General features: G+C 32.7%; 4 protein-coding genes and 1 non-coding gene across 20 annotated transcripts; 1 reads left to right on the forward strand and 4 right to left on the reverse strand.

Moving 5' to 3' along the window:
• Nucleotides 1-28,184: 28,184 nt before the first annotated feature.
• Nucleotides 28,185-30,457, reverse strand: LOC107900946 (replication stress response regulator SDE2). The gene is made up of 3 exons (XM_016826747.2): nt 29,802-30,457; nt 29,169-29,715; nt 28,185-28,592 (listed from the first exon to the last, which is right to left on the reverse strand). The coding sequence occupies exons 1-3, from the start codon at nt 30,455-30,457 to the stop codon at nt 28,446-28,448; spliced, it is 1,350 nt and encodes a 449-aa protein (XP_016682236.2). The 3' UTR covers nt 28,185-28,445.
• A 937-nt stretch (nt 30,458-31,394) lies between these two features.
• LOC107900947 (beclin-1-like protein) lies at nt 31,395-35,251 on the forward strand. 3 transcript variants are annotated; one of them, XM_041098247.1, is made up of 10 exons: nt 31,395-31,636; nt 31,934-32,274; nt 32,368-32,538; nt 33,046-33,170; nt 33,395-33,443; nt 33,667-33,825; nt 33,910-33,995; nt 34,239-34,310; nt 34,471-34,647; nt 34,781-35,251. In XM_041098247.1, exons 1-10 carry the CDS (start codon nt 31,486-31,488, stop codon nt 35,028-35,030), a joined length of 1,581 nt encoding a protein of 526 aa, XP_040954181.1. In that variant the 5' UTR covers nt 31,395-31,485; the 3' UTR covers nt 35,031-35,251. The 3 variants fall into 3 exon arrangements, with proteins under 3 accessions (XP_040954181.1, XP_016682237.2, XP_040954182.1); XM_016826748.2 differs by having other exon boundaries at nt 34,498-34,647; XM_041098248.1 differs by having other exon boundaries at nt 34,571-34,647; nt 34,781-34,840.
• A 981-nt stretch (nt 35,252-36,232) lies between these two features.
• Nucleotides 36,233-39,679, reverse strand: LOC107900944 (uncharacterized). 8 transcript variants are annotated; one of them, XM_041098254.1, is made up of 9 exons: nt 39,515-39,679; nt 38,811-39,382; nt 38,537-38,668; nt 38,345-38,450; nt 38,076-38,258; nt 37,628-37,787; nt 37,089-37,414; nt 36,876-36,965; nt 36,233-36,494 (listed from the first exon to the last, which is right to left on the reverse strand). In XM_041098254.1, the coding sequence occupies exons 2-9, from the start codon at nt 38,823-38,825 to the stop codon at nt 36,433-36,435; spliced, it is 1,074 nt and encodes a 357-aa protein (XP_040954188.1). In that variant the 5' UTR covers nt 38,826-39,382; nt 39,515-39,679; the 3' UTR covers nt 36,233-36,432. The 8 variants fall into 8 exon arrangements, with proteins under 8 accessions (XP_040954188.1, XP_040954186.1, XP_040954185.1 ...); XM_041098252.1 differs by having other exon boundaries at nt 36,233-36,497; XM_041098251.1 differs by having other exon boundaries at nt 36,233-36,497; nt 39,478-39,659.
• A 2,791-nt stretch (nt 39,680-42,470) lies between these two features.
• Nucleotides 42,471-45,656, reverse strand: LOC107900945 (uncharacterized). 7 transcript variants are annotated; one of them, XM_041098260.1, is made up of 4 exons: nt 45,269-45,656; nt 43,823-43,872; nt 43,532-43,570; nt 42,471-42,730 (listed from the first exon to the last, which is right to left on the reverse strand). In XM_041098260.1, exons 1-3 carry the CDS (start codon nt 45,575-45,577, stop codon nt 43,564-43,566), a joined length of 366 nt encoding a protein of 121 aa, XP_040954194.1. In that variant the 5' UTR covers nt 45,578-45,656; the 3' UTR covers nt 42,471-42,730; nt 43,532-43,563. The 7 variants fall into 7 exon arrangements, with proteins under 7 accessions (XP_040954194.1, XP_040954195.1, XP_040954190.1 ...); XM_041098261.1 differs by lacking the exon at nt 43,823-43,872; XM_041098256.1 differs by lacking the exon at nt 43,532-43,570.
• Nucleotides 45,657-70,070: 24,414 nt separating this feature from the next.
• Nucleotides 70,071-70,177, reverse strand: LOC121220624 (small nucleolar RNA R71). Its single transcript, XR_005917844.1, has one exon. It is a non-coding gene; the product is annotated as a small nucleolar RNA R71 (small nucleolar RNA).
• Nucleotides 70,178-72,089: the final 1,912 nt, after the last annotated feature.

A 72,089-nucleotide genomic window follows, 5' to 3' on the forward strand; every position in this document is an offset into this window, starting at 1 on the left:
TGCCAACGTGAAATTTTATCAGGTCCCAAAACTCATATTTGAAAGAGGCCTTAGGGTCAAACCCACATTCATAGACAAACGATCGTCTAAAAAGTGTGTGAAATTTTTTTTTGCTTCTATTGACACAAATTTCCATGTACTATGTTCGATGGACTCATTCAAAGTATTAAGAGGTTCCATTGAGTTCAGCTTTCTCAAATGCATAATAAAAAGTTAGGGATACTAATGTAGACCAATGAGGGTGTGATAGAAACTTTACAGTGCAATAAGCTAGTACGAAACACTCGGATTGGTTGTAGACAATGTTGCTAAACTTGAAGAATACCATGCTTTTGTCCCAACTACATCGGAGCAGAAATCTACAGCAAAAAGTTAGAGCAAGAATAAAAATCATAAAAGAGGGTTCAAACCCTAGAATGAGCTTGAAAGATGCTTGTGAGAGTTCTTGGAGAGAAGAGAGTTGCGAGATGAATATGGTATGTGGCTAGGGCACTAAGCTGGAGGATTTAGGGCTTTTAAGGCATGATGGGGTTTAAAAACCTTTAAAAACACGCGGGTCACGAAAATAGGATTTCAATTTTACTGACTTAAACAACTTAATCCAATTTATCTCTCGATCTCACTGGTCAATACGAGACTAATGAATGTGTACGCAACAAGATTACCTTTCGGTCTCACTTACTTAGATATTCCCTTAGCGGTGTCACTTCCTAAATTTTTAGGTCTATTCGATGTAGTTCAATTTATTATCATTTAGCCCTTTGTCCAAAGATCAACTTACCCACTTCTCCATCAACCAACCCCCTTTTTGGTTTAGCTACTCATACTGAAAACAAAGAGAAAGAACATGAAAATGAAAAATAAAGAAGCCATTAAAGTAAAACTTAAGAAAGAAAATATAAAAGTTTGGATTTCAATCAAAGAAAACTTAAAGAACATGAAATTAAAAGAATACAAGAAATAAATGTAAAGAAATAAACATAAAAGGAACTAACTTTAACAGATTTAAAGTAGAAGAAACTTAATTACATTTAACTAAAGCTAAAAATGTCTTGCAACTAAGGTACAGGGACTAAAAGTGTAAATAAACCTAATCTGTGGTGATAACTAACTTAATTAACACTAAGAACATCAAGAATAAGAAGTAAGTGTAGAACAATAAACTCTAAAACTAAGAAATCAGAAGAGAAAATGAAAACCCTAGAAAAAGTGCAGAAAAACTAAGAGAAAATGTAACAGTGTGTTCTTTAGTGATGTCGGAAATAGTGGTTTCGGGACCACAAATTCGACGAGTGAGTCTGTAAATATTATTAATTAATATTTACAAGTAAAATATAGTATTATATTGAATTTTATATGATAATTTTGGCTTATTGAATGAATAGTCAAGTACAAGTGGGTTGTCCCTAAAATTAAGTGGTATTGGAAAATAAGGTATTGGGACCTCATTTTTATAAATTAAGCCTGTAAATATTTAATAAAAATATTTACAGAGTGATTGTTTAAGTGTATTGGAGTTTGGTCCAAAAATTTTGGTGATTTGATAGTTAATTAAGGAAAAAAAGACTAAATTGTAAAAGTTGTAAAAGTCAACAACTATAGATTCTTATTAGTTAAATGGATTAAAAATTTAAAGTGCACGGGTTTAAATGGAAATTTAACCTTAATTAAATAAAGTGGATGGTTAATGGCTAATGTTATGTATTTTATATGTTAAAAATATGTTTAATTATTAATAATAAAAAGTTAAATAATAAATAAAAGAAAGGAATCATCATCTTCATGGAGCTATCACTGAAATGAACACCCAAAACTCCATTTTTAAAGCTTCTTAAGTTCGTCCATATGAGATTCTTTGCATGTAAGTCATTTTGTTATTTGTTTTTTTGTTAAATTTAAGTTTTTGAAATTGTTGCAATTAGGTCCAACTAACCTGTAGCTCTGGTTTAAAAAATGTCATACATTTTAATAGTTTCCATTGCTTTTATTTGAATTTTTTGGATGTTAATGATAGGTTTATCAGTTTGGTTGTTAAACATGATTGTTTTGTAAAGTAATTTTTAATAATTTTAATGTTTAAGGACTAAATTGTTAAAATAGTAAAAATTTTATGAAATTCTTGCAAAAATGTGTTAAGAATGGACTGTATAGGGACTATGAAAAATTATTCTAGCATGTTTTGGGATTAAATATGTTCAAATTTGAAAGTTTCAAATATAGGGGCTAAATTGAATAAAAGGTGAATGTTTAGGGTAAAAGTATAAAATATTTATTAAAGTTCAAATATGTGATTTTAAGTGTTTAAAGTATTTGAATTGATTAATTGAATGAAATTATTATATTTAGATCAAGAAACGAATCAAACAGACAATAATCGTGAAAAAAGGAAAGTTGGTGAAGTAAGTATCAGTGTCGCGTTCATAGCCTTTTTTTATTAGGTAAGTTCGTAACTTGGTTAAATTAATTAGTTGATGTTTTAGTAATTTAATATCTATTTATGTATGTGCAGATCGAGTTCATTGGCTTGAAAAACGGTTAAGACCATAGTTGAAAGATACTATGGCAACATGAAAAAAATAAATAAGACCATAGTTGAAAGACACTATGGCATTATGTCGAAAATAAATAGGACCGTGGCTGAAAGACGCTATGACATTCTTGAACAATTGTTTATCAAGCAATATGTATCGATTGATAAATGTGTTATATGATATGAACATAAGATAGATGATTGAATTGAAATTGTTAATTATGAACATGATATGATATGATATGTTTTAAGTTGTTATATATTTAAATGTTGTTAACAATTTTTTAATCTACTATTTACCATACTCCGTAAAAAAGAACGTAATAGATTTTAATTAGCATAACATTAAAAACTTATTAGATAAATAAAAAATTGACCAATTACTAACACTTTAATTTTATTTTTATTGCATATTTATCACCCTTTTCAATAAAAGTGTTTTTTAAATAGATTCCTACAAACAAAATTTCAATTGTATTTTAAAGAAAAATAGCTTTTAAAATTTGTTTTTAAAACGAAATAGTTATTTAAAAATGTATTTTTAAAATGATATATTAAATTAAATAAAATATGTAATACTAAAAACATATTTAATGCTATTTTTAAAAAGATTTAATATTTTTTGAAGGATGATATAATAATGTTTTCTTAAAAAAAATTTAAAAAAAAATTAGCATGTTTTAAAGTTAAAACACTTCAAGTTATTGTACAGAAATTATTTGAAATTATAAAATTAAAATTTTAAACTCTAATTAAAAAAAAGGCTGAATTACTTAAGTCTCAAATGATCCATAACATTTATGTTAATTCAAGAATAATAAATTAAGATAATTATTAGAAAATTTTAATTTTAATTACTTTTTCATATGTTATCCTTACGTATGATTTATATGGTTTAACTATAGTATATTTTATATATTAAATTCAAGTATTTATTTAACATTTAAACTAATAATATCATTTTTTAATTTCAATATTTTTATTTCAGAAATATTATCTTTACATTTGTTTCTTACATTATTTAATATATTTTAATTAATAAATATTCTGTATAATTTTCAATTTTATTCAAAATTAATTGATAATGTTGATTTGAACCAGTTGCAAACTTGCATGAAGTAGAGTATGAGCATAAGTGATAGTGCAAGTAGACACTTCTACTAAAACTACGACAATTGTAATTAAACAAGGGGAAACAAAAATTGTTTACGTAATTCAGTTTTCTTACGTCTCCGAAGCTAAGCTCAATAAGATGAATTCACTATCTTTGAACTTAATACAACTAGTGATTCTAGTTCTAACACACTCCAGCGAAGAATCCTCACTTTTGTATTTCAAAGATTAGACCTCTCACTACTAAATTATCTCCTTAAGAACTTAGCTTGTAAACCAACTATAAAAGGTTTTACTTTCACAAATAACATGCCTTAATGAACTGGTAAGTGCTCTCAATACTCTTTACATAAACCTATGCAAGTCTCGTTTCGAACTTGCTAATATATTAAAAGATCAATCACAATCCCTTCTAAAAATGAGCTAAAATAGCTAAATAGAATATAATGGTAATGACCAAAGTAAGATGGACTGTTAGAAGACAAGTCTTCAAGTTGTGTCTCGATTCAACATCATTGATCTAAGGGATTCGGTACAATCGATTTGATTTGATACGATTATTAGGATATGTTTCTTCAAGTGAATTAATCTTTATTGATAGGTTTGAATAATTCCATGATATTAGCACAACCCAAAGATTTGTTTCAATAAATTCTCAATCATCCAAATATGACAAGTTGTTATCTATCGCAGTGGTGATGGAAGTGGGCACATTGCAACAACTTCAAATATTTCAACATATAATATTATTAATGCAATATGTTAAATTTAAATAGTGATATCTTAATATTCAAAAATTTGATTTAAAATTTAAAGTCCAATAATATTATTGAATTTGAATACGTATTATTAATTGGTAGGGGTGTAAATGAACAAAACGCTCGATGAGCCGTTCGTATAACATTTGTTTATGTTCATTTATTAAGCTAAATAAACGAGTATCAACAAAATTTTTATGTTTGTTTAATAAACGGAAGAACACAAACAAAGGTGTATTCGGTTCGTTTATGTTCACGAACAAGCTCGTTTATTGGCTCGCTTGTAAGCTCGTTTATGACTCGTTTATTTATTAATAATATTTTCTTATAAAAATATTAAAATAATATCTCCCTCTATTTTTATATTTGAATTTCAACCCATTAATCTAGGATATATATATATTATATTTGCAATCACTATTGATAATTTGACAAAACAAGTTATGGGCAGTGTGCTCTAAATGCTTTACTCGATTGAAACAAACAATAATATAAAACTTAAAAGTAATGAAAGAAAAAATAAAAATATAATTTAAAAAAGCCTTAGATGTCATACACTTTCTTTCTTTATGACTAAAAATTGAAATTAAAGTACTCTTTCTTTTTCCCATGTTTTTTGGTACGGTGTATTTTGATTTTTTTTTTAATTTCGTGTGAATCTCTTTCCTTTTTACTTTACTTTTTCTCTTGGCCAAAAACAAGAATGTGAGAAGTCAAGACCAATTCAACTTGGATTCAGCTTAATCTCATCTTCAAATCAAAAATTTGTTGCATCTCTTGATAGATTTCATCTTTCAACTTCATCAATCATCACAAATACTAGATTTTTATTTCTCAATGGTATGCAAAAGAGTTTTCTTTTCCTTTGTTTGTTTCATGTATTAGCAATATGCATATTCTCGTAAGATCCGACTCTTTCTAACTGTCTCTCCAAAAATAATGTTCGGAGAGGCCGCAAAGAGTTTAGGGAAGACATTTTCAGATCTTTATTTGTGTTATACCATTCTCTTTTATCTGTTTAATCAATTTATTTGAATAAAAATTAATGTTGAGACCTTTCAAGTTGGAATTATAATTTCGTAACTATTATTTGCTATTATTATCTCCAAATTTAGCTTTATGAGATATTGCTTTAAACTTGATGCACATTGTTGTTTTTCATACTTCGATGATTTTTTAAAGATATTTTATATTATTAATGGTAAAAGAAAATTAATTGAAATGGTGATCTATTACTTATTTAGCCTATGTGTATTATTGTTTTTATAAAGCTTGTTTATTAGATTTGGTGTTATCCATTAATTATGATTTAAGTTTAAATTTTTAGGTATGTCTTATAACTCGGAACAATGTCATTATTCCTATTCATGTACTGATTCTTCATCATCGATGGTTGTCATTGAAGGAAATGAAATTTCCAATGCTCGAGATACTACTCATGAAAGAACAACCCCTGAGGAGACTGAGTGTTTGGATGATATTAAAGTTGTCACTTATACGAGGAGAAATAGAAAGAAGACATGAATTGTTTGGCAAGAACTAACTGTAGTTAAGCTTGCTGATGGGACCGAAAAAGTGCAGTGTAATCAATGTAAGATTGAACTTGCCAAGAACAAGGATGGTACAACTACACAATATAAAAGACATTTAGATGGTTGTGTGAAACGTCATGTATCTTTAAAGGGACAAGCAATCTTTTCTACCACCGCAAGCACCTAGATCTGACAGTGCGAGTGGTATCCAGACTTAGAAATATAACCAAGCAAAGATCAAGGAAGTTGTTTCTCACATGCTAGTGGTTAATGAGTTGTCTTTTGCATTTACTGAGTATGAGTTATTCACTTTGTTGATGAAAACAGCAATTCCTCACTATGTAAGAATTTCTTGTGCTATAGTCAAAGCTGATTGTTGGACAAATTATGAGGTTGAGAAGAAGAGGTTAAATGAGTTGTTGAAGACAGTGGATAGGATTAGCATTACAACTGAAATGAGGAAATTGGGTCAAAAGATTTAATACATGGTCTTGACAGCTCATTTTGTGGACTCAGATTAAAATTTGCAAAAAAGAGTTTTGAACATTGTTGATGTGCCTCCTCTGCATAGTGGAGTTTTTGTATATGATACATTGTAGAAGTGCTTACAAGACTAGGGTATTAAAGGAAAAGTGTGCTTAATTTCTGTGGACAATGCTTCTTACAATGATGCAGCTGTAAGGATGTTGAAAGATAGCCTTTCATTTCATGAAAAGCATCCTTTGAATAGGAAATTGTTTCATGCCCGTTGTTGAGCAAACATCTTGAATCTATTGGTGCATGATGGTCATTTCGAAATTGGAGATATAATTTGTACAAGCCCAATTTTAGCCCGGGCCCAAAAATCCAAAACAACTAAACCCACATAAAACTAACCTACCAGCCCAACAAATACAAGCCCAATTACCCAAACCCTAACAGCCCAAAGCATCAAATCAGAAAAAAGAACAAGTCAAACCCTAGTGCTACAGCACCGCACCTAGGCTATTCAGACCCTTCTGCCACCACCATCGGCATGTCCCATCGCCACCTGCTTCGCCTGACACCGCCACTTTCCCACTTGCCGCATCAGTTACCTGCAAACAAAGCAAGCACAAGAGAAGCAATACAGATAGCAGAGAAACATGAAAAAACAATAGAAAAAAATATTGTATCTATTCGGCTATAAAAGCCACAAACATCAATGTATTCTGGGGGGGTTTCTTTTTGAAAAAAAAAAAAGAAAAAAGGTTCAAAAAGAAAAACTAAAACTCAAAAAAAAAACAAAAGGTGTTTTCTTTTTTATATTTATATTTATTTTTTACATTTATTTTTATTTCGAAATACTAAATAAAATAAAAAAAGAAAGATTTTTTACCTTCATCGGTGGTGTCGGAGTGCTCAGGGAAGCCAAGGGAGTGCGCCGGAAGAAAAAAGAATTTTTTATATTTTCTGGCCACCGCGGACGGCGGCGCCGTCGCCGGTGACCGGCGGCTTGCGCGGTGGCCGATGGCCAAATTTTGGGCCAGTGCCCGGAGAAGGAGAGGGGGGGTTGAGAGCATTTTCAAAATTTTTTTTAAAGGAAAGGGGGAAAGTGATTTTTTTTAAAAAAATTTTAGCTTTTATAGAAGTTCAAAACGACGCCGTTTTGAGCCCCAAGCCCAGGCGCCAAAACGACGCCGTTTCATGCTCAACCTGCGCATACAACCCGACCCGATCGGAAGGTCCGCGTGTTTTCAGTGGAGGGGATATTTGCGCAATTGGTCCCTCCGTTTTTGTGTCGCTCTCAATACAGTTCTTTTATATATTTTCAATTTTGGCTACCGAAGTTTTCTTCTGTTTTGATTTGGTTCCCAGACCATGCACATGCGCCTCACTGGAACGACGCCGTTTGGTCAACGTGGGAATATTTCCCTTTTGGTCCTCCTCCTTTTGCGCGTGTCTAGATTTAATCCCTTTCGTTTTTTTATTTCGAATCCGCCCGATATTTTCGTTTTTATTTCAATTTGGTCTGTGTTTTTTAGCAATTTTATTATTTAGTTAATTATTTTAATGTTATTATTATATTATACTATTAATCTTGTATTATTATTATTATTATTTATTCCTTTATACCTTCTAAATTTTAAATTTGTTATATATATACATACGTGCGTTTTTTTAATATATATATACACGTATACATTTTTATGTATTGTCTATATATACATATATACTTGTACATTCTTTATATTTTATAACTTATATGCATATCTATATATCTATGTACATCTTCTATTTTCATATATATATATACATACTTTTGTATACCTTCTATAATTTTTATATACATGCATGTACATATATATATTAATTTACATACATATATTTTTCATATTTCCATAATTTTATGTATATACACACATATATATCTTTTATATTTTTATAGTTTTATACATTTTCTTTGTTTATTTGTTTATTTACATTTTCATTATTTATTTTGAAGAATGTTTTGATTTTATTTGCTTATATGCGTTGTTATTTTGTATGTCATTGATTTGTCCTTTTTATCTAATTTATTTTCATTGCTATTACTCGTATTATTTATGTTACATCATCGTATTCATTTTTTTTGTTCGCATATTGACACCGTGTTTTATTTCTACTATTTCGTGTTAGATTAATTTTATTTGATGCATAAATTATGATTTTTTGAATAAGAAAAATCTCGTGTTTAGATTCGAGAAGGTCGTACCCTAACTTACTGGGTTTCGACTTTCACAATAAATCTAAATACACGAATCTTTTCAAACTCAAATTTTAAACGATCTCTGAAATTAAGAAGAGATCGTGTCCTAACTTACTGGGCATGATCCCTTTTTTTCCTCAAATTTTTAAACGATCTCGGGAATTAAGAAAAGATCATGTCCTAACTCACTGGGCATGATCCCTTTTTTTTTTAAAATCTGAGATAGCCAAATATTTTCTTAAATAAGTAAATTTTTCGGCATGTATACTCGTATCGGGAATTCGATACGTTGTGTCCTAACGTATTGGATATGACATGTCGTTTTCTCAATATGAGGATTTTTCTAAAAAATAATAAAGGTAATATTTCGCGTTTGGAAATTCGAGAAAACATGCCCTAATGTGTTGGGTTTCGATCTCTCATTTAGTCAAATAGCCTGATATCCTTTTAAAATTTCAAAGTATGGGTTTTGGAACCATAAGGTGATCTTGGTTTTGAGGTTTTTAAGTATTGTATCCTAACGTGCTGGATGTGATATTTTTCAGAACAAGATAATCCTAAATTCCAGCCCATGTTATTCGAGTTTTTTAGGATCGTATTTTTAAATCTCTTCAAAGTTTTCAATTTTCAACACTGAGACATTAAGTAATCAATTAGGTACCAATTTTGGGCGTATCGAGGGTGCTAATCCTTCCTCGTGCGTAACCGACTCCCAAACCTGTTTTTCTGAATTTCGTGGACCAAAATCGTTGTTTTAATAAAATCAAATCATTTATTAAAAACAACCACTTTTCAAGGTGACCCGATCACACCTTATCAAAAAAGATTGGTGGCGACTCCCGTTTTCGTTTTCAAAATCCAAGTCGACCCCGTTTTATCAAAAAAATGGTGTCAACATAATTGATAATGTAAGGGAAAGTGTGAAGTACATCACAACATCCACTGTGCATTTGACTATGTTCAATGATATTATTAAACAACTTCAGTTGCCAAATAAGAGGTTGATTTTAGATTGTTGTACACAGTGGAATGCAACATATGCTATGGTGTCATGTGTATTGGAGTTTAAGGACGTATTTCTACGGTATGCTTAACGAGATGCAAGTTATAAGTATTTGCCAAGTGATGAAGATTGGGTGAGGGTTGAGGAAGTTTATTCTTTCTTAGCAGTTTTTAATGAAGTTACCAACATTATCTCAAGTAAATAATTTAAATATATCTAGTTTTATTTCTTCATTTCTTAATTTTTATTTATATTATTTAATTTAATACATGGTATTTCCTTTATAAATATTAGGTTCCGAATATCCAACTTCAAATTTGTTTCTTCTTGAACTTTGGAGTATCAAAGAGTTATTGATGGAGAAATCTTTGAGTGAGGAACTTTGGATGAGAAAAATGGCCAATAAAATGCAAATAAAATTTGATAAATATTGGGGTGAATGCAATTTGCTGATTTCTATTGCTACTATACTAGATCCTATGAATAATATGAAATTGATTGACTTCAGTTTTCGTGTTGTTTATTCTGAAGAGGAAACTCCTAGACAAATTCACATTATGCATGATAGCCTATATGAGCTTTATAAGGAATATGTAGATGAATATGCAGCAACTAATGTTGATACATCAATGGAAAATGATCTGCAAGAAAGTGGTGCCAGCAATGCTTCTACCACTAGTAGAATAGGCAAGGGAAAAGTTATGACTAAGAGGTCCAAGTTTGAGAGATATATTAGGAGTGTTGACACAGTTGACAATGTTAAGTCTGAACTAGATATATACTTGGAAGAAGGAGTGTTCATTTATAAAGAAAACTGTGATGATTTTGATGCCTTAGAGTGGTGGAAGGTTAATAACATCAAGTTTTGAATTTTATCAAAAATGACTTGTGAAATCTTGTCTATTCCTATTACCATGGTGGCTTCAAAATCTGCTTTAGTGCTAGCGGTAGAGTGATTGATGCATACTATTCATTTTTAGGAACTGATACGATGCAAATGTTACTTTGTGGTTTTGATTGGTATCAAAACTTTTATGGGTTGAAAAAAAAAAGCCAAAGTGAGTAATTTTCAAGTATTTATTCTATTTATTTAGTATTTGAAATATTATTTAATTTGGTCATCTAATTTTAATTTTTTATGTAGATCAAAGTAAAAATAAAAGAGATTTTTCTTACTTTAACATTAGAATTTTGAAGAATTTCAAAGGTACTTAATTTTTGGGGTGTGTGCATTTTGGGGTGGTGTTTATGATAAGTCAGTAAACATTTTAACTTGGTTGGTGTTTGTCCAATAGCTTTGTATGAATCTATTTTTAACTTTTCTGATATGATTATCTTTGTAAGACAATTTTACATTTTAATTAGTTTACCTTCTATAACCTTATTTTTTTAATAAATAATAATAATAATGGATCAAACAAAAGGTTTTTATGTTGTTGCCTTATTGAATTTGATGGGTGAAACTCATGAATTTTTTGATTTGGTGTTTTTAGGATGTGGTATCATTGGATTCATTGCAAAGGAATGTGATATTTATGTTGTCAACTTTTCTAGTTAGTGTTTACTGCAACATTTTTTGTGTTATCTTTTTGAATTGCTTCTCTTGTAATATGTTTTGTTTTGAATCGATCAAACTACTTGTTTGCAACTTAGTTTTTTATGATATTACAAATGCCTCCTTCAACTTTAAAACTCAACAATTCTCTTGTTGAAATATAAGTTTTATTTAGTTGGTTTTGTTTTATTTAATTTTATTGTTTGTTTGTTTAGTTAACATTCACAAACATAAACGAACATGTTCGTGAACATATAAAAGAACATTTCAGGAACATGTATGCGAACGTTAAACAAACATGTTTGTGAACGCTAAACGAATCGAGCCCGAACACACCAAATAATAAACGAATCGAGTTCGAACATGATATTAAAAATTTAAACGAACACTAACCGAACATTAACAACTTCAAAAGTAAACAAACGAACATGAACATAACATTGTTCGTTTGAGCTTGATTCATTTACACTCCTATTAAGTGAATTTCAATTTTTAAATAAAACAAGTAAAGGAACTAAATTATAAAATTAAAAGTAGAAAGATAATTTTCCAAAAGGTTAAAGAGAGTGGAAGCAAAATTAAACCCAAAAAAAAAATCATATTTAATCCTAATATGATATTTAAATAATAAGAAGTAAGAAGCAGCATTTAAATACTTGAAATTTATTCCGTACCTTCATTAATTAAACGACTAATAAGCTAATAAATAAACGTGGAATGAGAGAGAATAAAATATGACAAATAAAACACGGTATTTTGCTATGAACTTTTATGGATGAAGTGCAATAATGGGCACTAACCAAGTGGGGCGGCACTAGATGGAGTTAAAATTTTGTGTTTTTGGTAGAGATTTTGATAAATTTATATGAGTTTAATTAATTTTGGGCATTTGCCAAAGGAAGATTGGTTAGTGAACTTAAAGTGGGTAATCTCATGCCCATTTGTGATTAATAGTGCTATCTTAATCCTAATTGGATAAGAATTTGTATAGACAGGAACTGGCCAAAATTGAATTGTCTTTTATTAATTATCCTATCTCTCTCCCCAAAAGCTATAGCCTCTCAACTGTAAATAGTGGGGAGTGGCATTGCATGATCTTGATCGGGACCAAACACGTTGAATTTTGTAGAAAAAAAGGTACGTTTTTACTAGTGTTGGATATTGCATGGGTTTTTAAATTTCCAGTTATTTTTTATGATTTTACTGGGTGCTGCATTCATCATAAATTATGTTTTACGGTAATGCCATTTCCCGTTTTCTAACCCTGGATGAGAAAATTTGTCAAATATAATGGAAACCATCCTCCGCTTAAGAGGCTTTCGGTGAATATCATATTTGACAGTAATGACATTTCCCATTTTTTAACCCCGAATGAGAAAGATTTGTCAAATAGAACGGAAACCACCCAAGTCTGGCTCTTTGATACCTCCGTTTGGGAGGCTTTCGGTGAATATCCATCAACCGAATGTACAAATGTCTAATCATAAGATTACGGTGATTAATTTTATTAAGACAATATGATGTCACACGGTTTCTTAATAATCACATCAAAACTCATTTAAATATAGGATAATGCATCTTTTAATTGCATGAAAAAAAACATGTATTGAGAGAAGCGTTCTATTAAGACCTTAACTATCTAAAATATTGAATTTAAATTTTCTATTCAAACAATTCTTTGGATCGCTTGTTGGAACATCATTCCTTGTTCGAATATTTTGTTGGACAAACTGTTGGGACAACAATTTAAACATCTATTTAGGACAACATACGTGCAATTAAAACTTGACGTTTTGACTTTGTTCCCCATGGTATGTTTCTCAGTAAGTAAATGATCCTTGTGTTCTTAATCTTTTTTTTAGGTTGTTGATCCATTTTTGGAGAGGTGGAGGAGGAAGGATCAACAATCCTCATCTCATGCCTTATCCTTTGACTTATCTTACTTGAAGGATAAGCTTATTTGAATTCTCTTGGATATGAAGAAATTTGTGGGATAATTTTTGAAGATAATTCAAGAGATAAATTTAATTTTTAACTTAAAGTTTTAAGCTTATCAGAAAACTGTTAAAGAACTTTTGTATCAACTTATAAATAAACTGCATTGTCGCACATACTGGTGTGCTTGTGGGAGTGCTTTTGACTAGTTATTTGTTTATCTTTACTTTGTGTTTTTGCACTCTTGTGTTAGGTATTTTATTGGAGATTAAACCGTATTGTAAGTGAAATTGTTTGGGGTGAGTGATTGCAATAATTAGGTTCATTGTTAGGTTGCAATTACCATTATTATAAAGAGTAAATTGAGTTTTAGTTAATAGATGATCTGGATGATTGTTGAATAAAATCATTTACTAAACAAGACTTTACAGAATAATATTTGTGAAATAAAAAATATCATGTATTGATTTCTCTCATTACCTTACTTTCTTTTTATAAATAGTTCGTTAAAATAACTTGTTTCAACATCAGTTGGGATATGTTTTGGGACAAGAAGCAAACCAAATTGTAATTTTCCACATTCCTAACATAACCATAAAAAGGTATAAATAAATGATGTTGGCCCCCCGTAGTCAAATGATAGTAGAATTGAAGTTATTTTACCTGTCTAACCTAAAAAATTTAATATTTATAAAAATGACCCTAGTTCAAAAATATTCACTAAAATAACCTGAAATGAACAGTAAGTTTGGGTTTTGGGAACCCAATGGCTGGCACACCTTGTGTTTTGGCCCCATCAGTACCTAATGATTGTATTAAGCTTTAAAAATAATGAATTTTTTGAGTTTGGGACATGAATGGTCGGCACTAGGGTATTTTTTTAAATCATATCATACTGGTATACAAAAATATCAGTATCTGAAAAAAATTTGGGTGTTGGCCAGTAGATGGCCGGCACCAAGTACATTTTTCGTGTCCTAAGGCAATTTTTTATTTTATTTTGGGGCACTGATGGCCAGCACCAGTCATTTTTAAAAAAAATTTTGGTGCTGGCCAGTAGATGGCGAGCATCAAGTATATTATTAGGGTCTCAAGACACTTTTTTTTTACTTTGGAACACTGATGGCTGAGACCACCTTTTTCAAGTCCCCAATTTTTTTTTGGGTTTTGGAACACCGATGGCCGGCACCAACTTTATCAGATTAAAATAATAATAATTATTTATTTTTGAACACTGATGGCCAGCAACAAGTATTAAAAAAATTAGTTTTCTTAATTTTGGGAATCAAATGGCCGGAACCCCCTCCACTCTATATATAAGGGGGTTTTGGTTATGATAGTGTAAATGGATGAGAAATTTTTTTTTGAGAGAGCCATCAAAATGAGAGTGTTTTGTAGTGTATCATCAAATGAGTTTTTTGTAGTGAATTGCATATGGGAGTTTTTTGTAGTGTACAACCGAATTTCAGAGTTGAATTATATACTGTCATGTCAACCGTAAAGGTTATGCCATTAAGGGTAAGATGACTTTTTGCACCAAAGATGGCTAACCAAGATGTCCAATGCAGATGGACATTATCTATGGTGCAAGAGCATTTATTTCACAACTTATAAGTGGGGTATTGATGCAACGTAGACCTGATTCAAGCAGAAAAAGACTAATTGTGAGGAAACTACTATTCAAAATAATTGTATTATTTCTTTAGAATGTTTGTATTTTTTATATCTGTAAATTTAATGTAGTCGTTTAGGGTTTAAGGTTTCATTATTATATTTTCATGTATTAATTTCTTAGAATGTTTGTATTTTTTTATATCTGTAAATTTAATTTAATCCGTATTATATGTAGTTTGAATTGAAAATTTTCGTGTATTAATTTTACTCATCGGTTTGTAGTTTGTTGAGTGTTTAAATTTAATTTAGCCTGTATTATATATAGTTTGACTTTAAAATTTTCGTGCATTAATTTTACCCATCTGTTTTTAGTTTCTTGGGTGTTTAAATTTAATTTAGCCCGTATTATATGTAGTTTGAATTTAAAATTTTCGTGTATTAATTTTATCCATCTGTTTGTAGTTTGTTGGGTGTTTAAATTTAATTTAGTCCGTGTTATTTGTTGTTTGAATTTTATATTTTTGTGTATTAATATTCTAGAATGTTTGTATTTTATTATATCTGTAAATTTAATTTGTTGTGTACTATTACTTATTCGAATTATATATATTTTATTAAATATTTCGAATTCATTTATTCAAACAAATAATTATTTTAGAAAAATTAAATTTATATTAAAAATAGAATAATTACAAAATAAAGTAAATATTTACAGATAAAAATCAAAATTGTCGTGATCTTAGCGACGTCCCCGATGATAGCGTGTAACGGTCCGGCTGCCTCCGCCAGCGATGTCGTGCACCTTGCTGAGGCATTTGATAGTTGTTCGGTCCGGCCTCCGGTGTCCCGTCCGGTGTACTTAGAAAAGTAGTATAATATTATACACCATAATTGAGAGTTAAAGGGTATTGCGTGACCGGAGGTGCCGATGGAAAAATATGCTCAGTAGTAGGTGTACGTGCTTCTGGATCGAGCTCCGGGTGGTATGAGGATGATTTGGACCGTGTCGAATGTTGAGGCTCGAAGTCGTCGCCAAAAATATCCTTGAAAGATGGAGGAAATTAGGGCTTGGGCTCAGGCTCGAGCTCCGAGTGGTATGATGACGAGTCGAATACTTCATATTGGGGCTCGGATCAGGGCTCAAGGCAGAATCAGTTTCGGTGTTCCCGAATGGCAGAACTCGATTATGGCGCAATCGTACGTTCGTCTGTTGCCATCAGGAAGATTCTGGTTGCACATCTTTCGGGATCAACATATAACAACCTTGGAATATAAAAGGCTTCCCGTGTACCATATACCATTCTGCGTACTCGTGCGTAGGAGAGAGCCCTCCCTCTAAGACATACAAGGAAGGGCGCCTCAAATGTCGATTATTCTATAGAAAGATATACGGTTCATATTTTTCAGCCCAATTTATTGCATCCCAACCCGAACCCTTTTTGTCCATTCCGTAGACTTATTTGATGTCGACAAGAGGGTTTAGGATAGGTTGTGCGCAACTAAACTACCTCAATACCCGACCTCCATCGTGCCACTCCACCATATGAAAATAAATCAATGAAACATTTGACAAAAACAACTATTGCTACTCAGTAACCCATGATGGTATGAGCGCTGTGATCCCTTCCTCGACATATGGCATCCATAGAAACTGCATAATATAGACAACAAGTTATTAGTTAATTTTTTTTTTGCAATTATTGTATTTAAAAATAAAGATTCAGAAGCGTATTTTATGGCATCCCTAGAATGACTCTTGATCATCATACGGTACACGGGTACGGTGAACGATCACCCGATTCCCAGTAGAGTTGCCCATCTAAAAGAGAGAATAAATTATCAGATTATTTTTTCCATGCAAAAATGAGTATACTATACTATAAAATTAAAAAACATATGGCAAAATTGAACTATCTATTTACCTGTTCACGAGTGGCCACACATACAGTTGTTGGCTCATTAATGCCAGAAATGGCATTTAGTATAACGCCCAAGACTATAGTAGAAGGCAGCAATCACCCATTATTTTCGTAGACAACTTTGTTGCTCGACAAAGCTCACAATATAAGCATGCTAATACTGCAAAGCCCCAACCAAATCTTCCGACAAGCTCGAAATCCTCTAATAAAAGGAGATACATGATGTGGAATTTATTTTGATTGACGTCCGACAACAATATCCCACCTATAAGTTGCAGAATGAACGATCTTGCAGCGTAGATAAAGTCCATCTGCGTTAGACTGCTTGGTAGATGCTGGAAGTTTTCTCTTAACCAGGTAAATTTAATACTAGTTAATGTCCTTCCTCATCGTTGGGGGGCACTCTTCCAAGAAACCGCCCACAAGTGCCCCACGGATCGAGCACTTTCTAAGCCCGGTCACTGCTTCGCCGTTTATAGGCAACCCTAGTTAGACTGCTACGTCTTGCAGTGTAATAATTACCTCCCCACATGGGAGGTGGAACATATGTGTCTCTAGGCGCCATCTTTCAACTAAGGCCGATATTAAATCAGCCCGTAGCTCAGATATTTGAATGTACGCAGCTACCCCAAAACCTACGATGTTCAAATATGGCAAAACTCTTCGATCGGAAAAATAATAGGGATCATGCAACCGGGGTCTCACAATTCGGTACTGATCCTGAGTTTATAGTAAATATAGAATGTTATATTTCTCGTTTAAAAAAGAATTTATCATATTATTTCAAATTAAATGGGACATTATTCTTCTCGTTTACCTTATTCACATTTTTAGCAATGTGGTTGTTGTCATTTAAAAGAATATTAGGATTAGGATCCATCGAGTGATCGGTGGTGGTCGGCGGTGAACGACAGTGGTCGGAGATGTTTGGAGGTGATCGACGGTTGTCGGTCGATAAAAAAAGGCGGCGGTAAATGGTCGGTAGTTAACGGCGACAGTCGACGGTGAGCGGGAATTATCGGTGGTGATGATCGGGTTTTAGGTTGAAGTACCCCATTTATAGTGGGGGACCATAGTGGCTGAACAGGGGTAAAATTGGAAAAAGAAAAAGAAAAAATTGTTTGAGGCATTGACCCATTGGGTCACTTCGCAGCAGGCCTAGCCTGCTAGTGTCGGCCAATGAAAGGCCGAATGGGCTTGGTGCCGACCAATTCCTGGCCAGTATTAACTAGCCCTGATGCTAACGCAGGCCTGACACAGGCCCTGGCCCATCCTTTTAATTTTTTTTCATTTCATTTCCATTTCCATTTCATTTCATTTCATTTACATTTACATTTACATTTACATTTACATTTAAATTTCATTTCATTTAAATTTTATTTTTTCCATTTAAATTTAATTTTTTCTCATTTCAATTTTTTTCATATTAATAACAAGTAGTCTCATTTAAATTATTTTTTCATTTCAGTTTTTGTTTTCATTTCAATTTATAATTTATTTTCATTTAAACTATCATTTCATTTCATAATCATTACAAATTCATTTCATTTCATTAATTTTTTTCCATTTAAATTTATTTTTTTTCTAGTATTCAATTTTTTTTCATATTAATCACAAGTAGTTTCATTTCAATTTTTTTTTCAATTTATCATTCCATTTCAAAATTTAAAATTTCATTTAAATTCAAAAATTTTCTCATTTCATTTTTTTTTGTTTTTTTTAAGCTTGACCTATTGGGTCACATCGTAGCAGGCCTAGTGCCTACCAAGTCATCTACTGGTGCCGGCCACTGGAAGCCCTTTTGTCAAGTCTGCTGCAAGCCTAACACAGGCCTTTACTGTCATGTCTTGTCAAATTTTTCTTTTTTCATTTCAATTTCAATTTTCAATTTTCATTTCTAAATTCATTTCATTTTCATTTCTCATTTCATTTCACATTGCATTTCATCTAAATTTGTTTTTTTTTCATTTAAATTTATTTCATTTTCCATTTTAATTGACGTTTTTTTCATATTAATTTTTGTCTTATTGTAATTTATTTCATTTCAATTTATACTTTATTTTCATTTCATATTCATTTAATATTTTAGTTTCATGTCAAATTCATTTCATATTTTATTTTCATTTCATATTCATTTCACTTTATTCACTTATTAATTAAAAACTTAATTTTAATTTATATATCTTATCTTTTTCTCATGTCAAGCCTTGGTAAGCAGGCTTGAACTTGGTGCTGGCCAATATAAGGCCATCTCTGACAGGCCTTGGTGCCGGCCATTCAAAGACCTTTTTGGTAGGCCTGTCACCTCAAATCAATCTCTTTTTTCCTTCTTTAATTTCTATTAAATTTAAATTTCATTTCATTCTAATTTAAATTTCATTTCAGCTTGATTTCAATCAAAAAGTTCAATTTCTCATTTAGATTATACTCATATATCTTTTTTAAATATAATTCCAATTATTTTCATTTCATTCCCTATTTTAATTTCATTTTCATTTCACCTTTTACTTTATTTGATATTCAGTTGCATTAATATATTTAATGTGTTTTAAATTAAATATGCATGTATATTGTATTATAATTTAATGTGTTTTAAATTAGGAATAAGAAAAAAATATTTATTAATTATTATATTTAACCAATTGTATAATTTGAATAAAGTATATCATTTGTATATGTTTTTTCATATTTTTACAATGTTTTTAGAAGAACATGCGTTCAATAATATATCATTTGTCATCTTCGAGTCTGGAATTACGAGACGATTGACCGGAAACATAGACACGATGTGGGCAAGTTGATCGGTTTTGTCTGGATGTTCGACACACAATGCAAAGTTTGGGTTCGCCCGCTTGACTGACGTCCATTTCATTTCGAATTCTCGTCAACCTTTAGGATGTCTACGAAGACTACGGTCAAGCACCATCTTGAAAGTAGGCGGTGGAACTTCCCAGTTTGAGACATCGAGGATTACAGGAAATTCGTTCCCCCATATACGCAATGTGCATTGCAACGTATAGATCTCGTCTATGAATTGTTCAACATTTAAGTTTGCTCTCGCACACGCTGTATGAACATGCGCACACGGATATCGAAAAGTCTAAAATATCCCACACTCGCAACGCCTATTTTGCAAATCATCTGTGCATGACCTAGATGGCAAACCTGAGCAACAGCCGATGTACTCTTGAACTCGAAAAGTTTCCAAGTCGTGCGAATACAATTCTATGTCCATTGTTTGTTCCTTTCGACTATTTACCACCATGGCCTTTCAGACGACCTCAATGTACATGTGCCCGGCTTCGATCTACTTAGCTTGTCCCAACCCCATCCTAGGTATCAATATGGCCAACCTATAGAATGTTGCCGAGAAAACAACAGAAATTGGTAGATGATGTGTGCGCCTCAATACAGAGTTAACTGCCTCTACCAAGTTGGTCGTCATCTACCCATACCGAAACCCCTTATCATAACTTTGAGTCCATTGCTAGTTTTCCATGCTACCCAACCATGTTCAGAGATCTGTTGGTAAAGATGACATCTGAGATTCAAGCCTCGTGAACCTTTGCTTGAATCTTTGCAGTTCTAACTCATGAGTTGCATATGCAATTTGGAATCAATATTTTAAAAACTTATAGGCTGATAAAATTTAAAAAAGAATTTTTTAAATAAATACAAACAATATCTTTTACCCATGTACACGAGTTTTTTTCATTCTTTATTCTTATAATCTCTATGGAAGTTTGCCGCGATGTGTCGGATGTAATAAATAGACCTCCACAGAACCCCCGATCGCCTTATCCCAATAAGTAGTCCCTTCGATCTGTCTGATATAAGGAAAATGTTGTCTTTTCTGACAACGTGCCTTCGTAGATTTCTGAGGAACATTTCTCAAGACTCGAAGCACTTACGCTCCATGATGGCCAAAGCAATTGGAAGTACATTTTGGTTGTCGTCTTGTACAACAGCAATCAGGAGTATTTGCGTGTATTTTTTGTACAACCAGGTCCCGTCCACCTGAACCATCGTCTTGCAGTGAGGGAAGACCCTAACACACAGCTCAAACGTCTAAAACAATCGATGAAAAACTCATTTCCTCGATGGTATCTCCCCTTCCGGGCCTTTGTACGACAGTGTTTGCAAATCAGTTACTGTCCCAGGCACATACTCTCGCATCCCGGTTATCTACCATTGAAGCTCATTGTATGACGCATCCCAATCACCATACAACTCTCGCATCACCATTTGCTTCACCCACCATGCCTTTTGGTACGACACTTTATACTTGAATCAAGTTTTCATGTCCGCAATAAGGACTGGCATTTGAATGGTGGGCGACTCTTTCACCAAGGGATGATGCAGTTGTATATAGTTTTTGCATCTAACTTTTGATGGTTTTACGACATACTAGCAGAAGTGCATGTGTGTGGACCTTCTAGTTTTCTTATCATCCACATCTGTGTCCGCTGCATTAACGCGGCTCGAACACACCAGTTACACCCACTTGAGGCTTTCCAACATTCTCCTACGTACAAAGACTGCTTTGACTTTATTACTTTATAGTCCACACCTAACTTCAAGCTGAGTTGTTTTATAGCATGTAAACAGTCTTTCTTGTTATCGAATTGTTGTCCTACGAACAACTCTTCATCGTCGAACTCATCATCAAGTAGGTAAGCCGGCACAATGTTTGTATATTTTGAGAACTCGCGTGCAAGAGTTGCATCAGGATCTACACCGGTCATAAAGAACCCTAGATTATTTCTTATGAATATACAAGGGCCCGTGTTCCCGGCCAAATGGGGGTTTGCATTTTCACCCTCCACTGGGCCTTCCTCGTCTATATCTTAGGGACACCATCCAAATCGGGGTCACTGAAATCATCGTTGGGATCCCGGTGGGACTGGTCATCATTATCGGACCCTTCATCACCATCTTCTATGGTGGCCAACACCTGGATATCTAGACGAGTACACAAGTTTGGGTTGTTATGTAACAGCCCGATTTTAGACCTAGTCGGAACAGTGGTTTCGGGACCACAAATCTGACGAGGATAAAATTTGTTTTTTTTATATTTTTATGGCCTAATATTTCACAAAATGATTTCATGGAAATTTCATTCAAAAATTTTGACGTTTAGGCACTCAATTTAGTCAAAAGGACTAAATTGTAAAAAGTGCAAAAGTTGAGATCTACATGTTAGAGGTGTCCAATTGTTATGAAATTTTAAATTGGAGGTCCTTATATGGTAATTAGACCATTGGTTAAGTTGGTGGACAAAAATGGACATGGTTAGCCATGTTTCTAAAGTTTTTCATTAAGGTCATTTTGGTTATTTAGTTATTAAAATGAATTAAAAATAAAATTAAAAGCCAATTTTTGTCCATCTTCAACCCCTAGGCCGAAAATTGCATGGAGAAACCATGGCTAGGGGCTTTCAAGCTTCCAAGCTTGATTGTAAGTCCGTTCTAGTCCCATTTTTAATATTTTTACGTTTTTGAAATCCTTGTAACAAATTTACCTATTTTTACCATTATTTTGAACTAGGGTTTGTATTTAAAAATTTACCCATGAATGATATGCATATATTTTGATGTTTTATGGAAGAATATGAATGTTTGGAGTGTGATGAATGTCTTTTACTAAATGATTTTCGATGAAAATGCCTAAAAAGATTAATTTGTAAAAGTTATAAAATATGTCACAAGTGTATGAATAAGTGAAAATTGTAGACTGCTATAGTTATGAAAATGGTTTGGCTAGGCCTAAAATGCAAGGAAATTGAATAAAAAATATTTTATGAGCCTAGGGGAAAAATTGTAATTTTGTGAAACTTTAGGGGCAAAAATGTAATTTTTGCCAAAATGTGATTTTTGGACTAAATTGAATAATGTGAGTGTTAAGTAAGTTAAATGTGTTATTATAAATCAAGAAAGACGAGAAATTGACTTTGATCAGTGAAAAAAAAAAGTGAGAAATTTCCTGGTTGAACCTCCGGAATAGAAAAGATACGAATGAAGTGACAATAATGATCACATGTGTGGCACGGGCTATGTCCAGGCCATATGTGAAAGAGATAGTAATGGTCACGTGTGTAGTACTATGTGCAGGCTACTATGTGTATCGGGTACCATTGATTATAAAGGTGGTTGTTGTGTGCTGATTCCACCGGGTATCATTGATTATAAAGGTAGTTGTTGTGTGCTGATTCCAATGGGTACTATTGATTATGAAGGTGGTTGCTATGTGCTGATTCCACCGAGTATCATTGACTATAAAGGTGGTGCTATGTGTTGATCCACTGTATATCTGTTATTATTCCGAAGTGTTCATCGGGAAATTGACTAAGTGAAAATACATGAGATCAAGTAACGACTAAGTGTAATTGAATATGACTATGTGATGAATGAGTGCAGGTATAAGTGTGAAAATTTATGAACAATGTGCTCGATATTTGATCAAACCGTCGGTAAGATGCAATGGAGTAAGTGAAATTATGAAAGAGTAAATTTAACAACAAAATAGTTTTGGAGTGTGACTTTGAAAAATCACCAAAAATGATGGAAATCGAATTAGAGAGTGAATAAGATATTAAATTAAATATGAATGAGTCTATTTTCACATAAAAGAGACAGAGCAAGCAAACGAGTTTTATATTATGAGATATTTGAATTTTAGTGAGATAGGGCTAGAATGATTTCGAAATCCCCTGTTCTAAATTTGGAAAATCATTAAAAATTTTAAAAAAATAATTATGAGATAAAATTCATATGTTTAGAATCCTGAATGAGTCTATTTTCAAAATAAACAAATGAGAACATTATCCAAATTCTGTACTATGAAATAATTAATTTTTAGTGAATAAAGGTCAGAACTGTCAAGCAGTGAAATAGGGGAAACTTTAAAAAGTAAAATATACTTATTGGCTAAGAAAAAAATTCTGGAAATTTTATGGTGAGAATATATATGAGTCTAGTTTCAGGGAAAATTAACGGATCTTAATTTGGAGCTCGGTATCTCAAGATATAAATAAGTTAGTGACTCTGACTCAGACAGACAGTTTGAATTTACATACTGGAAAATAGTGAAAGTATGGATAATGTTGTTTAAGCGTGTTATACACATTAATGATGTGGAATGGAGAGGAGGAGGAGGAAAATTGGAAAATATATGAATGATTTGTGTATAATTGGTCATATGCTCGATTATGATTGATAAACGGTGAAATAGAAATGATGTTTATATTTGCGCATGATTGGTCATGGTTTAAGCTCATGTGGGAAAGTAAAGTTTCATAGTATGTGTGTATGGTATATTTGAAATATGATATGGCTTGAGGTAATGTCATGAATAGTTTATGAATTAACACATGTTGGTAAGTTTGATACATGAACAAATGTTGTGCTCATCTATGCTTATAATGCTTATGCTATATGTTTATTTGGTTAACATATTTGGTGTACATGCTTAGGCTTTGGCCAAGTTGTGGTTGGATTATGCCACGTTAAACTTATAAGTTATGCATTGAGATGGTAAGTGCCTAAATGGAAATATGCTTGTGATCATGACAGGGGTGGTAAGGTTTAAATTATGTAATCTCTAGTGAAATGGTTTATCACGTGGTTAATTCCAAAAAGGAATTATGTTTAAATGCATTAGCTTGCGACTATGGTTGAATGATATGCTTATGTCTTGTGTTATATGCATAGGAAACGGGTGTGGAAAGATAATGAAATAGTAAGTTCATATTTGAAGTGAAAAATGACGAAGAAAGGGATGGTGAGTTTAATTGATGTTGTTATTTAAGCTAAAGTGATATTTTCATTGCAAAATTGAGAATTTCATAAATGTGTTAATGAATGGTATAATCGATAAACGTTGAGTTAAATGGTAAATATGTATTAGTATTGAACTTACTAATATTGAATTGTACGTGAATTAAATGGAAATTGCTAGTGATAGGATTTGAATTGTGAGTATGAGAAATTGTGAATTGAATAAAAAGAAATGAAGCATTGACTTGCATGAGTATGTATCGGGTCTCGTAGGCCCTATTTATTATGAATATAATATTTTGAGGATATATTGTGAAGAATTATAAAAGCATGTTAATAATTTGAAAGTTTTAATTTAGATGAAATTTTATAACTCGGTTCAATACGTTTACAAGTGTATGTGTTCTGATAATGCCTCGTACCCTATTTTGGTGTCGAATACGGGTAAGGGGTGTTACATGTTATACGAACATCCACCGGTATTTGGATTTTCAGGAGTTGGCATTGACCGTCCACAACCCGACTAATCTTCCTAAGAGACGTTAAGATCAAAATCAATTCTAGAATGTGGCTTGCTGGAATTACAACTTGAATAGGATCCTGTTTAGCTATCTCCGCGAACAACTCAATCAGGCTAGGATTATCTATCTCAAGGGGCAATAAATTGCTATCATTGTTCTAGATCATCATCATCATCTTCAAGCTCCATTTTTGAGAACTTGAGTGGATCTGTTGAAACCGAAAATTTGTAAAACATTCTCAGCATTTGCTTCCCGTAATGGGTTGTTATCTTTGTATTGATTTTTTGTTTTAAATTCGCCAGTGAAACACGCTTGTTGAATCTCATTCCTATTTTTTTTGACTTTGAAATACACAGCCTTCTTCAATTGTATTTATCATTTCTCCATCGAAATGAACATAAACAAACAAAATCTAGGAACCCATCTTAAAAAAAATTTGCTTCCTTCTCAACAAAGAAAAAACTGATATTTTTTAATCTCGATTTTCAACTAAAAAAGCAAACAAAAACTCAAATAGAAGACAAAACACCTATATATATATCTGATAAATTTGATGCCGGTCATTTGATTCCCAAAATTAAGAAAACTAATTTTTTAATACTTGTGCTGGCTATCAGTGTTCCAAAATAAGAAAAATAATTTTTTTAATTTGATAAAATTGGTGCCGACCATCGGTGTCCCAAAACCAAAAAGAAAAATAATTTTTGGGACCTGAAAAAGGTGGTGCCAGCCATCAGTATCCCAAAGTTAAATAAAAGGTGCCTTAGGACCCGAAAAATGTGCTTGGTGGATGGCCAGCACCAATTTTTTTTAAAAAATAACTCTGGTGCCTACCATCAGTGCCCCAAAGTAAAAAAAAAAGTGCCTTAGGACTCGAAAAATGTACTCAGCACCTAATTTTTTTTTAAAATGACTCTGGTGCCATCTGTTACATGGCCAAAACCAAATTTTTTTTCAGATACTGGTATTTTTGTATACTAGTATGATACAATTTTTAAAAAATACCCTGTTGCCAACCATTCATGTCCCAAACTCAAAAAATTCAATTTTTAAATCCTGACACAATCATCAAGTAATGATGGGGCCAAAACACAAGGTGGTGCCGATCATTGGGTTTCCAAAACCTAAACTTACTATTCATTTCAGGTCATTTTGGTGAATATTTTTAAACCAGGGTTAATTTAATAAATATTAATTTTTTTTAGGTTAGATAAGTAAAATAGCCTAGAATTGAAGTATAAAACCGTCGAATAAGGAAAATATTAAATTTAAGCCTTTAGTTAAATAAAAAAAACTTTAAATTTTGATAAACTCTAAAAAATAATTCATTTAATTTAAATATTTTTAACACAATATTTTTAACTTTCAACTCAAAATTTTATAATTTTATTTAGACCCTAAAAAAATTTCTTAGTTGGCCCTTGTAAAAAACCTAATTCTATTGCCTTCTTCCCGAACAGATATTGCCTTCAAGAACTCCAAATAAATATCCATTAACCCGATCAGAGATTCTTTGTTCCACTATTTGAACACATTCTTCTCTTTTTAAGCTACGTCAACAAAACTTTTAGACCGCCTTTAGATGACCAGTTGGCTCCAATGAGATGTGGTTAGCACCTTAAACTGGATTGAAGAGTTGTTTTGAAACAAACTCCAGTCTCTCAATCTTTCTCATTGACCTTTACCCCTCCATTGTGATTTTCCATTTCCATCTCAACCTTCTATTTCCCCCTACGCTTTTTACGTTTTGGTTATCCCTTCCTCCTTCGAAAGCTAATGGTATTCACTTGTTCCTTTAAATCTCCTTTCATTATTTCATTTTGTTATTTATTTTGCAGATTACCAAATAAATGATTGCATAAATTTATTTTTATATTATAAAGTAATAGAGTATTTATTTATATAATTAGTACAAGTGAACTAGAAAAATACTATCATTGTTGATAACTTTTATTTATTAAAAATAATATTTACCATTATGGTAACTAATTTACTGTTACTACTAGTTTTTAATCACATAAAAATTAATTTTACAGTCCTTTGTAATAGAGGACAAAAAAAAATGAAGATTAAACTATCAAAACTTGAAAAATGACCGTGAAAAGTGAAATTATTGAAAATGGAGAATTTAAGGTATACCAATTTATGGGTCAGGTTGAAGGTCAGCTCGAAAAATAAAAATGTTTGAGTAGAAATATAGGTTCGAAAAATTAACTTAAGCAAAAAAAAAAGCCCGTTTAGAAAACGGGTCGAACCTCGGATAAGATTTTTTTGTCTGAGCAGGCTTAAATTTGCAAAATATATATATATATATATTTGTTGTTGTTTTCCTATTGTTTTACTTCATTTAACTATTATATTGTTATTGTTTTGATTTTGTACAACTATTGTTTTATTCTTAATTTTGTTATTATTTTAGAGGCATTTACCTGTTAAATTGCAAGTATCTTAGTGTTATTTAAGTATAAAGATTTTTTTAAATTTTTAAAATATTTTTAGTATTTTTAATGTATTATGTATTCTAATTCTTTTTATATAAAAATAATATAAAAAATTTTACTATGGGTGGGCCAAGGTGGACCCAAGTTTTAGTAGTTTTAACTGTACTAAGCTTGAGCAAAATTTTAAGTCTATTTTTCAAGTCTAATTGGGCCCAAGCCTATCAAATGGATCTAAATTTTTTTTAGGACTCAACCCATGAACACCTTTAATTTAAGGTACATGTTTTTATATCTTAATAATTATGGTAAGGGATAATGACTTATTTGATCATCTAATTTTATAAAAAAATATTTTTACTTTATATTTATTTATTTTTTATCTTTTCTAGACATTAAATTTGCATTATTTGTCAAATTATCTCAAATTGAATGCAAAAGTTAATATTTGTTTAACTTTACTGACAGCATATATATGTATTGCAATGTGAATGTCATATTAACGATTGATTAATTAATTACTATCGTAACATATACATGACAATTTACTTGTATGTCACATTAGTAAAGTTAACAAATTTAATTTTTTTCATTTATTTTAGAGTGATTTGATTTAGGGAATAAACAAAACAAAAAAATTAAAAGAAAAGTTAAAATGAGTTATTATTATTTTTTTATGAAATTGAAGTTCCGATTGCATCTTATTGTAAACCATTCCAAATATATTGAGACCAGAAATATTCCATTTTATCAAAAGAATAGACAAGAAAGCAAAGAACTGGGGTTTCTATAAGCTAACGAACTACATTCTTATCACCATTATCATTCCACAAATCTCAAAATTCAGTTTAGGCGAAGTGTAACTTACAGAGACCATTAGTTAATATCCCCTCATAGCTAACAGAGTTTCAGCTTACAAGAACCAATTTATACAATATTGAACAGAAACGAAAGAAATCTATACATTTCTCTATTTGACAAAAAGGAGCACTCCTTAGCAATACACTATGAGGTGATATGAAGCCTTAGCCTACTACATAGCTTTTCACTTCTTCGCAAGCAGTTTCTTTGGAAGCTTATCTAAAGGGGTAGATTTTAGCAGAAACAGACGAGCAGCTCGCTCTTGCAAAGTACCCCCACATTTTAGCCCACGTGACTGTAGTTCAGATTTCAACCGCTCCAATCCAAGAACCTTTAGAAATGATAAATTAGTTTGCCCAAAAAAATAAAAGATAAATTAGTTAGTTCTGAATCAACATTGGGCATTATAAAGGCAACAGCATCACCATGTGGTCCATGACAATTTAATGCATATGCCATTTTTAACTTCATTCCATGGTATCTTTTCTTCAATTCTCTAGTTTATATCATCCAACTACTTTTTTAACATCAACACGAAGACACTGCCTAAATAACATCAAACAGCTATGGCAGGATTTAAGCTTTAAGCTAAAGGAAAGCATTTAATAAAATTGCAACAATAAACTAAAGTAAAAAGGGTGAGAGACCGAAAGTTGTATCACTTCTTCCACCTCCTAGATGCATCAATGGTATCAATCTCTATATAAGGGTGAGAATAACAAGGGCTAGAGGGCAAAGACAGCCAAATAGTTCGGATTTATTTGTTAGCAAGTTTATAAACAATGTCTTTCAAACCATCTAAAATTCTATATCTACAAACTTTAATGATAAAAAAAGGAAATAAACAAGCACTCAAAATCAGCTAAGCGTAGGAAATAGGAAAAGAACTTCAAGTGAGCAGCCATACCTCCATCTCTGCAGAAGAATAAAAATCATCAAAGTTCAATGGATTTTCTGGTTCTGTAGCATTAACATTTGAAACTAATGCGTCTTTGTGAACTTCTGGTTTTAGGATAGAAGAACAATTGACTTCATCAATCAATTCACTTCCAACTCCATTTTCCGCAACCGGAGCACTGAGACATTGACTAACTATTTCCTCTTGATTTTCAGTTTTAGTTCCATTTTGTTCTGGCATCTCAGGATGAGCTGCTTCACTCCCAGCAATCACATCTGCTTCAACCATGGCATTAACATCTTCACAAGATTCCGAGCTTCGATGCAGAACAACCTCCTTCTCTTCCTCAGAACCAGTATCACTTGAGACTCCACTTGAAAAGTCTATATCCTGTTTTCCCCCCAAAACTGAACCAGAACTCCCCTCAGCTCCCTTACTAGAATCTGAATGATTCCCATTGTTCAAAATTACAGATTTCTCATTTTCCTCATTATCTTCATCCTCACTGCTATAATCACTGTCACTATCACTCTCATCCACTTTCCTCTTTCCCATCCTATATAAGCAAACAAAAATAAGTCAACAATCTATATATCAATACCAACCTTATTAACGGCAAATTAAAAGAGCTTAAAAACTTACCAAATCTTCAATCTTTTGGGGTCAGCTCCTCCCGGCACTGTCTTCCGTTTTCCATTTTGGCACGCCGCCCTAACGGACTCTTCAACCACTGCCACTGCCACGCACCTCGCCGACTGCTCTCTGTACTTCGCTACATACTTCTCGGCCTCTCCATCTCCAACTCCTTTTTTCCCAGTTTTTGCTTTCTTCTTTATGAAGTCTTCCGCGATCTTCTCCAACTTTCTCTGTTCTTCCTCCGCTTTCCACTCCTCCAACCTCTTCTCAGCATTCACATGCCTTAGCCTCCTTCCGCTCATGTCTCGGCACGCCTCGAAATTGCTTGTCTTTTTCTGCCCGGCTTTTGTGGCTGCGCCACGCAGCAGCGACCCGAAACCTCCTTTGCCACCGAGGAGCCGGAGGGAAAGGTTGAGGGTAGCGTTGGAGTGGGAAATCACCGAATCGTCCTTGAGTTGATGGCCGCGAATCAGTCGCAGGAAATTGAAAGGGATTTGGGTAAATTCCTGAATTCGGTGCTTGACATCGCTGACTTGGACTTGAAGGGTCGGGAATTGGAGCGACAAAGTTTCACCATTGAGAAGTTTAACGAACAGCTGTAACTGCCTTGGGTTCAGGTCCTTCATGTCGATATCGTCTCCGCTGATTTGATGATCTTCCATAACAGGTACGTGTCCGTGATTTCAAGAGGAAAATTTGGGGATCAGGGAAAGGGAGAAACTAGGGTTGGGATCCTGATTATAAACCTAATTTCCCGAGTAGTCCATCTTTTAATATATTGGGTGTTCGGGTCAACTCCACCGGGTAAGGGAGAATCCTTAAAAGAAAAGGCAAAAAATGTTTAATTATAAGAAGGCCTCAATTTATAATATAAATTTTAAATTGATCCCAAACTTCAAAACATTTTAATTGAATCTTTAAAGTATCAATATTGTATCAACCAAATTCTTGTATCACCTTAGTCATTAGCTTAGATATTAAAAATCAATTCAAATATGATGTGGAACATATTTAATCACATAGTTCAAATTATAAATATATTTATTTATCATATGGACAATTTGGATCACACATGTTAACAAAATAACTTTCTTATATTTATTAGCTCAATATAATTTTTAACATATCATATTCAAATTATTCATAAATGTAGGTGCAAAGCTGTTTACAGTTTAATCCACTTGTTTTAATTTTTAAATATGTTTTATATCAAGTTTGAACTAATATCTAATGTTGAAATTGATACAAGTGTTGACGTAGAGTGATTTAGATGGGCGATATGTTTACCTGCGGTTAATGTAAAAACAGTAATGGCGGTGAGATTAGGTATTGCATCAATATTGTAGCGTGAGACAAAAAGCTAAACGCACCACACCGCACTCCACCGCCCATCTAAATCCACCCATAATGACCTGATTGATATAATATTTATATTTTAAATATTTGATTAGAATACTTTGAAGTTTAGAGAATAATTTAAACTTTAAGCAATAGTTCAGGGACGTTTGGTGAAATTAATCCAAAAGTCGTTGGGCCTGGTCACAAACAAACCTGTCATAAAAACTGTTATGATTTCTTTTGTTATGTTTTACTTGGACGGCTCAGCAATCGAAACAACGAAACCCTCTATCTCTCCCCTGATTGCCCGACAACCCGAAAATCTCCCTTCACATAAAATTCAATTAGCTAAATGAAGAAGGAATATATACCCGATAAAGGTCGGAGCTTACCCGTGGATCCAAATCTCCCCAAATGGATCTGCCAGAACTGTCACCATTCCCTCTGCATCGTCGGAGTCGATTCCTACGTCGACAAGTTCCCCAACGACTCTTCTCGATCAGGTTAGGGTTTCTCCAATCTCTTCCTTTTTAAATTTCTGCTTCTGCCCAGTTGTTGAATTTAATATTTTTTCAGTTTAATTAGCTGAGGATTAATTCTTTTTTATTTTGGAGTGGTCTGAGTTGCAAAATTTATTGGGGATTTTCTATTATCTTCATGTATTTATGCTGGAATTGGGACCAAAGCATAGTGGATTCTTCAATTGTTTTATTTGGCTACTAAGTACTAAACCTGACTATAACAGCAGTATTTCATGCTGATGTTCCTTGCTAAGAAAATTGTCTGTATGAATGATGCAGCAATGCAGGGGTCTTCGATTCATGGAGCTAGCAGCGTGCTGGGTTCAACACGAATGGATAACTCTTTCGTCGTGCTGCCAAAGCAAAAGCCCTTGGCCCCAGGAATACCTCCACGACCTCGTGGCATGCCTGGTCAGCCTGATACTGGCCAAGCTAGGAAAGGTATGGAAGAATCATTTGTGGTGGTTGATAAATCAGAGTCTGCTTCTGATGGAAGTGGGACGCAATTACCATCGTCAGAAGGTGGACCAAGCAGTTCTTTGCAGCCGAATAACTCTGGATTTCACTCAACTATTACTGTCCTGAAGAATGCATTTGAGATTGCCACAACTCAGACACAGGTATTGCTCATTTTATTGCTTTTCCAGTTTGGTGCTTCATTGTTGTAGAGAGGATATATTTATACTCTTTTATTCTGCATTTGGCATTTTTAGGTTGAACAACCATTATGCCTTGAGTGTATGAGGGTGTTGTCTGACAAACTTGACAAGGAGGTTGAAGATGTGACTAGGGATATCGAAGCATATGAAGCCTGTCTTCAGCGCCTGGAGGTGGAACCACGAGATGTACTCAGTGAGGCTGATTTTCGTAAGGAGAAATTAAAGGTAGCTGTTTGGCAGTTTCTATGAGTAACTTATATGATAAAGGATAAATGGTTCCTCATGCTAGTACTTTAATTTGCGGAGAGAATTGTTAAGGGCTTTTTAATATTTTCTAATGTCTAGACACTCTAAGGCTTTAGTTTCACTTTTGTTTGGATGAGGGAGGTTTCACTCCAGAATGTTAATAAATTTTTGGTTTCAGAACAGGGTATCATAAAAGACACTAGAAGATGGCAGAGGGCTAGGATTGTTAAAATGTACAAGGATCCGATAACTGTTTTACTGGATGAATGAAAGAAAGTCCCTTTGAATTAACCAAAAAAAAAAAATCCTTCAAAAAAGAAAAAACTTTTCCCAATGTTAATCCGCATTGTATTGTTGAAAAAAATATGAACAGTAAACCAGGAATACTAGTAAATGACAGTTCCTCGTTATGATATATGCATTAACTGCGTTGATGAATGATTTTCCTAGTTAAATGCATATCTGATTGTCTGTTCATTCTGTAAGATCGAGGAAGAAGAAAGAAAACTTGAAGCAGCAATTGAAGAAATAGAAAAACAGAATGCTGCAGTAAACGCAGAACTAAAAGAATTAGAGCAAAAATCAAACCGATTCAAAGAATTGGAAGAGCGGTAAGTTTCTTCTTCTTCTTCTGTATCTTTATCCTTCATATGTATTCGTCTCAGATAAAATTGTAGTGTTGTACAACACTTGTTTTACCTGTTTTCCCTTTGTCCTCCCCCTTGAACCTCCATCTCTTTCTCAAACCAGAATGCAAAGCACACCTTGATTTGTATATGACCAGGATTTTTTTAATTATAAGATCCTTATGCTTGTTGGAATCAATGTGTGACAGGTATTGGCAAGAGTTTAACAACTTTCAGTTTCAATTAATCGCACATCAGGTTAGTTTCTGATGCAGTCTCTTGAGCAAAACTTTTCTTTGACCCACAATTGATTGATAAAGACAGTCCAAGATGGTTCAGCAAATGTCAATTTTACTAATGTTGTTATTTACATTGATGTGAGTAGTAAAGTTAATCAGCATTTGCAAACAAATATTCTTTCAAATAACAAAGCGAACTCCTTAACTACCTTCTTACTTTACAAAATATTTCTTCTTAACAGGAAGAGAGAGATGCAATTTTGGCTAAGACTGAAGTTTCACAAGCACATTTGGAGCTGTTAAAGCGAACTAATGTGCTCAATGATGCTTTCCCTATCTGGCATGATGGAGAATTTGGAACTATAAACAATTTTCGTCTTGGACGACTGCCTAAAATTCCAGTAAGAAATTGACATTATTTTCCTTATGGAAAGTTGATTTTGTTGGCAGTGAAGAGTGACTGATATTTGTTGTTTTTGGCTTAGGTTGAGTGGGACGAAATAAATGCTGCCTGGGGTCAAGCTTGCCTCCTACTTCATACAATGTGCCAATATTTCCGACCAAAATTTCAGTATCCTTTTCTAGTGATTGTTAGTCTACGTAGTAGTTCCATGAAAAGTGTGTGTGTATGTTTTAATTGTTCAAGTTATGTGGTCTACTCGTTTTCTTATGCCATCATCTATTTCTGCCTGTGTAAGGTAAAATAGTAGTTAAAGCAAGCAGTATCTCAACTTTGGGGGAACTTTGCTACCTTTTGTGCCTAAAAGCAGTTTATAAAGTGAAATGTATTATATCCTTAATTAGTGGCTTTCAGCTATCGGATAAAGATAATTCCCCTGGGTAGCTACCCTCGGATAATGGACAGCAACAACAATACATATGAGTTGTAAGTGTAAAGGCTTTTTGACTTTTTGAATGATTTGATTTGGAATATTAAAGGCATGTAAACCTGAAAGGATAGGTGCATCCTTGGGAGTACGTAATACATAAATCTGGGCAATGTCCTCTTATGTGTTTTACGCATCATGCTTGTTGCATGTTTTCAGTTGCCTGCTGCATGAATATGTTTCTAGGTTTGGTCCAGTGAACCTGTTCTGGAGTACACGGTACGACAAAGCAATGACACTATTCTTAACTTGCCTCAAGGACTTTGCTGAGTTTGCAAATGCCAAGGATCTAGAAAACAACATTCCACCTGAGAAATGCTTTAACTTACCCTACAGGTGAGATTTCTTTTTTATATAGAATGGTACTCCTTAGTCTCTTCTGTATCTGAATATCAATGTGTTTTGGGTGGTTCTGAATAGAGTAGATCCGAACTTTTGAATTTACCATTCGATTCGTGCCATCTTTCAGGATCGAGAACGATAAAGTTGAAAACTACTCCATCACACAAAGCTTCAATAAGCAAGAGAATTGGACCAAAGCTTTGAAATATACCCTCTGTAATCTTAAGTGGGCTCTCTACTGGTTTATTGGGAGCACCAATTTCCAGCCTCTATCCGCCATGGTTTCTTCAGCTACTGAAGTTCCAGCTGTGGGCTCTTTATACGCAAAACGTGGTTCTGATCCCAAATTTGTAGCTCGAAAGCCAGCAACTTCGTGATAGAGATCTGTGCATAACATGAATATTATGTAAATAGTGGCAGACTCTATTTAGTTTTGTGAGGTCGAACCATTATGTTTGTTGTCTGATAGCATCGCATTTAAAACGTTAAATATTTTTACAGTTATTCTTACCAAAAACACCAATATAATTAGGCTCCATTTGGATTTACAACTACCATCAGTGAGATGGAATCTTAAAGCATATGCCTTTTCACTGTACCCTTTTTGTTGTTTGGATTATTAATGGTGAGGTGCATCTCCACCATCTCACCACACTGTCTCCTCAATTTTCAACAGGAGTGAACTAGGGCAATGGGTGAACTGGGCAACCAGTGGAAGGAGTAATTCCCTTTTTGCCCTTGCAATCCTTTTAAAAAAATTATATATGTTAATTTTACTTTATTATTATTTTAATCATAGATTAATATTAATATGTTTTATTAATCAATATAAATATAATTTTTAACAATTTCTTAATATAAATACAATTTTAATATATTTTATCTATTAAATAATTTAAATTTATTATATAATTTATTTAAAATATTTAAAATAAAATATTAGAAGATACATTTTAATATTTTATTAAATTAATTTATAAATTCATATATTTTAACAATTTTATAAAAGTAAAATAATTTAAAAATTTCTATTATATATCAATTCTAATATGACCTCCTTAATAGTTATTTTTTATTCTCACCTCACCGCTACAGCTACGTTTAAATCCAAACACACACTCCACCATTGTATCCAATCTCACCACTACAGTAACTAATTTCACCGCCACTGCTGTTTTTAACCTCACCGAAACTAAACACACCGCCCATCCAAACTAAGCTTTAGTCCTTAAGTGCCGGTTTATTGAATCATGCAAAAATGAGTTTTAAAAGTCTAAGTTTGTTTGCCAAATTCAATAGTTTTCCACTTTATTGATTCAGAACTGGATGCTTATAAACCCAGAAATTGGAGCACATTTGAGTTCGGTGTTATATTGTCTTTTATTCAGAAGTAGGGTGAGTTTGGATGGGCGGTGCGTTTACCCGCGGTTAGTGTAAAAACAGCGGTGGCGGTGAGATTAGATACTGTAGCGATACTGTAGCGTGAGAGAAAAAGTAAGCTAAACGCACCATACCGCACCCAATCGCCCATCCAAACTCACCCGTAAACTCAAAGAAAAGAATAAATGTATCTCGGCCGTAACAGAATTAATCAATTGCCTTGTTACGAAAAATATTTCAAGAACTTGGCTACTTCCATGTTTGCTGACTGCTACTGATTCATCAAAAACAAAAACTACACTGCTGAATTGTTCAAATACAGCTGTTCTTATTTATCTAACTCTTATTAACTCTATTCTAGCAATTATAAGGTACAATACAATGCCTCACCTTTGTCTACTATTTCTCTTCGTCAGACGGAGTGCATGGCTGTCCAGGGACAGAATCAACAAAAAATTCCTCTACTGAAACAAGTTAAATTTATCAGTGCATGTGTTCAAACACAAACAGATTAATATACATATTTCAATGGCGTAAATGTTGACAAGCTGAGAGTTTCAAAATGACAAATCGATGCCATTTGCACACTTGCTATTAGAATTTTACCAGTCATATGCAGAGATTTTTTAAGTAGACATGGATATATGGTAATACGTGCATTAAATTCTAAAATCATATTAGATTTTATAGCAGTTTAAAGGATCCCGTTTCTGTTTATAGATAGAAATGATATTTTCTTTTTGTTGTTTTCCCAAATTTCTAATCTATAGCAGCATCCTTCCTCTTAAAAGAGTTCATCAAAACAGGTATCAAGGTAAATATGTAATTGGAGACCCCATTACCTATATCCTCGTGCTCCGAAGAACCGAGCATAATTTCTGAATCAGAGGGAAGAAAAGGAGAACCAGGGTGGTTCCCAAGTGCTCCTAAATCTGTAACAATTGAGAGGGACATAATTTATGAGAATGAGCTCCATAAGGAAAGCAACAAAGAAAAGGAGGATAAAACAACAAGCATGCTATGCTCCTGCTATGGGTCTCATTACCACAACTTACCTCCCAAGTTTGATAAATCGGCTGTAAGATCAGAGAGACTGAAATTCCACTGAATCTGATCAAGTGGTCTAAGGGAATCTCTAGAATCGTCGGCTCCATTACCAGGTCCCAGTTGCAATCCTATTGAACTTGCCACATCTGCTGTGAAGGCCGAATCAAGTGTTGCTGTGTCTACTCCCATTTCCGACATGTCTGTTGCAGTGAAAGGGAAATTCCCACTGGACGCCACCGATGTAGGGCTCACTGGCATCTCCGACATAGATGACTTCATGGCAGTGGTTGGAGGAACTGCAGGTGTCGCATCAGTAGCTTTGTTGTCCATCATGCTAGCATAATTAGGCAATAATTACATTGCAAGTAAAAAAAAGGACAAAGAAAGCAGCAATAATTACATTGCTAGTAAAAAAAAGGTTGTTAATTAGGCAAGCCATGTTGAAAGAAATAGCATATGAAACTAAGGAAGAAACAGGCTAAACAAATATTTGTAAGTTAAAAAGGCAATTAATGATAGATTGAAGTGAAGATGGTTAAATTCTCACTCATTCCCAGAATTCATCTGCATTGGTTGAAAATGACTGGGTGCTGGGACTCCATTGACCACATGACAGCTTGATATCCCCATCGAGTCTAGATGAGGTTGCCCTGCTGCTGGAATCGGAGGTTGTTGCAGCACAGGATATCCCATTGGTAAGTTGTTAACTGCGCTATAACAAGTGGCTTTGAATAACCATGATAGTGACCATAAACATTCCATTATGTTGTAAATTTACAAAGAGCAATGAGATCAACCAATTTTGAAATAATTAGTATTAAGCAACAAAAACAGCACAATCCAGATATTTATCATGCTCAAGAAACAATTCAATGGAAAAGTTTAAGTCCTAAATTTTCTTAACAAGTTGAGGCCATGCATCCCATTTTGGTACACTTCACAATGTAAGGAGATAATAGGGACTTGCTTCCATTATTGATTTAGTTAGAACTTACCAGGCATGGGATGAATCCCATTTTGGATTGGGACCAGAGGAACCTTTGGAGGCATAGGATATTTCATTAGATAATACTGACGCTCAAGCAAATGGTTAAACAAAAGGATTTGCTTCTTCAATTTCAGCCTTATATAATAAGCCCTGAAAAAATCAGCATTTTCCTCCTCCAGCTTTTGCCATACTGAAATAACCAAGAACAGTAAAGAAAACAACAGAGTAAGTTCAAAATATACATACATGTAAAACATATATATATTCAATGGATACCTAATGTTGTGAATCCAGGGTCTATCCTCGCTCGATTCAAGAGGGTTTTGACGACCTCGTCCTTGTTCATGTATAGTTGTAAACATCGTTCAATTAAATTCTGGACCTGCAACCACCAGTTTACATAAATTGTGTATCGTTTAACAAAAACCAGCACAAAAAAAATCATGATGAAAAAATGGGATTTCTTACAAGTTCGATATCCTGTCGTGAAACTTTTTGGCCATCATTGCTTGAAGCAGAATCAGCCGATGTTTGATTATTCTGCTGTTCTGTTTTGGATTCATTTGAAGCTTGAATCGAAGGTTTTATATCTTGTGTGTTCTGTAAATGGCATATAATTCCATCTTCAAGTTAGTTTCAAGGAACATGCTATAAGCAAACAGTTTTGATTTATGTTAAAACCTAGATTTAGTGACAGACACTGAGCAATTATTTATAATTAAATTACTTACTAAAAAAATACCTGTAAGTTCTTCATTCCAACTGAAACCGAACTACATCCATCTCTGTGTTCAACAAAAAAAAGATGTTGCTTTAACTGAAAATTAAAGGATTATTGATGGAAATTCTCAATTGAAGCTGAAATGCAAGTACTTGGCAGCTGAGAGATGCTTCGAGGGACAAAAAAGAAAAAAGGTTTTGAAAGATTTTTTTTTTCTACAGCGAAATAAAGATGGAAGGGGGAAGAAAACAAGACAAAATGTGACAGCTTTTGTTTCATTACATACACACCAACCAATGAGAGTGCTTTTTACACATATGGGTGTTGAGGACGACAGGTCATATTCGGTTAACGGAAAACAAGAGTTAGACGTATAAAGAAGTTAGAGGCGGAGAACGGGCAGCGCCTCCGCTTATTTCCTCGGGATGGAGAAAAAGGTACGACTTTCAAAGTTGCTGCTAAGGATGTAGTATTGACAATTGGCGGGTCGTGCTGTGGTTTCGCTATCAAGTGGGTTTGGTCCTATTTGCAACTCCAGCCTCTTGGGTCCTCCCCCATAGCAATCAATGGCAGAACATTATTAAATTTTCCAACTGCAAAAATGATTCTTATGTATGATATGAACAAAAAAGAAAAAAAAATAGCGATGGTATGAAATGCGAATAGAGAGGAGTCATGATGCGTTTACATCAAGAATTGGATAATTATGTGTTGGAAAAGTGAACCTTATCTTGAAGATCACATTAGAGAATGGGTTAATTCCAGGGTCTTCTTATGCACGACGCTGAGAAATTTCCAGCATCAAATGTCTGGTCACTATTTAAGCCAGGTGTTGATAGCTTATAATTTGGTGCTACCAAGAAATTTACACTCTTGTTAATTATCAAATTAGTACATTTTTTAACCCAAGAGAAATAGGTACTAATTAACATCAATTTTAAAATTTCAAAAAAAAAAAAACCCAACCTTATCCTTACCTAATAATATTAGGTCAAAATAAGAGCAACAGATGGATTTGCAGCAAAATGATAGGGTGATAGTAAATACAAAAATCAAGGGGTGTGGTGCTCAAAGTATAGTGTTGGGTGTTTAGTAATGGAGCGAGGTAAGGCGATTGTCTCATCCACTTTTGAATTAATGTTGATAATATTTACACCCTTTCCTTAATGTTTATAAAATATTCCAAAACAAAATACATTAAGATAATATATTTTTATTGTATTATTTGGTTCTGGAATCAATTATTTTGTTTAACATATTATTTAAGAATAATTATAATTTGTCATTTAATATAAGTATAGATAATAATTGTTTTTATACTAAATTAGTTGTACTTTTATAAAATTATATAATATTACCATATTACAAAAATATAAATGTTTTTTTATAGGAAAAGTATAACACACTGTCATTAACGAGTCTCAATTGTTAATTTAATATTATATTCAACCAAAACTATTGTTGGCAAAGTTGATAAAAAAGTATCATCTACAACAATAGGAGAGAAATATAAAATATCTATTTAACAATCATAATGGAAACTTTGATTTATATCTTATGAGAAAAACTCTTGAAATAAAATCCCACATTCTTTCTTATAGTGAAAAAAAAAAGGTTTTAATCAAACAAATCAATAATAGAGTGAAGGGGATGAGCTCCAACTTCAAGTCTTCCAATAAACTAAATTTAAGTTTAGCAAAATCATATGGTTGATTAAAAACCCTTTGACTGAAGTTACGCATAGGTCGCAACTTTCAGGTCTGAGACATTGAAAAAAACTTCCAAGCCATCAGGATTTCTAAACCTACCATGCCAATAATCCTGGTTTTGATAGAGAGAATCACCAATATATTTCATGAAAACATTGTAAAAACAGTGCATGTATGAGATGGAAATACAAATGATTGAATAAATAAATAAAATTATTTAACAGATGTAGATGTTAAAAACAAATCATCCGCAAGTTTAATAAATTTAATCATAAGAGAATTTTAAAATGAAATACTTTTACAAATTTTAATCCATTACATCTCATATAATCAACTCCAGATTGATTGAAATGTTTGATAACATGGAAAATAATGGGATGCTTAGAAGGACAGGTTGGCAAGGATGGCACTTCACAAAAACGATGGTGGTGGATCAAGTGAGCGTTTTTTTTTTTAAATGGAGATCAAGGTGAAGTTGATGAGAAAAATTCTTTACACCACAAACACATTTAAATAGAGAACACAATATCCCATGAATTTACTATAATTTCTATTTTTACAAAAAAAAAAAATCAAAACGCATGATTCTTACAAGTATTCATTTTCTTGCAATCTCAAAAATCAAATAAATTGGTATTACTCTTATGTAGCATGGAAATGATTTCAATACATTAAATTTTAGGAAACGAAATATATTTTTATATTGTAATAAAAAATACTTTCATATTACCCCTGATTTACTAATATAATCTTATAAACATAATATGTGGTTTTCTTTTAAATATTTGTAATTTTTTATTTTTTGGATTGTTGGTAACCGTGAATAATTTATGAAAGCAATCTTATAATCCGTAATTTTAACAATCCTATTGTTAATAAAAATAATACATTTTTCTATAATGAATACTTAGTATTTTTAAGTAACAAAAAATCAATCACTGCTTTACTTATTTATGCATAATTCAAACATGCTTTCAAAAAATGAATAATTCAAATCAATTAAATAGGGTTATGATGCTTTAAAATGTAAATAAATCATTTGTGTAAATACAGATTAACTTAAAGTTGAAACAAATATATATTATAAGCTTAAATTGTTAAAAAGTATGTGATTTTTCTTTTAAATTATTTATAATAATAAAAAAATTATAGATTATTTTTAGTTGTTAATTATAGCAATTGAAATTATATTACTTTTAATATTGTTGAGTAATTTTGAGTACTTTTTTGCTTCATCAAAGGAAATATTTGGGTATTTAAACATATTATCACTCTTCATAATTTAACTCCATTCACTACACCAAAACAGGGTTTTAGCGACGCTTTTTGCGACGCTTTGAGAAGCACCTGAAAGAACGCTGCTAAAGACCACGTCGCTAACTTTAGTGGCGTTTTTCGAAACAAATGCCGCTAAAGACCAAGACCTTTAGCGGCGCTTTTACCACAAACGCCGCTAAAGACCAAGACCTTTAGCGGCGCTTTTTCCACAAACGCCGCTAAAGGTCATGACCTTTAGCGGCGCCTATCCCACAAACGCCGCTATAGACCACGACCTTTAGCGGCACTTTTACCACAAACGCCGCTATAGACCATGACCTTAGTATAGCGGCGCTTCTCGCAAAAACGCCGCTAAAAATATAACCTTTAAAAAAATTTATTTTAATCAAATAATATTTATTTTTATGATAAATATTATATTATGTTTTATTTTTTAAATTTGAACTTTAAATATACTTTTTAAGGATAAATAAAAAAATATTATTTAAATTAAATTTTCTTTGAAAATTTTAAATTTAAAACTAAATATAAAAATTAATGAATTTAATTTTAGAATTTAAGATTATAAATTAATAACACAATTAAAATCCAAAAGTTAGAACTCAAGTTGTCATAAATATTAAAGTAAAAATAAAAATTTAGAATCAAAACTAAAATAAATAATACATATGAAAAATTAAAACACAGACAGTAATGAAAAATTAAACACCACACATAAAATTTATCAAACTAGTTAAGAAATACATGGTGCAGCCATGCAGTATAAATACAATAGAATCATAGGGTAATTTTCCATAAATATCTTCAGAGTACCAAGAACAATTTGTCACAAAATTATAAAACATGATAAAAAAAAAAGAATAGGTAGCAGACAAGCTATTTGTTACTTTTTGTTTTGCTTCCAAGGCTTCCTCAGCTGCCTTCATCTTGGCAACAGAATCATCTTCATCATCCCTGCGTAAGAAAACAAAGAACCTATTGTTAAACAATTTAGAACTTGAAAAAGAAAAGAACCATGTTACTAGGACTTAGGTATGAGAAATACACAAAAAACAAACAAATAGGTCTGTCTATTTGTTTTGAAAAAAAATACACAAAATATTTGATATAATCTGCTCAAAAGATATTAATCATGTTACCTTTCAACCCCAAACAGCTTGAAAGAGTGAAGCAAAAAAAAAAAAAAAAACAGAACCCCATTAATTCGAGCCTATGAACTAGTATGTAACTAAGTGCAAATACTGTGTATAAGGCACACGTACATAGCATATGTGCATAAAACAACTTAAACTAGGTTATTTGCAAGAAAATACAATATTTTACTTTGTTTCATTCAATGATATTCAGCATATATATTGACATTCGGATACAAATACCCATGTTACTCCAACTCTTCATTTTCTGAAGTACCTGTGTCCGGCATCCATATATACATATGTTTCGGACATAAGAATTGGGCGGCAATCCTCCAAATGTATAGGAAAATATAAATAAAATTGAGCATACCCGTGTTAGACATATACCCCACCCAACAGTCATCCTTGAGTCTGAGTAACATAAGTCTTAACCACAATGCAAACTTAAAAGTGCCAGTTTCTTTTGCAATGCAACCAGCATTTTTCATTGATCCACATGGAGGGCTCGGCAAAACTACGGAACATGCTCAATGGTATGTCCAAGGGTATATCACATGTATGATCGAAGAAATAGTTAAGTATCATCATATATGTTTGGAAATATTACAGTGCTATCTACCTTAATTTCATAACCTCTGAGCCGTCTCATTGTCAAATCCTGAGCAGGAATTTGCAAACAGAAAAATCACTAAGATAAAATCAATCTCGCAAAAACAAGGTCCTTGAATGCAGGAACTACCTAAGCAGGATATCATATGTTTCCAACAAAGACAGAGAACCTACTTATTAAAGCCAAATAGACAATAAACAAACAAACAAATAAATTAAGTTGTAAACAAATAGACAGACACATTAACCTACTTATTAAAGCCAAATAGACAATAAACAAATAAATAGATAGAGAACCTACTTATTAAAGCCATATAAACCCCGTGTTGCGACATACATTGGCAGGCCACCCTGTGAAACAAATAGACAATATATCGATATTTTTCATACCAAAGCTTATCGGTTTAGGATCCCTGCGATTATTTTCATGTTCATTTCTTTTCAAAACAACTTTAGTTACCCTTTATATGTATGAGTCAATCGATAAGTGGTTCTATTAAATATACGTGGTTGACGAATGTATTCAAAAGTAATACACAAAAAATAAGGGGCAAGAGCCTAATATACAAGTATTGTAGGAATCAACATGAAGAAAATAGCACATTGAAAAAAAAACGTAAACATCTACACAATTTGAAGTACCTAAAAACAGAGATTCATAAGAAGAAACTTCGAATTCTACCTTCAAACAATAAATTCTTTAAGCAGAGTACATTTCTTCAGTAATCACATTATTTTGAACAAACAAACATAAACCTTTGGCAGATGAAAGGAATATGAAAGATAAGCTTTTTTACACAATACTAAAGATAAACAAATTAGAATGACATTGATAAATTAAGAAAATAAGAGATATGCAATTAGAATGACAGATATGAAATAAACTTAACTGCTTTTTTTAATTCAAAACGTAGATGCCAAATGATAAAAGAAATAGATAATTAAGATATTGAAACCTTTACGGTAGGACTATTAAACTAGATATGTCGCGACTGTAACTACAGCTGGAAAAGATAGGGTGACAAAATAGAGTTTACTTAATTATGTAAAAGTAATGGAGGTTACGCAAACCAACTTCACAGATGAGCTTTCTATTAAGGACAATCTACTTTTTCTAAGACACATGGAATGTGAGAGATAATAAAAATCAAGAAAATAATAACAATAAACATCTAAATCAAATGCATTATTCAATTTAAAGTAGTGCCTTTGCATCTACCTTTACCTGAAAAAGCAAGTGGTGATTCTATGTACTAATTTACCATATACTAATTTAAACCTATAAGACATTAGGCAAGTTCATCCCACAAACAAATTATTTATCATCACCATAGAACTGTTTTTATTTAAAATAATCTACAGAATCTAAATAAGAAAATGCACATTTATCATCCCACAAACAAATTATTTATCATCACCATAGAACTAATAGTAACTTAAATTCAACTTCATTTCTTAACTAATTATTAACAACAGAATCATAATAATAATAAAACTAGTGTACCTCACCATTACTTAATAAAAAAAACTAACAAAGCAATTTGAACTTTTACATAATTAAGTAGCAAAATAGAAGTTAGATCCCAAACTTATATCATCAGTCAACCAAAACAATATTTCATTGCATCAAGAGAGGTACTTTGATAGTTCACTAATAAAAGAAGCCAGCTCTGAACAATGGTTCAATTTTCCTTTTGCCAGACCAAAATAACATAAACATTACAATAATTGAAAAAAAGCAACATACCTGGAAGTACATTCTGAGAGTGTCTGAAGGAGAAACAGGAACAGAAACAGACTCTTGTTCGGCGACAGTTGTTTCTTCTCGTTCTTGTTCAACAACAGCTGTTTCTTCTTCTTCTGCAGACTTGAGTTTCCAAGTACCGTAAAGAGTTTTGCTGTTTTTGAAGGATAAGGTTAAGTTGTTGGAAGAAAAGGTGGAAACTTTGGTCTGAAAATGGATAGAATTTGGATAAAAGAAGAGGTTTTTGGGAGATTTAAAATGGGTTTTGGAGATTAAATGCAAAGGAGTTGAAAATGCTAAAATTGTTGCCATTTGGTCTTCAAAATTTGTGCTTTTGGTTGAGAGAACTAAGAAAAATTTTGGAGGGAAATTTGGGGTTTTTTCGTTTTTGGGTTTTAGGGGGGAAATTTGGGAAAAAAGCAGCGCGAATTTTTTTAAGTAAAATGAATTTAGTGGCGTTTTTATAAAAAACGCCACTAAAAATAAAATTAAATTTCTACCGTGAAGCTTTACGTTTTGAAAAATTCAATGCGTATTTGCGGCGTTTTTATGAAAAACGCCGCTATTGCTTACCTTTTGCGGCGTTTTTCTCATAAACGCCGCTAATGATTGACTTTTTCTTACAATTTTATATTTAATTATTATATAATTCATATCAAATTTAAAAAAATAAATTTTGAAAATTTAAGTAATATTTAAAAGAATTAGATAAATTTTAAAATTTTTATATAATTTTTTATGTAAGAAAACAAAAACAAAAAATTTTAAAATATGAAAAAAAAACTTTAAAAAACTATATTAATGATAATTTTAATAAATTAAAATTTATATTATCTCTTTTATTGTCAATCTGTTACATTAATTTGTTACATTAATTTATTTATTTATCAATTTTTTTAAAATCTAATATTTAAATATATCAAATGATTTAAACCATTTAATCTAAATTTAGATTAAATATTTTTAAATATAAAAACATTAATTAATTGTATAAAATTTTATCATTTAACAAATCTAAAGTAAACCTTAAATCCTAAACCATTTAATATGTATAAAATTGATCTATTATCTCTTATATAATTTAAACTGTAATCATAATTTTAATATATTAAAATTAATATTATCTCTTTTACAATTATATAAGAAATTATTTAATATATAAATTAAAAAACACGAATTAATCTAAACCCTTAATCCCTATCTCCTAAACCCTGAATCATAAAATATAAACCCTAAACCCCTAACCCCACTTTTACAATTATATAAAAACTTAATTAATTTAGGAATTAAAAAAATACTAATTAATCTAAACCTTAAACCCTAACCTGACCTCAAATCTTTAAACCCTAAATCACTAACTCTTAACCTCTAACCTCTAACCCCTAACTCCTAACCCCTAACCCCTAAATCTTATTTAATATATAAATTAAAAAACACAAATTAATCTAAACCCTAAATCCTAAATCCTAAACCCTAACCCAAATCCCTAACCCCTAACCCCTACACCTTATTCAATATAAATTAGAACACACTAATTAATCTAAACCCTAAACCCTAACCTGACACTGAATTCATAAACCTTAAAACACTAACTCTTAATCTCTAACCCCTAACCCCTAAATTACAATCCTTAAACTAGAATCCCTAATCCCTAATCCCTAATTCTATAATCTATAAACCTTAAAATTGTAACTCCTAAACTGGCCTTAAATCCTAAATTAACCATATACCCTAAATCATATACCCTAAACCATATATATTAAACCCTAAACTATAATGATAATTAATTAAATATTTTAAAATTAATACTATTGTATCTTTTACAATTTAAGTTTTATGATATTTTATTTTACTCATAATTTAATATATTTTTCTAGTAAAGTAGTTTAAATAAACTGTGATTGAAAAATAATAATAAATAGTTAGGAGTTAGGAATTCTCTTTAATAAAAACATTTTGTATTAAACAATATTATTTGTTATAATTTAAATGCAAATTTGACCAATATATAATAAATACAACGAAATATCAATTTTTCAACTTATAATAAAAAAATATAATTGAAACATTACTTGAGAATATATCAAAGAATGAGATAATTGAGAATATATCAAAAACGGGCATTAGCGGCGCTTTTTAAAAAACGCCGCTAAAGGCCCGAGCATTAGAAGTGCTTCTTTAAAAACGCCGCTAAAGGTCCGAGCATTAGCGGCGCTTATTCAAAAACGCCGCTAAAGGCCAGAGCATTGGCGGCGCTTCTTCAAAAACGGCGCTAAAGGCCCGAGCATTAGCGGCGCTTCTTCAAAAACGCCGCTAAAGGCCCGAGCATTAGCGGCACTTCTTCAAAAATGCCGCTAAAGGCCCGAGCATTAGCGGCGCTTCTTCAAAAAAGCCGCTAAAGGCAGAGCATTAGCGGCGCTTCTTCAAAAACGTCGCTAAAGGCCCCAAAACTCAAAAAACGGTGTCGTTGGGCTTAGGCTTTTTGCGGCGCTTTTCAAAAAACACCGCTAATGCTTATTTTTAGCGGCGTTTTCCAAAAAGCGCCGCTAATGCTCGACCTTTAGCGTCGTTTTTTTAAAAGCGCCGCTAATGCTTGATTTTTAGTGGCCTTTTTTGTCCAAACGCCGCTAAAAGCCTGTTTGGTGTAGTGATTGTCTATGGACTTGACCCCACTATTCATAGGACTGATATTCTATGTAGGCCTCGGGCATGCTGGACACGTGTATCGTTTTGGTATTTAACAAATTGATTATCATCATAAGTGAATTATATATATTTTTTGGTATTTAACACTACTTTAGACAACTACTAAATGATTTCATTTGTATATTTAATAATTTTAATTAATAAATAAATCTAATCAAATAATTTATCATTACTTTTTTAGATGTAAAAATTTAACTATCAAAGTAGGTAAATAATCAATAATTGAAGTAAATATTATATAATTAAAGAAATCCAATATTTATTTTATTATTGTTTGATTTTGCTTTAAAAATTGAAATTAAAAATAAATTAAAAGTGAATACATAAATATTAAATCATATATCCTATAATAAAAAAGAATAAAAAAATTAAAATGCTTAAAGTGAATACATAAAAATTTAATTAAATGAAATAAAATTAATTATAGTGAATAATCTATTAAATTTTAATTTTTTTAAGTAAAATGCATTAAAATGATAATTTTTTTATATTGGTAATACTTACATGTTATCATGATAATAGTGGCGAAGTTAGGGCATGAGCAAGAATGGAAATTTTTTTATTTAGGTCTCTGTCGCTGGATTAGGATTACAGAGTATCACAGCAAATAATGAAACAATTAAGAACTTAAAATTTCTCAAATATTAATTTAATTATAAATACTTAAAACATTTGTTAAAAATGGCAAACAAACACTTATAGACCTTAAATCGAGTTTAAAGGACCTAAATGTGAATTTCAAATACTTAATAGAATAAAATTTCAAAATATAAGTAATTAGTGAAAATCCATAATAGGTATCGGTACCAAATCGATACCTTTATGAAAATCGGTACCAAATTACTATACTGCTTTCATGACAAAAATCAAGGGTATCGATAATTAATTTATGGCATTGCTATTTTATAAACAAGTATTGATACTTAATTAAAAATCGATACTATTTTGGCATTCTGTTTTTCTCAAAACTTTTTCATAAGGCTATGTATCGATACCAAATGCCAAAAATATTGATACATCAGTTCAAAATGGTAAAAATTTCAACTTTAAGAGTTTTTTCTAAGCCAAACCATTTCTAGATATTTTCACACAATTAAAAAACAATTCAAGAACAACAAAAACATGTCAAAATCATTCATCCTATGTCCAACCAATATGCCTTCAATAGGCACCACAATTTATACACCAAAACAACTCAAATACAATATCACATGATCTCATATTAAGCATATACCAACATACCAAATAACCAACTCATTAACTTTCCATTCCACCATTGATTACCTATTTTCAAAAGGGCAAGCATAAGTGTCCAACATCACATATTTACACATACATTTACAAGTAAAAAACCAAAGCATATAGACAAGTAACCTCAAGCCACATCACATAGTCAAAATAGCACAAACACATATAAGCTTAGTACAACTCAAAACAAATCATATTGCCAAGATAAAATTTTAACCCCATTACATGCCATTTATAACAATTAAACATAATAACCAAAAACTACCAAAATGATGGATGGATAGTGTGGTTGTGCTCCGACGAGATTCCAACTGATTGAGCTTTCTGATGATCTATAAAACAAAAGAAACAACTACAAAAGCAACTAGTGTTTAGTAAGCTTGTATAAAGAAAACTTAAACTTACCAAACATAATACAATTAAATCAAGCATAATTTCATTAAATAATTAGCAAAATTTCCTTTCCTAAACACATCACTTTACAAGGTTAGTACTTGTATAGAAGAGCATATAAATTCAATCTAATCATGTAACATCTCTTAAGAACTTGTAAACATTCTTTTTAATTTAAATGCATATATCAACATTTTCATATCATCTTATAACAACATAAGCCTTTTCATATACATACATACTCGGTCTAACCTTAATCACCCGTTGAACCAAATAGAATATCATCGGATACTCGAGAAATGCTCACAAAGCTATGACTGTATTATGTAACCTTATATGCTCACACGAGTTATGAAATGGGCATGCTCACACGAGCTGTGGAGAACCCACAACAAATGCAAGGCCGTAGCCATCGATAGGACATCCAAGACCAACACCCGAAATCGTATAACCCTTAATGACATGTCATTTGTATCCTAAGTATTCACCAGGTTCAAACGGGATATTTATTCATCCAACACCTTTCATTTCTGTCCATTATACCATTTCAGTACACTTTCAATAACTACACATTTCCAAATATAACTTTTAATTAAATTCACAATTTGATGCATAATACTATAATATCACAAATTTTCAATCTAAATTACATATCATTAATATTCATTAACATTTCATCCAAATTAAAAAAAAACATATTTAATCTTTATACAAACTTACCTGTACCCAAAAGTGACTTTTAACACGAACCAACGACTACTCCAATACTTTAGCCTTTCCACGATTTGAGTCCGTTTGAGTTGTTTCTTGATCTAGATAAATATTTTTTATTCAATTAATCCAATTCCAGCACTTAAAATAATCAATTTAATCCTATATCCCATTTAATATGAATTTACAAAATTACCCTTAACATTTTAACTTTTGTACAATTTAGTCCCTAAACCCAAAACTCACAAATTAACCACCATCAAGGAAAAAACAAGCTAGACGATTTTTCTAAGGTCTATTACAACCCATAACTTTCATCATTTCACTCTATTTTTATTGAATTTTACTATTTTCTCAAATAGGTCCCTAAACCCTAAAATTATAAAAAATCACTTAAAAAAATACTTATTACCAACCTTAATAATCTATCAACTAAATTCACAAAAAACTTCCATTTCGTTAATGGGAAGTCCCTAAAATTTTAACATTTTTACGAATTAACCCCCGGGCTAGCTAAATTAAGCTAAAACAATAACAAAAATATAAAAATCATTAAAAACGAGATCAAAATCACTCACATGCACACCAAAATATCTTGGCCAAAAGCTTCACTTCTTTGGCTATGGAGGTTTTGGTTTTTAACTAAAGAAAATGCAAAAGATGATAATTCTTTATCATCTTTTGTTTAAATTTACAATATTACCTAATTACAAAATTATCCTTTATAAACAATCAAAATTACACCAAAACCTATTGACAAACATCCACTAACTTGATATGGTATTGTTACCCACTAAGTCCATTAAGTTTCCTTTTGATTTCTATTTAACACATTTACTAATAAACATAAACTTTTGCATATTTTACACTTTAGTCATTTTTACTTAATTAGTTATTTAAACCTTAAAATTTCTTAACAAAAATTTAGTATGACATTAATAATTAATCATAAATATTAAATAATTTATAAAATACTAACTTGCTCGTCAGAATCGTGGTCCCGAAACCACAATATTTGACATCACTGAAAACTGGCTGTTACAGCATATGCCTCATTTTTTTTACATGATACAAATAGGAAATATATATACATATATAATTTAATGGCACAACACAAAGATAATTCAATGTCCCTTTATACACCACCCCAATCATTGAAGAACAAATTAGGTTGCTAAAATCTTAGTAGGCTGTTAATCTTTTCAGCTTTGGTACACTTGAAATGCCATTTTGCTTCAACTATCAATAAATAACTAATAATATTTTTAAATTTTGTGAAATTAAAGAACAGGAACTTCTAGTCTTTATTTGGAAATTTTAGGATTTTTGCACTTGAAAGTTCAAATCTACAAACTAAACATAATATGTCTAAGCAATAGATTGAATATCAAAAGATGAACCATTTTTTTGTGGATCATTTCTCATGCATACATAGCCAAACTTCCGTTGTTAAGAAAGACACATAACAGATATACAAATGATTGATCGTAGTTGTTCCAGCAACGAATGTGGCACCTTGTAGCTTGGACTTGGCATCGGGTCGAGTATGGGGTGTTACATATTATTATAATATACTTAAAATTCAGAAAGTTTTTTTATTGAAAAAATCAATACTGATTAATTATGTATCCAAATTTATTTTCTTTTACCATTAGAAAAAAACAAGTGAAGATGATTCGTCCATAAATTTATAGTCAATAGTTAATAGTTAATGGTTCCAATTTATTTGTCCTAAATTTTGACTTTTGTAACTGAGAATCCACATTTTCTTTTTCAATCTAAATAGAAAAGAAATGGAAAGTTTTTAGTTATTGTGTCTTGAGATATTATAACCAATTAAAGGTATGGGTCCGATATAAAAATGAAAATAAAAGGGAGATACTCTCATTTTTTTTTGTTTGAAGCCTTCTGGCGACATGGCTAAGTGGTAAGGCGGGGGCTGCAAATCCTTTATTCCAAGTTGAAATCTGAGTGTCAATTAGTAAATACAAAATTCAAAATCCTAATGTCTAGGATACAAGGAAAAACTAAAGTTGTAACAACCCGATTTTAGTAAAATCAAAACAGTGGTTTAGGGACCACAAATTTAAAGTCAAAAAATTTATTTTATTATTATTTTATTTTCTAAAGCATGGTAGTAGTACTGCATAAAAATTTCGTCAATAAATTTTACTGTTTACATGCTCAATTTGATAAAAGGACTAAATCGTAAAAAGTGCAAAAGTTGAGTTCTAATGGCTAAAGGCATTAAATAGCTATTGAAATTTAAAGTAGAAGTCCTTATATAGTAATTAGACCATTAGAGTGGATAGTGGATTTTAATGGCTTGGTATTATTGAAATATTAAATGTTTTTAAAGGGTATTTTAGTAAATAGGTAAATAATGGTTAAATAAAATAAAATAAAATAAAAACAATATCTTCATATTTAATCACCATCTTCAACCAAATTTTGAAGAGAAAAAGAATCCATTATTAATCTAGGGTTTGGCCACTTTGATTTATTGATTAGGTATGCATTTTTGTCCCGTTTTCTATGATTTCTATGTTTTCAGGATCGTTGTAGCTTAATCTAGCTAGTCTGGGGACTAATTTGTGAAAATTTTAAACTATTAGGGTTTTCCATTGATACATGTACATGATTTTTGAAGTTTGATGATAGAAAATGGATGGTTGTTAGATAAACAACGTTTTTAAAGAGATTTTTGGTAAAATTGTCAAATAGGGACTAAATTGAAAAATAGAAAATATTACATGGTGAAATTATGAAATAAATGAAATATAGGGAATTCTAGGGACCTATTTGATATTTGGCCATAGTGGGTTGTGGTGAAATTGTAAAAAATTCCATTTTTATGAGCTAGGGACTAAATTGTAAAGAAATTAAAAGTATAGGGGAAATAGTAATTTTTCCAAAATATGTTTTTAGGCTAAATTGAATGAGTTATATATTAAATTGAGTTAAATTTATCCATATAGATCAAGACAGACATCGTACGGAGTTAGATCAAGGCAAAAGGAAAATCTCAGATTAATCACCTCCGTATTTACGTATACTCGTCGTGGTAAGTTCGTGTAATTAAATCGTGTTAATATGTTTTTAATTGAAATATATATATGTTATGAATTGTTATACATAATTATCGATTGCATATCCAGCGATGTACGGCGATTACTGAACCCCGTTTGAACCTTAGGAATCTGTAGGATACAAATGACATGTCATTAAGGTTTACATGATTTGGGTATTGGTCCTGAACGTCCTACCAATGGCTGAGGTCTTTCATGTGTTGCGGATACTCCACATATCATGTGAGCAGCATCGTGTAGCTACATTCCAACCCACAGCTTGTACGGACAAACCCGACTGCTCAACAACCTCCACCCCCTTCTATTTCCCTACTGGTTCCCATTATTCCTCAAGTTATGGAGCCAATCTAAGTTAGTAAGTCACCTATTGATAAGATACGTAAGTACGGGGCTGAAGAATTTCGAGCTACTGCTGAAAATGATCCCGAGAGAGTTGAATTCTGGTTAGAGAATACAATCAGGGTTTTTGATGAGCTATCCTGTTCACCGGTCGAGTGTGTTAAATGCGCGATATAGTTATTGAAAGATTAGGCTTACCAGTGGTGGAACACGTTGATTTCTGTGGTGCCAAGAGACCGAATCACTTGGGAATATTTTCAAATTGAGTTCTGAAAGAAATATATTAATCAGAGGTTTCTGGATTAGAAATGTAAAGAATTTCTTGAGCTCAAATATGGCCGTATGACTGTGTTAGAGTCCGAGAGAAAATTTGTCAGACTTAGTAAATATGCTTTTGAGTGTATTCAGACTGAGACTGCTATGTGTAAGAGGTTTGAAGAAGGGCTGAACGAAAACAGAAAGCTTCTAGTCAGAAATCTTGAATTGACAAAATTTTTTGTCCTAGTTGACCGAGCACATAAAGCCGAAGAGTTGAGTAAACAGAAAAGACATTTTGATTTTAAAGCTAGAGACTTGAGGAAGAGATCGACTAGGAATTCATATCATTCAATATCAAAGAGATCTAAAGAACATCATAACCGTTCTACAGCTTCAGTGGGGTACTCCAATAGGGATAGAGGCAATCAGCGTTCGAGTCCAAAACCTCAGGATTCATATGTTGCAAGTGTGGGTAATGTCAAAGATGTTTGGCCCGAGTGAAAGCACTGTAAAAGACCACATTATGGTGAGTGTCGATTAAAGAACAGAGTGTGTTTCAGGTGTGGTTCCTTAGATCACTATCTTAGAGAAACCGAAGAAAGAGAAAGCTCAGACCACGAGGCTGAGCAATACTGTTGCGAGAGGTACACCACCTTGTAATCCTAAAAATGTGAGTGGTAGCCGTGGAATAACAAGAGACTCTACTATGAGATACGAGGCATAGGCACCAGCTAGGGCTTATGCTATTCGCACATGAGAGGATGCTTCTACTCCAGATGTTATTACCGATACTCTCTATTTATGATACTAATATTATTACTGTGATTGGCCCAGGATCAACTCATTCTTATGTATGCACAAGTTTATTAACTAGGAAGAAATTACCAGTTGAGTCCACTGAATTTGTGGTTAAAGTGTCGAACCCCCCAGGTTAGTATGTGCTAGTTGATAAAGTATGTAAGAATTATCCTTTGATGATTCGGGGTTACAGTTTTCTGGCCGATTTGATGCTATTACCGTTTGATGAATTTGATGTGATTTTGGGGATGGATTGGCAAACTCTACATTATGCGGTTGTAAATTGTAGATGAAAGTTTATTGTATTGAAATGTTAGAATGGTGAGATGCTTCGGATTGACTCGGATAGTTTGAGTGGGTTGCCTATTGTTATTTCGGCTATGTTAGCGCAGAAATATGTGAGAAAAGGTTGCAATGCTTACCTTGCTTATTGGTTGGACACTAAAGCATCTGAGTCGAAGCTTGAATCAGTACCTGTGGTTTGTGAGTATCTTGATGTATTTCTAGAGGAGTTATCAGGATTACTACCAATCAGAAAGGTTGAGTTTGCTATTGAATTAGTGCCGAGGACATCACCAATATTGATAGCACCTTACAGAATGGATCCTATTGAATTAAAAGAGTTGAAAGCGCAGCTACAAGAGTTGACAGATAAGGGTTTTACTTGACCCAGTTTTTCATCTTGGGGTGCACCAGTTCTGTTCGTTAAGAAAAAGGATGGATCGATGAGATTGTGTATAGACTACTATCAGCTCAACAAAGTTACAATTAAGAATAAATATCCGCTACCTCGAATTGATGATCTATTCGATCAGTTGAAAGGTACCACAGTATTCTCGAAGATTGATCTTCGTTCTGGTTATTATCAGCTATGAGTGACAGATTCGGATGTGCCAAAAACTACATTTAGAACCAGGTACGGGCATTATGAATTTCTTGTGATGTCATTTGGTTTAACTAATGCACCTGTAGTATTCATGGATTTGATGAACATAATCTTCAGATCGTACTTAGACAGATTTGTTGTAGTATTTATTGACGACATTTTAATTTATTCATGAGATAAGTCCGAACATGCTGAACAATTGAGAATTGTTTTGCAAACCCTGTGAGATAAACAAATTTTTGCTAAACTTAGCAAATATGAGTTTTAGCTCCGAGAAGTCAGTTTTCTAGGACATATAGTATCGACTGATGGCATTAGAGTTGATCTGAGTAAAATTTCAATAGTTGTTGACTGGAAACCACCAAAAAATGTATCTGAAGTTAGAAGTTTTCTGGGATTAGCTGGTTATTATAGAAGATTAGTCAAAGGGTTATCAATGATAGCTACACCGATGACGCGACTATTATAGAAAGATGTGAAATTTGAATGGTCTGAGAAATGTCAACAAAGTTTCAATCAGTTGAAAACATTGTTAACTAAGGAACCCGTTTGGTTCAACCTGAATCAGGTAATGAATTTGTGATTTCCAGTGATGCATCTTTAAATGGTTTAGGTTGTGTTTTGATGCAAGAAGGAAAAGTAATCGCTTATGCTTCCAAACAGTTAAAGTCGCACGAAAAGAATTATCCAACTCATGACCTAGAGTTGGTAGCTATTGTGTTTGCATTGAAAAATTGGCGACACCATTTGTTTGGAGAAAATGTCATATATTTCTTGATCACAAGAGTTTTAAGTATTTAATGTAGCAGAAAGATTTGAATTTAAGATAGCGTAGATGGCTCAAACTGTTAAAAGATTATGTATTGATCATTGATTATCATCCAGGAAAAGCGAATGTAGTTACTGACCCTCTAAGTAGAAAGTCTTTATTTTCTCTGTGAGTGAAGAATACACGACTGACATTATCTGATGATGGTTCGATCTTAGCTGAGTTGAAAGCTAAACTGATGTTTTTACAGCAGATTTGCGAAGCTTAGAAATGTGATAAAGAGTTGCTAGCTAAATGGGCACAGTGTGAGTCAAGTTATGATTTAGGATTTTAGATAGGGCACGATGATTATTTATTGTTCAGGGGTAGAATTTGTGTACCAAAGAATCCAGAACTCATTCAAAGAATCTTGCACGAAGCTCATAGTGGTAGTTTTTCTGTTCATCTAGGAAGTAATAAGATGTACTGTGACTTGAAACTGATGTACTGGTGGTCGGGAATGAAACGTAAGATATCTGACTTTGTATCGAAATGTTTGGTATGTCAGCAAGTTAAAGCTAAACATCAGGTACCTTCTGGATTATTACAACCAATGATGATACAGGAGTGGAAAATGGATTAAGTTATTATGGATTTCGTATGGGGTTTACCCCTATCTCCCAAAAAGAAAGATGCCATTTGGGTTGTCGTTGGTTGTTTGATGAAATTGACATATTTTATTCCAATACGTACAGATTACTCCCTTGAAAGACTAGCTGAGTTATATATTTCTGAGATTGTCAAGTTGCACAGGGTGCTAGTTTCTATTATTTCGGATAGAGATCTACGATTTACATCACGATTCTAGAGAAAGTTACCGGAGACGCGATTACATTTTAGCACTTCATTTCATCCTCAGACTGATGGTCAATCCGAGTGAGTAATTCAAATTCTCGAGGTTATGCTTCGTTGTTGTGTTTTAGAGTTTAAAAGCAACTGGGAGAAATAATTACTGTTGGTCGAATTCGCGTACAACAATAATTTTCAATCGAGCATAAAGATGGCACCGTATGAGGCTTTGTATGGTCGTAAATGTCAAACTTCATTATACTGGACCGAGCTCAGTGAGAAAAAGATACACAGGGTTGATTTGATTCGTAAGACTGAAAAAAAGGAAAAGAGATTCAAGACAGTTTGAAAGTAGCTTCAGATCGTCAAAAATCATATGCATATCTTAAACGTAAAGACATAGAATTTCAAGTTGGTGATAGAGTATTCTTGAAAGTAATGCCCTAGAAAAAGTTCTTCGGTTCAGTCGTAGAGGGAAGCTAAGTCCTCGATTTATCGGATTGTATGAGATTACTGAAAGAATCAGACTTGTTTCGTATCAATTAGCTTTACCGTCAAAACTAGAAAGGTGTCTATGTTGCGACGGTACCGATCTGACCCTTCACATGTTATCTCTCCGAAGGATGTTGAAATTCAACCTGATATGTCATACAGTGAGGAACCGATCAGAATTCTGTCTAGAAAGGTGAAAGAATTGAGAAACAAGAACATTGCTTTAGTAAAGATTCTTTGGCAACAATACAGGTTAGAGGAAGCCACTTGGGAACCCGATGAAGCTATGAAAAAATAATATCCGAACCTCTTTTCTGGTAAGATTTTCGGGGATGAAAATCCCTGTAGGGGAGAGTTGTAACAACTCGCTTTCAGTAAAATCAGAAAAGTGGTTTCGGGACCACAAATCTGAAGTCAAAAAATTTATTTTATCATTATTTTATTTCCTACAGCGTGGTAGTAGTTCCGCATAAAAATTTCGTAAAGAAATTTTACCATTTACATGCTCATTTTGATAAAAAGCACTAAATCGTGTAAAGTGCAAAAGTTGAGTTCTAATGGCTAAAGGTATTAAATAGCTATTGAACTTTAAAGTAGAAGTCTTTATATGGTAATTAGACCATTAGAGTGGATAGTGGATTTTAATGGCTTGGTATTATTGAAATATTAAATGTTTTTAAAGGGTATTTTATTAAATAGGTAAATAAGGGTTAAATAAAATAAAATATAAACAATGTCTTTATCTTTAATCACCATCTTCAACTAAAATTTGAAGAGAAAAAGAAGCCATTGTTGAGCTAGGGTTCAGCCACTTTGATTTATTGATTAGGTATGCATTTTTGTCCCTTTTTTATGATTTTTATATTTTCGGGATTGTTGTAGCTTAATATAGCTAGTCCGGGGACTAATTTATGAAACTGTTAAACTATAAAGGTTTTTCCATTGATGCATGTACATGAGTTTTGAAGTTTGATGATAGAAAATGGCTGGTTGTTAGATAAACACTTTTGTAAAGGGATTTTTGGTAAAATAGTGAAATAGGAACTAAATTAAAAAATAGAAAATATTGCATGGTGAAATTTTGAAATAAATGAAATGTAGGGCAGCTAGAGACCTAGTTGATATTCAGCCATAGCGAGTTGTGGTGAAATTGCATAAATTTCCTTTTCTATGAGCTAAGGACTAAATTGCAAAAAAATTAAAAGTAGAAGGGCAAAATAGTCATTTTGAAAAAAATGATTTTGGGCTAAATTGAATGGGGTATATATTAAATTGATGGAGGTAGATCGGGGTAAAGGGAAAATCTTGAATTAATCACCTCCTTATCTACGTATACTCTTCGAGGTAAGTTCATGTAATTAAATCATGTTTATATGTTTTTAATTGAAATATATATGTTATGAATTGTCATACATAATTATCGATTGCATATCCAAAGACATACGATGGTTATCGAACCCAGTTTTAACCTTAGGAATCCGTAGGATACAAATGACATGTCATTAGGGTTTACATGATTTGGGTATTGGTCCTTAACGTCCTACCGACGACTGAGGTGCTGTATGTGTTGCGGATTCTCCACAGCTTGTGTGAGCAGTATTGTGTAGCTACATTCCGACCCATATCTCATGTGAGCATACCGATTTTTTACTCGTGAGACCATACCAATTCACAGCTCCTATGAACATACATGTACATGAATTGACGGATTACAGTTATATGAGCTATCACACTATGTGTGAGCTATCCTGGGTATCCAATGGTATTCTAAACGGTTCAACAGGCAATGTTACGATAAGAAATGATAAGAGTTCGATACGAACTATTACAAGTATACCCATGAATTATATGGAAATGTTGTTACATGGTATATGGAAACTTGAATTTTTTGATACATGTATTTGGAACTTGATCAACTGTTGTATTCATTAATGTTTATTAGCTTATATATGTGTTTACATGGCTAATATGGTTGGTGAATATGTGCTTAGGCATTCGGCCAAATTGTGTTGGGATATGCTTGGTTTACTTACCTATTATATGATTAAATGGTAAGTTATATTCTATGTTATATGAACTTATTAAACTTAAATGCTTACTCTGTGTTATTTTTCGTATTTTATAGTGAATTGAAAGCTCGTTCAGGTTGGAAGCTTGTCGGAGTTGTATCACAGCATCCATCGGCTCTTTTGGTACATTCGATTGTTAAATTTTGGTTATAATGGCATGTATAGGTATTTTGGCTAATGTGGCCATGTATTTTGGTTGTTAAATGACCATTTGTTTGGCTTCTATTTTGGCACTTTGACGATGGTATGAGTTTAGTATATGACATGTAAATATTAGCTTTCTAATGCTTGATGTTTGGATTGATATGCTTGAATTGTAGAAGATGAAATTATGGTTTGAATATGCATATTGTATAAGTCTTGTAACTTTTTGTGAATTGCTACTTTGCTATGGACGACATATATGTATATTGAGGCTAGTAATTGAGTGGTATATTTGGTACCATTTGTTATGTTTTGGTAAGGTAACTATATGGCATGTATTGATGCAAATGTGCCTATAAGTTAGTTAAGTATTTTGGTCAAATAGAGTACATGATTACACATATTCACATGTTTTCATTTGAGGTGCCTAAGGATATATTGGTTGTATGAAATTATACCATATGTATGTAACTTGTTTATGCTTGATTTGGATGCCTTATTATGGCTTGTTTATATGTGAAATGTTGGTTGTAGGAACATGACAAATTGGATGAGAAAAATGGCTTGTAAAATGGCCTATTTTCGTCCACACGGGCAGAGACATAGGCGTGTGTCTCAGCCATGTGTGACACACAGCCAGGTGACGGCTGTGTGTCCCTTGTAGCTTGTAAAGGGTTGCAAGTCAAGCTGTTACACCGCCTAGCACATGGCCTGACACACGGGCGTGTGAGGTTATTTTGAAGGGTACACGGCCAAGTCAGTGAGTTACATGGGAATGAACACGGGCTGGGACACAGTCGTGTGTCCCTACTTTGAATGGCACACGGCCATGTGACCCCTGCAGTGTTGAAAATTTTTAATGTTTTCTAAAAAATTCTCTAAGTTTCCGATTTAGTCTTGACTTGTTTCTAACGCATATTTAGGGCCCCAAGGGCTCGTATAAGGGACAATATGTGTGATTTGACTTGGTTTTAATATGTTTATTGATATGTTATGAAATGTTTGAAATTTCTGTCCGTTTGAATTCTAAACTCTAGTAATGCTCTGTAACCCTATTTCGGCGACAGATACGGGTTAGGGGTGTTACAAAAGTAGTGTAAGGGAATCAATAAATATTGGTATGGGAATTAGTAAATCAGTTCAAATTCGTTTCGAGATAAATGTGACTAAATCAAAGACTAACCGAACATCAAATGCGCAAATCACAACAATGGCAATACACTTGTATGATCAAAGCAGTACGAACAATGAATAATAATCAATGATTGAAACTTGTTAGAGCTTTGTGACACAAATTCCTGCTAAATAAAATAAGAGATTGGTTGTAATCAAGTTAAACAAAATATATTTCTTTCTAGAAGATTAAGTATTTATTAGTATATTATATTTAGTATTTATTAGCATAATTTATTTGACCTACGAATCTAGCCTATAAATAGACTCTTCTACAACCTTAGAAAACACACCTATTAAAGATTAGAACTCATAACACTTTTAGAGAATTTTGTGTTAACATTTTGAGGGCTCTTTGTTTTCGGGTTTCGAGGTTTAGTTTTTATCTCCATCTTTTGTACTCTTCGTTCGTTTGCCATTATAGTAAAATTATCTTTGCCCATGGTTTTTTATCCTCTTTAGAGGGTTTTTTCCACGTTAAATTTGTGTGTTCAATTTCTCAATTTTTTCTGCTATTTTTTACTTGTTCGTTGTTTAATCGGGTCGATTCTTGATAATTAGTATCAGAGCTAGTTCAATTTTCGTAGATCAGCCCTTTTGGAGATGGTAGCAATAAGATTTGACATTAAGAAGTTTGATGGTGTCACAAGTTTCAATTTGTGGCAAGTTCGGATGATGGAAATTCTAGACTAGATTGGCCTAAAAAAGGTCGTTACCGGGAAAAAAGTCTGAGAATCTAGATCAAACAGCACGAGAAGATCTTGATGAAAAGGCCCTGTCTGCAGTCTAGTTATGCCTCGCGAATAGGGTAGTGTAGGAGTTATTAATGGAGAAAACCTCATCTGCCTTATGGAAAAGGATAGAAACTCTTTATGTGACTAAGTCTCTGTCTAATTGTTTAATGTTGAAACAACGTCTATTTACATTTCGCATGAACAAATGTGAGCTTCTTAGAGGTCACATTAGTCAATTTATTACTCTTTTGAATGATTTAAAGAATATTGAGGTTAAGATTGATGATAAAGATTAGGCTATGCTATTATTGTGCTCTTTACACTCTTCAAACAAGTCTTTGAAGGATACCCTAATTTATGGTAGAGACAAACTCTCGTTCGAGGATGTGAAGGGTCATTTGCTAAGTAAAGACAAACTCGACAATAACTTTGGTTCAGATAGAAAGGCAGATAGGCAAACTTCTGTTTTGGTAGCATCAAAGAAGCGAGACAAAAGGTATCGCTATTGTAAGAAGTTAGGTCACGTCAAAGGAGATTGTTATAAACTGTAAAATAAAAGGGTTGTTGAGAGTAATGAGGAAGATGTAGCTGGTGCTAATTTGGCCGACGAAAGCGGTGATGATTTCTTGTTAGTGTCAACAAGTAATAACTTTAAGCTTACGTATGAGTGGATCCTAGATTTGGGATGTTCTTTCCACATGTGTACCAACAGAGAATGGTTCCCCACATACAGTTCGAATGAAAGTGGAGTTGTGCACATGTGAAATGATTCATTTAGTAAGGTAATCGGCATTGGTACTGTTAAAATTAGGATGCATGATAGGACGATTAGGACACTCTCAGATGTTAGGTATGTACCTACTTTACGAAATAATCTCATCTTCTTAAGTATTTTAGACTCGAAAGGTTGCTGAATCAACATCTAGTCGAGCGACACTAAGGTGTTTCATGGAGCTCTCATTTGTTAAAAGTTAAAAGGACCGACAATCTTTATATTTTGGAGGGTTCTACAGTGACCGGTGAAATTGGACGTCCCTTATTTGTTATGGAGTCGAAGTCAATTTGTTTAGAGCGAAGGCAACTTGGTCATAAGAGGGAAAAATATATGACTGTTTCGTTGAAGAGAGGTTCTCTTTTGGATACAGATTTTGAAAAGTTAGGGCACTGTGTTCATGAAAATCAGACCCATGTTAGTTTTGATTTGATAGTGCACAAGTCGAAGGCTAGAAGTCTTCTAGCTTCTAAGCACAGATTTGACTCAGTTAATTCCCTGCATAGTTCAAGGTAGGCCCATGGCGGGCTTTGACCAAGCTGACATTGTGAGAATTCATGTCAAGGTGGAGATTGTTAGGGTTGTGTGACCCAAATTCCTATTAAATAAATTAATAGATTTCTTGCAAGTCAAGTTAAACAAAATATATTTTCTTTCTAGAAGATTTAGTATTTAGTTATATAATATATTTAGTATTGATTAGCATAATTTAATTGACCTATGAATTTAGCCTATAAATAGGCTCTTCTACAACCATAGAAAACACACCAATTAAAGATTAGAACTCATAACACTTTTGGAGAATTTTGTGTTTACGTTTTGAGAGTTCTTTTTTACTCTTCATTCTTTTTCCGTTATAGTAAAATTATCTTTACCCATGGTTTTTTATCCGCTTTTGTGGGGTTTTTTCATGTTAAATTTTTGTGTTCAATTTTCTCAATTTCTTCCACTATCTTTTACTTGTTCATTGTTTAATTGGGTCGATCCCCAACAAAACCCCTACACATTATGACATGATGACTACATTTGAAGAATTTCTCACTAGTTTTATCATAGATTTTTATCATTTAATAAAAATAGCAATTTAAATAGAGCATTATTTAATCATTGAAGAAAAATAACATTAAATTAATTACTTTGCAAAATAAATTTAGAATGCAAAGAATCACAAAATAATTTTAAAATAGCAAGCTAATAAATTAACCACAATATAAGGCAATCGAAATTCAAAGTCCACAAATTGAATTTTCTAAGGATTGGAAGATACTTTGCATACAAATGGATGAAAGTCTCTAAGTGTTCAAGCATCCAATTAATATTAGACTGGATAGATAATTGGGTTTTACTTAATGAGAAACCCCAAAAGAAATAATAAGTCTTATTACTGATACATGTGAGTAACATTCTTTTGATACTTCCAAAAGTGGTACTGCGCAATTTTCTTGTGCTTAATGGTTCGCGATTTTACTTGAAACCATAGAAGAGCTTGTTATAAGCGAATTTATTGAAGTGATTCATCGACGGTAGTGTGCAGAATTTCCTTTTCTTTTTGACTCTACGCCAGTAATTGAACTATTATTAGTGAACAATAATGGAAAATTTTCCTCATATTTGTTTCATATTCATAGAGATAGGGGACACAATATACATGGATATAGTATGTCTTTCTTAGGCTACTTTAATGGTAGTCTTTACATTTTCCCTGTCACTCATAATATGGGGAAGAAGTGGGGAGTACTCCTAATTGGGTTGAGGAATAAAACCATATCAATTGTTTTCTAGATCTATAACCTCCCTAATTTGAACTAGATGCTATGACTGGATTTTGAAGGCTACATTAGCCTCCGAAACCGAAATGGCCCATTAAAATTATCATAGTTTTTAAAACAGTCTTTCTAAAATATTTATTTACTGTAGAAGGAAAAAAACTTAACGTGTTTCTAAAAGATGCCATTTTATTTCGATAACCGATTGATTTTAGCGTTTACTTTGTAATGGTGACTATTTCTTAAAACTTAGTTGATTTCCAATTTATTTACCATTCAAAATTTCATTTATTATATTGTCGTGGAAAAGTGGTAATCCATTGAGATTTAACAAAAAAACCAAATTTCATGCATCTTTCATTAAATTTCAAAAAATCAATAACCTAATCAACTTAAATGTCATAATGTCAATAATTAACCCCAATGTTTAAATTCCCATGCCACAGTTTATATAAAACATTATTGTATAAAAAATTATGATAAACAAGTTGATTGCCTCCGGACGTACTAACGTCCAGAGTGTGAATACTGCAACTTAAAGATATGGATTTGAGGCAGTGTCCGCAAGTATATGAGTCAGGTTGTAATATAGTTTTATAATGAAATAGGTAAGTACTCTGAGGATCATACCTAAGGGAGGCGAATACTAAATTAAAGTTAACCTAAACGCAAATAGAATTAATTAGTAGTTTAACTAAGTTATATTACGATAAAACATAAGGGAAATACTTTGGGGGTTTTAATAAATAAAGAATTCAAAACTGCATAAATCAAAGGGAATTCGGAAAATTAATTTCTAAAATCAATCAATTGAATACATTGTTGATTATTTCGCTTTGGTAGTCATAATCAACTGTCGTCTCAGGCTTTATTGTTCAATCAATTAGCCAATACCCCAACAGGATCTTTCGATTTGTCCACTAAAATATTGAGTCGGTAAGAATTACTTATCTTTCGACCTCACAGTTCAAACCGGTTCAAGGTTAAGGTGTTCACGGATAGGCCATACCAAATTTGGCTGAATTCCCACCTTGATGACTTCCTAGGGTTGTCAAGCCTAGGGTTTAGATTCTTCCTTTCCTGAACAATTGATCCATTAAGAAATCCTTACAAAATAGTTAATTATTCATACATCGACTCGCTAATCCCTCATAAGATTAGTTCCTCATGGAATCCATAAACATAATAAACTTGATGATAAAGATATGTAGGAGAAATAAATCAAAAATAAAGTTTAGAGAATCCTAATTGTATTTGATTGATGAAGTGTAGAAATCCTCAAACCTTTCATTGTGTCTACAAATCAAGTTCTCCGAAGAACATGAATGAAAAGAACTGAAAAGAAATCTAAACCCTAGGGTTGTTGTTTCTAACAAGTGTTTCAGAGTTTATTTATATAGTTAGGGCTGCTGTCTTCCTCAACCCTAGGCCAGTTGACGCCCCAGTATTTAACTTTTGATTGTAAAGACCAAAATGCCCCTGGCTCGTAAGTGTTTCGCATTCAGTACCGATGTCATGAGACCCTAGTGCTTGTGTCGCGACATTGAAGGCAGTATGCCCAAGTTCAGGGTAGCTTCAAGGGCGTGTCACAACATCCAATGGCTGTGTCATGACACCAAAGGTAGTCTCGAGATTCTTACATTCTGCTCCCTATGTTGCGACATCGATCTTCTTGTGTTGCTACACAATGAGCAATATTGAGTTTGTACACCTTTTGATGGTCTCTTACACACTCACTAAGTACATTAGCTCACCTTTAGGCCTCATTCGACCTCTAAGCTTATATTCAAGCTCATCAAGTGTGAAAACTAGTTTAATCTGCTACATTAAATTAAGGCACATCACAAGTCTAAATACTTTTAATGAAATCTAATCCGAGTCGAGACATTCGAATGCTGAGTCTGTGTCCTAACCTTGTGAGTTATCTGTGAAGATTGAAATAAGGGGGGTGAGCTTAAGAAGCTTAGTATGAGTCTAAACAGAAGAAAATCAGTTCAAAACAGAGAACATAACATACAGAATATTAGTTTTTCAGGTCAACACATCAGAATAGCATTTCAGAATTTTCGATTTGTTTTTTCATGCTTATGCATGGCAATGTAAGTTAAGTATATCGGAAAAGATCCTACCCAACTCTACTACACTCCACAATAAGATTTCCTCAGAACTCTTCCATCCCTATACACTGCGTTGTGGATAAACCACCAGTAGTTTGCAGATAAACTGTCAGTAAGAATTTATGGTTCAACCACCATTAATTTTAGATAAAAAGTTTGTAGATAAACTGCCAGTAAATTGTGAATGGACCACCAGTGTTTACATATTATTAAATTGCCAATACTTCCTTCGTTCATGTTGCCCCACCCTAAGAAATGTGATATGTCATGTTTTTAAAAGAGCAATATAGAAATAGTAAACATGCTTTAACATGTATTCAGTTCAACAATAGCAATAGGCATGCTAAACATGCAATCAGTATGACAGAAGCAATAATGATAGTAACAATTTATCAGAAATGTTGTGACAATAGGCATGTATCATTCACATATCATGCATATTATGGTAATAATTCAATCAATTAGTTCACTGATTCCAGAATATACATAATATCAGGCTCTTAATTTAGTGTACAAAAATTCTAAAAACAATTCAGGGACTAAACTGAAAAATTCAAAAAATTTTGGGCAAAAGTGCAAAACAGAGGCCACCCGATAAAATATCCTATAGTAGATATACGACTATGTGGTAGGTCATGTAACAAGCTGAGGCCGTGTGGTTTATGAACTACCTTAAGAATTACAAGGGCACGTGGTCGTCTGTTGTCCACACGCCTGTAACACTCTATCTTGTATCTGTTACCGGAATAAGGTTACGGAGCATTACTGTACAAACGTAACATTAAAACACACAACACTAAAACTTTAATTTCATACATTATAGTAATAATAATCTAATACATTCAATCACCTACATAACATCCCTTGATCGAGCACTCTAGGCCCTAAAAAACACCTTAAGAACAATTCAAGATCAAATTGGAAACAATTAGAAAGTATAAGAAAAAGTAAGAAAATATTAACTACAGGGGTCACACGGTCGTGTGACTGTAAACTGAAAAATATATAGGATTTTTCCTATATAATTCATCACTTTTTTACTTAAATTTGTTGTTAAAACCAAGTAATTGTTTAATAAATTAATGAAATATGCAAAAATATGAAATTAGGACATGGAAATTATTAAAATGTGATTTTATGCTTTATTATATAGTTTTCATTCATAAAATGACTTATTTTATATTAGTTTGAGCATATTATATTTTTAAGCTATAAAGTGGGCCATGCATGATTAAATTAAATAATAAAATATAAAGTTATATTTAATAATTCAATTTAAATATTTCATTAATAAATTGAGTTTTAATTAATAAAGTAAATTAATTAATTGAAGTGGTTAAAATTATATTATTTGGTCCTCTAAACTATCTACTATCTTTAGACAGGTCTGAGAGTTTTCTTCTAATTGCAAAACTGTCCAAATTGGGGACCAAGTCAACCCAATTTTCAGCTGCACATGGCTGATCATAAATTAATTTTTGGTTTAATTACACAAGGTCCTTGAAAAGTTAAAGAAATCAGAGATTTTCTCGAAGATTTACTGGTGACCGAGTCTTAGTCCTGAGTTGTGGTGGCACTCAAATTGACAAAGAATCAAGTAGAATCAGCCATATTTCCTCAATTCATGGCCGGCCATCCTTGGAAGAAGTTTCAGAAGATGGACACTCTATTTTTAGCAAACTAGCTCCCTTGCCTCACCTATAAATATGAGCTCATTTATCATTTTTTCAATCATCCCTCACTCATTCATCATTCTCTCCTCTCTCAACTCTCTTAGCTATCTGTCCCCCTCACGCCTATCATCATCCTTGCATAAGGATTTTTAGAAAAATTAGCCTCTTAAAGAACCTTTGGTCGGCCACCTTGGATAACCATCAGCATAGGAGCAAAGCAAAGAAGCGAAGGAGCCTCGTCAGTCAGAGTCTTGGGTGACAGCCACTCTGAATTGGGTTTAATCTTTCCTTTCCTTAATTTAATCTAAAGATATTTGCTATGTGTTATTTGTTATTGTTTACAACAATGTTAGCTTAATTTTATTTAAGCTAGGATGATTGCTTTGATTAAATAATATTTATTTGATTCATGCTTATAATGTTTATGCCTCAATCGATCATGTTTTCAATTTAAATCAAGTCTGTATTTCATTCATACGTGATTGGAATGCACCTGAATTTGCTGAGCGATCTTGACTAGACGACGGCTAATGGACACGTAATTGAAATGTGCATACTCAAGTTAGATTTGACTCGATTAAATTGTAGGTTGCATAGCAACTCTGACCAAGCTCTGTTATCTGCATAATTTTTAGATTTGTGTGATTAAATTGTTTCAAACCTGACACGTCCCTGTTACTTCACACGAATACTAAGAAACCCTTAGTAAATAAGGATCAGTAAAATGTGTATTTACTAAGTAAAGGATTCCGAAAGGACCTAATGTGGTTTCCAAACTCATGAAAGATCGAGTTGCCATGAAATGTTTTTTTGAATGTTATTAAGCATGTTGATAATAAATTGAGTTTAATTAAAGTAATTGTCGTAGTTTATTTATGTTATAATTGTTGCAAAATTGTGTTTAATTTTACTAAAATCTATTTTATTTAGTTTGCATACTTAGGATAATTTGCATTAGGGATCATCGTATTTAGTTTAATATATTTTAATCACCACTTTTCAACTATATTGTGTTTTTATTTACCAAATTGTTAATATAATTTTACAAATCAAGTGACTTAGCACAAATATAATCCCAGTGGAGACGATAGCTCAATACTTACTTATTACTTGATAACGACTATGTACACTTCCACAAACCTACGCATTACAAGTTTTTGGCGCCGTTGCTGGGGATTGTCAATTGTTGCCATAGTCATTTTTTGTGAAATTATTATTTTCAATTTGATTTATTTCTAACATTACTAACTTATTTTTTTTAATTTTTGTGATTTTCTTTTTAGGTGTTTATGAGCATAGATCAAATTATCAATTTACTCCCTGTAGACCCTGAAATTGAGGGAACTTTTAGACAAAGAAGATGTGAACGAACATCTGAAAGACAAGTCGAGATGGACCTTGGAAATCAGAATCAAGACTAAGGTAATGAAGCTGATCATGTACGAAATCTTATCCTTATTGTCGATGATAGGGATTGATGCATCAGACAATATGCTGTGCCACTTTTCAGTAAGTTAAACCCAAGAATTAGAAGGCAGATATTGAGGCAACCCAATTTGAATTGAAACCAGTGATGTTTCAAATGCTACAAAAGGTGGGCCACTTTAGTGGTATGCCCATGGAAGATCTACATCTCCACCTTTGATTGTTTATGGAGGTAAGTGATTCATTCAAGATAGCCGGTGTAACTGAAGACACACTGAGGTTGAAGTTATTTCTGTACTCGTTGTGGGATTGAGCATGAGCATGGCTCAACTCATTGCCACCAAGTTCCATATCTACATGGCAAGAATTAGCAGAGAGATTTTTGATTCAGTATTTCCCATCTAGCAAAAATGCTAAGTTAATGAACGAGATCATAACTTTCCAACAATTGGATGACGAGTCTTTGTATAAGGCTTGGGAGTGATTCAAGGAGTTACTTCGGAAGTGTCTTCATCATGGGATTCCTCATTGTATCTAGTTGTAGACATTCTATAATGGTGTCAATGCACATACAAGATTAATGGTAGATGTTTCTGCGAATGGTGCAATTTTGTCTAAGTCTTATAATGAGGCTTATGAGATCATTAAAAGGATCGCGAGTAATAACTATCAATGGCCAACAAATCGAATAGCTTCATGAAGATGTGTAGCTAGAGTTCATGAAGTTGACTCTTTCACTTTATTATCAGCTCAGGTATCGTCTATTTCCTCTATGTTAAAACAGTTAACTACTAATAGTACTAATAATTTTGCAACTCAACCACCAAGTCCGTTTGACGTAGTCTTGTGTGTACTGTGGGGAAGGTCATCTTTTGAGAATTGTGCATCAAATCCCGAGTCAATGTACTATGTGGGGAACCAATATCAAAATAAGAGTGGACAAGGATCCCAATCCAACTTCTACAATCAAACAGTGTACTAAGGCATCAAACAGTTCGAAGAACTTGTTGAATGTGTACATGGCAAAGAATGTCACTTTGATCGAAAGCCAAGCAGCAACATTGAAAAAGTTGTAAAACCAAATGGGTCAGTTAGCTACGGAGCTACGTAATAGACCGCAAGGAACCTTGCCGAGAGATACTGAGAATCCAAGAAATTTTGGTAAAGAACATATCACGGTAATGGCATTGCGAACTGGTAAAATTTTAGAACCCCGATTGATTGATGTTGAAGATAAGCCCGTTGAGAAGAATCAATCAGCTGCTGAAGTTCCTACACCAAAGGAATCAGATACTGCAAAGTCCGACATGGTAAATCCTAACCTAGTAAATTCAGATACTTTAACATCTTCTTTGGATGCAGATTTACCTACTCAAAAAATTTTTCTGGTTCAACTGAAAGTTTCATCACCTCCATATCCACAAAGATTGTAGCAACACAAGTAGAAACAGGTGGTGCAAGTTAAGAAGTTTTTGGATGTTCTGAAGCAGTTACACATCAATATTTCGTTGGAGGAGGCTTTAGAACAAATGCCAAATTATGTGAAGTTTATGCAAAATATACTTTCCAAGAAGAAATGACTGAGTGAGCATGAGACTGTTGCCTTGACAAAGGAGTGCAGTACGTTCCTGCAGAACAAACTGTCACTGAAATTGAAAGATCCAGGAAGCTTTACTATACCATGTAACATTGGTGAATCTTACTGTGGTAAAGCTTTGTGTGACTTAGGAGAGAGTATCAACTTGATGCCTAAGTCTATTTTCAAGATGTTAGGGATAGGTGAAGTAAGACCTAAAACTGTGACACTTCAGCTAGCGGATCAATCCTTAGCATATCCCGAAGGAAAGATTGAGGATGTTTTGGTAAGAGTCGATAAATTTATTTTTCCTGCTGGTTTCATTGTCTTAGATTTTGAAGCAGACAAGGAAGTGCCGATCATCCTTGGGAGACCTTTCTTAGCCACAGGAAGAACATTAGTTGATGTGCAGAAAGGAGAACTCACTATGAGAGTTCAAAACGATCAGGTAACCTTTAACATTCTTAAAGCAATGAAATTTCCCGATCCGGCAGAGGAGTGTTCAGTTGTGGAAGAGATAGAAACCTTGGTTACTATAAAAAGTAATTTTGAAGAAGATCCATTGGAGAAAGCCTTAGATCTTGACCCTTTGAAGGATGAAGAAGGTGAAGAAATCATGGCTTTGATGGAAGCCAATCCGAGAAATTTTATTAAATCCACACGATTTGAACTGTTGGAGTTAGAAGTCAGAGAATTTGTGCAACCCAAGTTGTCAGTCGAAGAACCACCTACACTCAAACTAAAGGTATTTCCTTCCTATTTGAAATATGTTTATTTAGGTTACTGTTCTACTTTGCCTGTGATTATTTCAGCAGAACTAACGAAAGATTAAGAGGAATAACTGGTTGTTGTTTTAAA

Source organism: Gossypium hirsutum, chromosome D08 (assembly GCF_007990345.1).
Source record: "Gossypium hirsutum isolate 1008001.06 chromosome D08, Gossypium_hirsutum_v2.1, whole genome shotgun sequence".
Classification (NCBI taxonomy): domain Eukaryota; kingdom Viridiplantae; phylum Streptophyta; class Magnoliopsida; order Malvales; family Malvaceae; genus Gossypium; species Gossypium hirsutum.

Coding starts and splice junctions, on each gene's coding strand:
- LOC107900946 (XM_016826747.2), bottom strand. CDS start 30,457: ATGGAAGATCATCAAATCAGCGGAGACGATATCGACATGAAGGACCTG. Junction 29,716..29,801: donor CCCAAAAGATTGAAGATTTG/GTAAGTTTTTAA, acceptor TTGCTTATATAG/GATGGGAAAGAGGAAAGTGG. Junction 28,593..29,168: donor ATTCTTCTGCAGAGATGGAG/GTATGGCTGCTC, acceptor TCATTTCTAAAG/GTTCTTGGATTGGAGCGGTT.
- LOC107900947 (XM_041098247.1), top strand. CDS start 31,486: ATGAAGAAGGAATATATACCCGATAAAGGTCGGAGCTTACCCGTGGAT. Junction 33,171..33,394: donor TTCAAAGAATTGGAAGAGCG/GTAAGTTTCTTC, acceptor AATGTGTGACAG/GTATTGGCAAGAGTTTAACA. Junction 33,444..33,666: donor TTCAATTAATCGCACATCAG/GTTAGTTTCTGA, acceptor TCTTCTTAACAG/GAAGAGAGAGATGCAATTTT.
- LOC107900944 (XM_016826744.2), bottom strand. Junction 38,451..38,536: donor CACGACAGGATATCGAACTT/GTAAGAAATCCC, acceptor TGGTGGTTGCAG/GTCCAGAATTTAATTGAACG. Junction 38,259..38,344: donor CCCTGGATTCACAACATTAG/GTATCCATTGAA, acceptor TGGTTATTTCAG/TATGGCAAAAGCTGGAGGAG.
- LOC107900945 (XM_041098256.1), bottom strand. CDS start 45,577: ATGGCAACAATTTTAGCATTTTCAACTCCTTTGCATTTAATCTCCAAA. Junction 43,873..45,268: donor CTCTCAGAATGTACTTCCAG/GTATGTTGCTTT, acceptor TTTGTTTCACAG/GGTGGCCTGCCAATGTATGT. Junction 42,731..43,822: donor GGTTTATATGGCTTTAATAA/GTAGGTTCTCTA, acceptor TTTCTTACGCAG/GGATGATGAAGATGATTCTG.